Genomic DNA, 72089 nt, shown 5'->3' with positions numbered 1-72089 from the left:
TGGTTAAATATCCTGAGAACCATTAGTCCATCCATTTCTATATAAGGTTTCACCCCTGTGAGTTGGATTAGAGTGATCACTGATTGCTGTACCATATTGTGCTTATAAAAAATACAACGAAAAGTTGCATAAAATTGGGTATACTGTAAATATTTATTTTGGATTGGAAAGGTAATTGCATAATTGTATGAGATTTCCTCTAGGAATGTCACATTCAGAAACTTCTGGGGTAATCTTACACTATTTTGTATGATCCTTATTAATTGTGATTGAATCAGGTATTTTGCATGGTGTGTGTGAACACATTGAAAACAACGGCTAAGTACGTGGCTAGTGATAATCCAGCTACAAGTGATCTCAGTTTTAGGTGGGCACGGCTTGCTGCGTTTCTCTGGGTCTGTGTTGGCGCGATTCCCGCGTTGCCCTTGTCATTTCACATTAACCCTTTCCTAGAACAGGGGAGGAGGAACGAAAGCCAAAAAGGTCATGACATTTCAGTCGTCCTCCGGCTGGGACATCATTATCCCCGCTCTACTCTCCAAATGTCACGTCTCCGCAGAACACGTAAACCCGATTCACCGCCAGCGGGTCGCACATTTGCTTAATTGCCGCAGAGCTGTGATGGGAATTGGTGGTGTGGAGTCCCAGCGATCATTAAACACTTTTCTAGAGGGAAGACGAAGCTGTTTCCTGGGGAACATTTAGTGTAATGAGGTTGTTTCGGGGGCGGAGGATGTCATTAACCGGAGAGAGGTGTTACGCTCCAATGTGGTCCGTGAGCCTCAGGGTAATCAGCGTGTGCTGCGGATGATTGTTTGCCTGAAATGTATGGAAATAACGGGGGTGTTTGAGCCATGAATTCAGATAGAGATGGAGTTTTTTGTTTTTGTGGACCGCCGGAAGTCGCCAATGCTGCCTGGGACACATCGACTGCCAGAAATGTTCTTGTAACAGGATGCATTATTGGCTGAATGATCAGAGAAGGGGTAACTTTACTAAATAGGTGCAAAGAGGCTAAACAATGCAAACAGGGTCAGAATGGCAAAGAGTATGCATACAGTACAGAAAAAACAACCTTTATAATTATTAATCTTTATTAAATTTTCACATTTATACAGACCACATTTTAAAATAACATTATCAGGGTTCAAATACCTCTTTCTTCCCTTCCGAGATCTGAGTTTTAGAGTTCTAGAAAGGGAAGGGGGACATGAAGATACATCCATACATCGCATATAATTAGCAAAAAAAAAAAAAAAAGCACATTATCTAAACAGTACCATATCCCCCCTTCTCCTACCATCACTATTTTTGCAGTTCCTACGTTTTTCCTATTGTTCTAACCCCACCCCTCCCTCCCATCCCTTCTATCAACCCCGCCCCCCCTCCCCTCCCCTCTTATATATATATTGGTGCTTTTATCCTACAGTATAGCATAAATGTGTTATAATAATTCCCGAACCTTTAATGTACCCTACCCTACTCCTTCCCATTACCCATCCCCCCTCCCCTCTTCCCTTTCCTATCATGGTTTAAACTGGGGTATGCATCACTTCTATCCACTCTCGCCAGTTCCTATTAAACTCCTTTAGGTTATTTCGTTTTGCATATACTGCCCTCTCCTTACATAGATAGTCATTTACCGCCCTTGTCCAATCCTCTACTGTAGGGGGTAGCTTTGATTGCCATCTCCTAGCTATCATCCTTCTAGCTTGAAATAAACATCTTAGGATTGCCGTTGTTATTCCCTTCCTTTCTACTTCCTCCTCTCTGTAGCCTAAAATGCACACTATGGGATTTAACTCTATTACCGTCCCAAAAACCCTACTTATTATCTTTACCACTCCTTCCCAGTATCTAAATAATTTGGGACATTTCCAAAGCATGTGCATTAAATTCCCTGACCCCCCACACCTGGGGCAAAAGTCATCTGTTCTCTTACCAAATTTAAATAATTTCTGGGGAGTATAGTATGCTCTATTAATTACCATTAAATGGGAAATCCTCTGAGGAGGAGAGACCGAGACCTTTGGGCATGCCGCTAGGATATTTTTCCACTGTGCTCGTGTTATATTACCTAGGTCCTGCTCCCATTTCCCTTTCTCAACCCTCCCTTTCCTCTCACTATTAATCTGTTCACCCAGCTGGGCATAGAATTTAGATATTAATCCTTTAGTGGGTCCTGCTTGTGCTACTGGGTATAGCAAGGGCATTTCCTCCCATGTTAATAACAGGTTTCCAAACTGGGTCCTTAAAGCATGCCTCACTTGTATATAGGCATAGAATGAATTTTGTGATATCTTAAATTCTCTTTGCAGCTGGTCAAAGGATTTAATACCCCTGCCGCCATATAAATGGCTTAGCCTTACAATGCCACATTTTTCCCAATCTGCAATTTTTCCAACCCGCCATATTTCCTGTAGCTTCTTATTGTTCCATAGAGGCGTATACTTTGTTATTTCACTATATCCCATTTTTTTTTTAACTGTACCCCATAGCTTTAACATCATTTTTACTGTAGGGCATCTACACTGGAATGAGTCCGCTTCCAGGGTCTCAATCAGGGTACTATGTGGGGAGCCTGTTAATACTAATCTCCCATTTGGGGTTCCTCCGTTCTTCTCATCGATCCCCCCTAGCTGTTGTAATTGGGACGCCCAAAAGTAGCACTCTGGATAAGGGACCGCGAATCCTCCTTCCTCTCCCGGTAGCTGAAGCATCCGCAATTTCAATCTAGCCTGTCCTCCCCTCCATATTAACTCCCTAAACAGCATCTCGATTTTATCAAACCAACTTTTATTAATCCATATTGGGGCATTGTGTAATATGTATAAAAGTTGGGGCATCCATATCATTTTTATCAGATTGCATCTGCCAGCGACCGAGAGAGGCAATCGTTTCCATATAGCAATTTTTTGTTTAAACTTAGCCAGTAGTGGGACTAAGTTATAACTTATATATTGCTTAGGATCCCTTGACAAGGTTACTCCCAGATATTTCAACTTATCCACCATTGGCATTTGGGGGGTTCCCAGGGCCGTTTGCTGACCAATTGGGTCCAAAGGGAGACATTCCGATTTTTCCCAATTTATCTCCAGCCCAGTGAAGCCTCCAAACCCTTGCACCAGTTCCATTGCCCTTGGTAGTGAGTATCTCATATCCCCTAAGAACAATAGGATATCGTCTGCATAAAGTGAGATTTTTTCCTCTCCAGTTTTTCTTACAAAGCCGACAATATCCCGGTTTGCTCTAATTGCACATGCCAGGGGCTCTATGGCCAATGCAAAGAGCAGGGGTGATAATGGGCACCCCTGCCTCGTCCCTCTCCCCAACTCTATTTTCCCGGATAACTCGTTATTAACTTTTAGTCTCGCACTAGGTTTGTCATATAGCATCCTAATCCATCTTATAAAGGAAGGACCCAGGCCAAATTTCTCCAAAACTTTCCATATATATCCCCATTCTACGCTATCAAATGCTTTCCTTACATCCAATGCCACCACTGCACCCGGAGTATCGTTATCCATTGGGACCTGCAAGTTCAAAAAGGCTCTTCTAATATTTATACTCATTGACCTGTTGGCTATAAACCCTGTTTGGTCCATATGGACCAATCTTGCTATGACTCGATTAAGCCTAGTCGCTAAAACCTTGGCCAATATCTTTGTATCAGTACACAGAAGAGAGATTGGCCTATACGCTGCAACATCTAAGGCGTCCTTCCCTTCTTTGTACAACAGGGTTATAACCGCCTCCATCATTGATGGGGGCAATTTACCCTCCCCATATGCTCCTCTTAACATCTCCAGAAGTTCAGGAATCAGTATCTCGCCAAAGTTTTTATAAACTTCAATCGGTAGTCCATCCGGCCCAGGCGATTTCTGATTTGGCATACTCGCAACTGCTTCCCGAAGTTCTTTCAAAGTTATTGGGGCTTCCAGTTCCTCTCTTTCTTCTTGTTTCAGACATGGTACCTCTAATTGACCTAAAAATGCTTCCATTTGTTCATCCATCCCTACTTTTTGTGCAGTATATAGGTTTTTATAATATCCTTCAAATGCTTGGGAAATACTCCCCGTTTCTGTTATAACCTTTCCCTCAGATATCCTAATCGCCGAGATTGAGGAAGGACCCGAGTTATTCTTCACCAGTTGTGCCAACATTTTTCCCACGCTTTCCCCTTCCGCGAAGGAGGCTTGGCGTTGGAACATATGCTGAATCTCTGCTTTCTTTAGGGCTAATAACCTAAGTTCTTCTTGTTTATCTAACCAGATTTTTTCTTTGCCCTGCGTGGGGTCCCTAATAAAATCTCTTTCAGCCTCTGACACTTCTCTCCCTATTTGTACCTCCTGTTCCCTAGATTTCCTGTTTATTTTTGCTATTGATTGGATCATAAGGCCCCTTAAGAAAGCTTTCAGAGTGTCCCACAAGATCCCCGATGTTACTGTACCCCGGTTATTTTTTAGAAATTCTTTTAATTCCCACTGAATTCTCTCAGGGCATTCTTCTGTCTCTTTTTTTATCAGTTCTAGCCAGAGCGGGTTCACTTTCCACAACCTCTGTACCTTACGTTCTCTCATTTTTAATACTGCTATCACTGGGGAGTGATCTGAAATCCCCCTGGGCTGATATTCAACCTTTTCCGCCATTTGTAAGGCCAGGTCATTCCCCAGTATCATATCAATCCTGGATAACGTAGTATGTGTGGACGAGTAGCAACTATACTGCCGAACTCCCGGGTTCCCAGTTCTCCATAAATCCCATAATCCTACTTCTTCCAGGTACTGTCCCAACCTCCCCTGCCAAGCTGGTTCCGCCAGTGTTTTTTCTGGGAATCTATCAATTTTAATATCCAATACCGTGTTGAAATCCCCTACTATTATTATAGGGACACCGTCTATCCCCACTAAAAATTCCTGTAATTTAAAAAGCACTTCCATTTTAAATGGTGGGGGGATGTAGATGTTTGCCAGCATACATTCCCTATTTTCAATTAGGCACTGTAAGAAAATGTATCTGCCTTTTTCATCCAGGCTAACCCGTTTGCATACAAAATTCACCCCCGTTTTTACCAAGACACTCACCCCTCTGCTATATGTCGAATAAACAGAGTGATATTGAAATTGATATTTTCTGCTCTGTAGCCGGTATATTGTATCTCTATTTAAATGGGTCTCCTGTATGCAGAGCAACTCTACTCCACATCCCTCCAACAAGGATAGCACAGCTTTTTGTTTCAGCCGCGTCCCCAGACCCCTCACATTCCAGGAGCCTATCTTAATTTTACCATCCTGCATAACCATAAAAAAATATAGAGGAGAAAAAGAAAAAAAAAAGAAAAACCTAAGGTAGTAAAGAAAGAGAGCGAAATAACCAGTCTACTGATGACACTATTAAGAACCATTTGTCTCCCAGTACCCACCAACTCCCCTCTAACTTCTTTTCCTGACAGGCTCCATGGCAGCATACGTGTGGGTTAGCCCCGCCTCCATAATTACCCAATAGGACCTCTACTCCCATAAATCTTTGCTCCAAGCTGCTATCCGTGTTCCTTTTTTGTCCTCCTCCATAGGACAGGTGTTTCCTATCTGAAGAGATCTTCACTACGATCAAGTTGGCCGGCTATCAAGCTTTTGTTCCTCCGATAGGCCCTGTCTGTTAAGCATGGGTATGGAGTGTATGGCAGAGTAGCGCTGAAGACTTTGTTTATCCGAAGATAAGTGCGCACGGCTTATTACCTGCTATGTAAGGTGGCCATTATCTGCCCGATGGATCGGTGGTGTGTGCTTGAACCTGTTCGGCCAGACGATCGTTGGTGGAGTGGTGAGCTGTAAAAATTCCGTTTTTCATGGCAGCAGTGTTTATGTGTTTTCTTTTCTACCTGTGTCTTTTCATATGCCAGCTGGTTCTTGTGTATAGGCGCTGACGCTTCCGCGTTCCAGCAGCCTTTCTCCCCCTGTTTCCGGGTCCAGCGCTGCGTTCTGCGCATGCGCGGACCCAAATCCAAAGCGAGGCTTGGTTCCCGCGCATGCGCGCGGGCATCTCGCGTCTGACGCCGCTGATGACGTCATGGGCGCCATATTTAAAACACAGTGAGAGATGTCAGAATTTGGGAATGATTGCAGGAGATTCAGCGACTTCCCGGGGCTATTCTCTGGTTGGTGTAAGGTAGGGTTATGATCTGCTCTGATGTATTGTTGCTCCTGTGTTTTGTATGGCTGCTTATGAGGGTCTATTGTTGTTACAGTCAGCGTTCTTAGTCATGGATGCCTCACTGCCTACTAGTGACCTGCCCGCTTGTAACAGGTATGTGCATGGCTGGATTGCTGTGTATTTGTGGAGTATTCCTTAGCATTTGATACCAGCCTGGTCTGTATCTCTCTCTTTTCTTGTGTATTTCCTTATAGCCCTTCTAGGTCTGAACCGCATTACAGTGCGCATAGTCGCAGTGGATCGTCAAAATCGCACCACCGTAAATCATCGTCAAAGTCTGGTTACCGCAGGTCTTCCAGATCTGAACAACGCAGTGGTCACTCGCATTCAAGCAGAGGACCAGATAATTCATGTTGGGGCTGTAAGATGCCCATTTCATCAGACAAATCGCTCTGTGATCATTGCTTCTCTAAAGTCGCAGATGAAAGAGATGGTGCGGATCAACGCTTGGAATCTATGGTGAGAAGAGTGGTAAAAGAATCCCTGCAGCAGAGGGAAGCTCATCACGCTATGGAATCCCCCTCAGACCCATTATGTCCTTCAGGAGGTGAAGGGCTCTTACAAGAGACTGGGGAATCTTCTCAACCAAGCCACCACTCTGTGCTCTTGTCTGACAGCGAATCGGATCCAGAGGATCCAGGAGTAGGATTTGATTATGCTTTAGTACCTGCTCTTGTCAAGGCAGTGAAAGAAGCTTTAAAATGGGAAGAACCCACTACTTCTCCCCAAACAAAGAAAGTTTTTCAAACAACTCAAAAAGGAACGGCAACATTTTCCTTTCCTATCTGAATTGGGAGAAATCATTACTGAAGAGTGGAGCAAGATTGATAGGAAGAGCTCCATGCAATCAAAGGTGTCTAAATTGTACCCCTTTAAGGAGGATGATGTGAAGTACCTTGAATCAGCTCCTCTGGTAGACGCAGCACTTATGCGTTTAGTCAAATACGTGACTCTCCCTTTGGAAGACACAGTATCTTTCAAAGATCCGTTAGAGAGAAGAATTGACTCAGATCTGGAAAGAATTTATCTAACTTCAGGGATGGCTTGTAAACCAACTTTGGCTTTAGCCGCAGTCTCAAAGGCTATTGAAACATGGGCCGACAATGTTGAAGAGTTCTTGAGAGGTATCTCAGTGAATACGGCTAAAGACTCTCCCATTCAGGAGATCAGAATGGCATCAGCCTTTTTGGGGGAGGCATCTATTGACATTACCCGCCTTCTGTCTCGGGCTATGTTGGCAGCAGTCTCGGCACGCCGTGCTTTGTGGCTCCGTCCCTGGTTGGCGGATCCAACATCTAAGCAGGCATGGTGTCGTATACCATTTGAGGGAACCTCCTTGTTTGGTAATAAACTAGATAGCGCCATATCCCGGGCCACAGGTGGGAGGTCTGGGTTCCTCCCTCAAGACAGACGCCTTCAAAACCAAAAACGTATTTTTCCAAGAAGGCAGACCTCGGATCGTGCTAGAGAAGCGCGCAGTTATAGACCCGGCAGGGAGTTCTCTAGATCTTGGAGGTCCAGACAATCCTCCCTTAAGAAAACCTCAAAGGGGGCTTCCGCAGGTAATCAAGATTCTACCAAATCTTTTGAATTTGGGCGGCCTCAATTCAAGATTATTGGACCGTCATGACGGTTTCCTCGGGTCACAAGTGGACTTTCATCAACACTCCGAGATTAAGGTTCATTCCCACAACAATTCCAGGCTCAGAGGAAAAAGAAACAGGTCCTATTGACCTACGTAAGTTGTTTGCTGGATCAAGGCGCAGCCGTGCCCGTGCCAGAAGACGAACGTGGCGAAGGCATGTATTCCCCTCTGTTTATGGTTCAGAAAAGAAATGGCGCATGGAGGCCGGTGATAGATTTGACCTTCCTCAATTTCCTCATTCGCAAGGAAAAGTTCAAATGGAGTCTCTTCTTACAATCCAACAGTCGGTGCAGCTAGGGGATTGGTTAATCTCAATCGACTTGAAGGACGCATACTTTCACGTGCCAGTAGCAAGGGATTTCCAGCAATTTCTCCATTTCGCAGTTGGCAATCAACACCTCCAGTTTACCTGTCTCCCATTCGGGTTGACAACATCTCCTCGGGTCTTCTCCAAGGTACTCCTAGCGATAGTAGCTCTTTTACGAGTCAAAGGAGTTCGTCTCCATCATTATCTGGACGATTTGCTCTTATTATCTCAGGACAGAGATCAAATTCTGGTTCACAAGAATTTAGTCATCTCCACTCTACAGACGTTTGGTTGGCTCCTGAACCTAGAGAAGAGCCATCTGGTTCCAACTCAAGTGATCGTGTTTCTAGGGGCTCAGTTCGACACATTAAAAGGCACTATCTCTCTGCCAGAGGAAAAAATCTGTGTTATCCGGGACAGGATTCACAAGGCTTGGGAATCATCTCATCTTTCGGCTCTACAATGCTTGAAAGTGATCGGCACAATGACGTCCACCATCCCTATGGTGAAGTGGGCCCAGTGGCACACTCGTCCCTTCCAGAAAGGGTTTCTGCAACAGTGGGACTCGTCCAATCAAACACAGCGCATACTCCTTACACCAGCGATGAGGATGTCTCTCCTCTGGTGGCTTCAAGGGAAGAATCTACGCAACCATCATTCGATAGTCCCCATTTCCTGGGTAATAATAACCTCAGATGCCAGCAACAAAGGTTGGGGCGCTCATTGCCTTACGGAAGTAGCTCAAGGAAGGTGGTCGTTCCCGTCGCTGTATGTAGTCTCCAACATCCTGGAGTTGAGAGCAGCCTTTCAAGCACTCATAGCATTTCGCCATCTGGTGGCAGGGTCATCAGTAATGTTAAGACTGGACAACACAACTGCGGTGGCCTATATAAAGAAACAAGGAGGGACTCGCAGTGGGTCTCTACTACGAGAAGTAGAACCGATAATGAACTGGGCTCAGAAGAATGTGGTCAACATTTCTGCTGTATACATCCCAGGGGTCCAGAATGTTCAAGCAGATTATCTGTCAAGGGTCAAAATAGACAACAACGAGTGGTCCCTTCACAGGGATGTCTTCGAGTGGCTTCTGACTCTGGGAGTATCTCCAGAGGTCGATCTGTTCGCTTCGCCGTACAATCGCAAGATGCACAGATACTACTCGAGGTTCAGGGATCCTCAGGCGTTCGGGATAGATGCTCTCACGGATTGTTGGAAGTTCCAGAGAGCCTACGCCTTCCCTCCAGTTCCTGTAATCCTACAGTTCCTTCGCAGGCTCAGAGGGGAGAAGGTGGAAATCATTGCGATAATACCATTCTGGCCCAACAGGCCTTGGTTTCCTCTGCTGTTGCTCCTCAGCTATCAGGACCCAGTTCCCCTGCCTCTCAGGCCAGATCTACTGTCTCAAGGCACACTGTTACACCCGTGCCCATCCTGTCTACACCTCAGGGCATGGTTCTTGAGAGGGGAAGGCTAGAAGCTCTAGGTTGCCCAGAAGAAGCGATTCCAACCCTTCTTAGTGCCAGACGGAAGAGTACCAATAAAGTGTACGAGCGTATATGGGCCAGATTTATGGGCCACATGTCTTCTAGGTCAAATTCATATAATTCTCCGGCAGTTCAAGATATCTTGTCTTTCCTTCAGTCAGGGTTAGACTTGTCTCTGGCAGTTAGTTCTCTTAGAGTACAAGTTTCAGCCATTTCAGCCTTTACAGGAGTTTCGTGGGCGAATCATACATTAATACAACAATTCTTTAAAGGAGCCATCAGGCTTAGGCCACAAAGAAGGCCCAGGTTTCCCAAATGGGACCTTCCATTAGTACTGGACTTTCTTTCTGATCTTGGGAAAAGTTTGGACGTTCCCCTGTCTTTAGGAGATCTCACTATCAAGACGGTGTTTTTGGTGGCAATAACTTCAGCCAAAAGAGTGTCGGAAATTAGGAATCTTGGGTCAGTTGAACCATTTCTAACTTTCTTTCCGGACAGAGTGGTCCTGATCCCTATGCTTGGGTCAAATCCAAAAGTCACATCAGTATTTCACGAAAATCAGGAGATCGTGCTACCTACGTTTAGAATGTCAGACAACCAAGAGATTCATCCCCTGGATGTTGGTCGCACCTTGAAACAATATCTGGACGCTACAGCCTCGTTCAGACGAACAGACTTTCTTTTTGTCCTTCTTCATGGAAAAAATAAAGGGATGCGAGCATCAGTTAGATCAATCTCATCTTGGGTGGTCCAAACGATTCAAAGGGCATACAAGGCAAAGGGCATGGTTCCTCCTGAGGCAGTGACGGCTCATTCAACTCGGGGCATGTCGACCTCTTGGGCAGCAGTTCGACATGTCGCACCAGAAGTGATCTGCAGAGCAGCTTCCTGGTCTTCAATTAATACCTTTGTTTCCCATTATTGTGTAGAGCCAGCTGCGCTCTCTTCTGTTAATTTTGGTTTACAAGTATTGTCAGTGGACAATGAAAAATAAAATTCTAGTTTCTTTGCTCAACATTTTTAGCCCACCCGGGTGTGTTTGGCGAGTTATTTCCCACACGTATGCTGCCATGGAGCCTGTCAGGAAAAAGGAAAATTTATATCAAATACTTACCGTAATTTTCCTTTCCTGATGGGCTCCATGGCAGCAGGAGTTCCCTCCCAAATGTTGGAGTAGGCTAGTTACGGAACACGGATAGCAGCTTGGAGCAAAGATTTATGGGAGTAGAGGTCCTATTGGGTAATTATGGAGGCGGGGCTAACCCACACGTATGCTGCCATGGAGCCCATCAGGAAAGGAAAATTACGGTAAGTATTTGATATAAATTTTCCTTTTTATTACCTTATACCACACTTCCCATATATTACTCCCTTGTATAATAACAAATTTATTAGGCGTCACCATTAACTCGTATGTTATGTGTCTTTGAATATACATTATACTGTATGATCGTTTATTACCATTTTCCCCCTTGTGATCAATAAATTTTCCTTGTTTTTTACCACCCCTAGTTTTACCACCCCACAGTTTGTGTCCTTTTTTGCTTTGAATTATTTCCTGTACTACCTTTATTAGTGCATACTTATATTTTTTTTCCCCCTTCAACCTCCCCCCTATTTTCCCTACTACACCCACCCCCTCTCCCCCCTTTCTACCTCCCTCCCGCCCCTCCCCCACCTTCCTAGGTGTTACCCTAGGGGCTATTAGTGACCTTATACCACTCTCTTCACAACCTATTTACCACCCTCACCTAGTGCGCTCGCCGTGTATTACCTCCCTCCCACCCCCCTCCCATACAGACACAGACAGCTCACACCCAAAAAAAAAAAAAAAAAACACACATACTTCATCCCCCCCTCTCCTTCTATCTTCCCATCCCACTCAGTACTAGAAACCCCAGCAACTACAACTTTTCTTTATTTTCTTCTATCCATTTTTCCACTTCTATCGGGGAACTAAAAACCTGAGTATGCCCTAGTGCATTAATCCGTAACTTTGCAGGATAAAGCAGAGCATACGGCACCCTGAGCTTCTGTAACCTGCGTTTCACCTGGAGGAACTCTACCCTTTTTCTCTGAAGTTCTGGGGAAAAATCAGAGTATAATGAAATTCTAACACCCTTATACAATACATTCCCCATTTCCCTTGCCTTCCGTAATAATACCACTTTATCTTTATAGTTCAATAACTTCATTAATAATGGCCTAGGACGGCCCCCCTCCAATGGTGCTCTAAAGGGTACCCTATGTGCCCTCTCTATTGAGAACGCTGTTGAAAAAACATCCCTCCCAAACAGTTCAACCAGAAGGTGCTCCATAAATTCAGCAGGGTTTACACCCTCACTTTTTTCCGGAAGTCCCACTACTCGCACATTGTCCCTCCTGAGCCTATTTTCCATTTCGTCCATTCTTGTTCTATATCCGCCGAACTGCTCCTTCAGGCTTTCTATTTCTTTAATTAGGAATGTTGTATCGTCTTCCAATCTGCTGGTCCTTAACTCAAGTTCTGTCGTCCTTTCCACCACTTTCTGTAGGTCTTGCCTTACCAGCATTAGATCTTCCTTCACTCCCTTCATTTGATTACAGAGTTCTTTCAGTGAGATGTTACATGCGTTTACGGCCAGTAACACATCCTTAATTGTTGGCTCTTTTTCAACCGGAGGAGAGTCACCCGTTGTGACCTCCATATTCTGTTCCCCTGCACCCGCTTTTTTATTAACTGGGCATTTGGACACTGCTCCGGCCTGTGTATTAATGTTAATGTTCGATTGACCCATGCTTTTCCTTTCAGATATTTCTCCATGCTGCCCCTTTGTCTGCCCTTTTTTTGGAGGGGTCTGTGATGACTGTGCAGGGTTATGAGCATATTGTTCTAATTTAGCTGCTGTGGTAGACTGTTGCGAACTTTTTTCCCCTTTTTCCTTTGCAGAGCGCAAGTGCTGCATCTTAATTTCCTTTTCTCACCCCCTTCCACAGAACAGTCCTGGATATATCGTATTTTAATATATTTTTAACTTTAACTTTTTAACCCAGCCGCCCCTCGCTCAGTTGATTACTTAGTGCAATATTAACCGTTTCTTATAACCAGTTCTCCAGTATTCACTTCATGTATCACCAAAACTTCCTGTTTTAATGCTTCACAGCAGACATTTATTTGCACACACTTAGTTCAGATACCGTTCAACCAATTGATTTTTAGAGCAGTCACCATCCCTCAGTTAATCAATAAATGCGATACTGATCTTATCTTATAGTTAGTCAGTCCACAAGCACTCCGTTCACATATCACAGACTTCCTGGTTCGTTGCTTACAGACGTTCGTTTTTTACAGCAGGCACTTCTTTACTTATACTGCATGGGTTATCATTCGTTCGTCTTAAAGCACAAAACGGATCAATGAATTCCAAGGGACAATAAGCTATAGGTCCTTCTCACCCCCGGCCGGCGCCCTCTTGTTTACTTGTTACCAGTTCTCAGGCATCGCTATGCCCACAACTTGCTCTGCTAGACCTCCACCTGCTATGCCCCTCACACCTCCGCCTTCTTCCCCCCCCCCCGCAGTCCTGCCGCTTACCTCCTTCCTCCTATCGCGGCTTACTGGAGAGCGGGAGGGCCTCTTGGTGTCCACAGTGTGCGGCGTCTCTTCGGCAGGGTTCAAAAGCGTTCGGCTTGGTCGGGGGTACTCGTGCTTCTTTGGCCGTGCTCGCTGGGGTTCAAGACCCGGAAGTAAGCGTGGATCTCCGAGGGTTCAAAAGCGTTCGGCTTGGTCGGGGGTACTCGTGCTTCTTTGGCCGTGCTCGCTAGGGTTCAAGACCCGGAAGTAAGCGTGCATCTCCGAGGGCTCGGCACGATCGTACAGTAATGCGCTGTCACTCCTCCTCCCGTCCAGTTTCAATGTACAGCTCCAGCCCACCGCACGCTACGTCCGACCGAGGCACTAAGCGCTCCAGGCTCTCATCAAGGGGGTCTGGGAGAGAGTCACACACGGCGTCTCACATCTCTCACTCACTCCATCTTGCACATCCGGTCACGCCCCTCCCTGATTTTTTGTTCGAAAAAACAACCTTTAACAGATAAAAGCAAACAGGAGATCCTCAAAGCAATGCCACTCAATCAGGGCACTAGATGGCGGCACAGCCCACTTTCTGTAAGGCTCCATAGCAACAGAGACTACCACAGGTGAGCAGCTGGAGGAATCCCAGGGCTTATACCACAGACAGACAGATGGAGGAATCCCAGGGCTGATACCACAGGGGAGCAGCTGGAGGAGTCCCAAGGTCTGTTCCACAGGGGAGCAGCTGGAGGAGTCCCAATGCCTGGCATCACAGTGGAGCAGCTGGAGTAGTCCCAAGGGCTGGCACCACAGGGGAGAAGCTGGAGTCCCAAGGGCAGGCACCCCAGGGGAGCAGCTGGAGTAGTCCCAAGGGCTGGCACCCCAGGGGAGCAGCTGGAGGAGTCCCAAGGGCTGGCACCACAGGGGAGCAGCTGGAGGAGTCCCAAGGGCTGGCACCACAGTGGAGCAGCTGGAGGAGTCGCAAGGGCTGGCACCACAGTGGAGCAGCTGGAGGAGTCTCAAGGGCTGGCACCACAGTGGAGCAGCTGGAGGAGTCTCAAGGGCTGGCACCACAGTGGAGCAGCTGGAGGAGTCCCAAGGGCTGGCACCCGTCATGTACCTGAAAGGAGACTGAGTTGATGAGGTCGGCCTCTCTTGTATATTCTGCCCTGGCTTCACTGAAGATGGGACAGAGGAAGCCGAGGGACAGAAAGGACACAAGGGCACGATGTTGACTGCAGAAATTGTAGCAGAGAGTGTGACTCCAAGTAGACCATGGAACCAGAGAAACAGGAACAGTGGTAATGTTTGAAGGCCTGGTTCAGGTTTAAGGGGTACTCCGCTCATGTTGTCGGTTCTGGGCTGGCAGCTTGTCAGGATTCTGGAGGCTGGAGCATACAGCGGTGAGCTGGTGCAGCAGACAGCCGGGCAAGCACAGGTTAACGGAAGCCAGAATCAAAGGCAGAAGCAGGATCTCAGGGATAGCCGGGGTCATCAACAAGCAGGCAGCGGGGTACCAAGTCATAAGCAGAACCAGAGTCAGGAACGGAGCCCGGGTCAAAGGTAAACAGCAGTACAAAAACAGGATCCACAGCCAAGGTCAAAGAACTCGCCAGGTTAGCAACAGGGAGAACATGCAGGATCCATCAGGATACAGCTGAAGATCAGTCAGCAAAGGATGAGAGAATGAGCTCCCTTTAAAATAGCCTGTCTGGCGCCAAGAAAATGGTGCAATGCGCATCCGAGGCTGCGAATCCCGACGCACATGCACACTTTTTAGCCGTTCTTTGGGAAATACCATATGCATGGGCACATTTATATGCCAGACATCTCACAGAGATTCCCTGACAGCATCACAGGGGTGCAGCTGGGGACGTCCCAAGGCCGGTACCACAGGGGATAAGCTGGAGGAGCCCCAAGGCCGGTACCACAGGGGATCAGCTGGAGGAGCCCCAAGGCCGGTACCACAGGGGATCAGCTGGAGGAGCCCCAAGGCTGGTACCACAGGGGATCAGCTGGAGGAGCCCAAAGGCCGGTACCACAGGGGATCAGCTGGAGGAGCCCCAAGGCCGCTACCACAGGGGATCAGCTGGAGGAGCCCCAAGCCCGGTACCACAGGGGATCAGCTGGAGGCATCTCAAGGCTGGTACCACAGGGGATCAACTGGAGAAGCCCCTAGGCTGGCACCAAGGCTGGAAGGGTCCCAAGGCTGGTTCCACAGACAAACAGCTAGAGAAATCGCAAGACTTAAGGCTCTTTGCTACATACTCAGCTAACCCCCAGAGGGAATTTGGAAGGACAAAATAACAGTTTGATAATTGTCTCATGTGGAAAGTTGCGATATGAAAGTGAGAAACATAAAATATACCATTTTGTGTTGAGGAACCAATTCCGCCATCTTAAATCACATTTCCAACTTCTGTTTATGGAGTGTAACTTATTTGGTGCATGGTGAATAATGAGTGGGGGTGTTGGGAATGGTAATAAATCAGAGGCACTTGTCCATATAGGAATATATAGTAACAGCTCCATCATACATTGTAAATGTCTTCTTAGGATTTACTGGCACTTAACTTAGAAATCATTCATTACATGAATGATATCATTGCCGAGTAACCAGCAGTGGTGCATCAACACTGGTGCCCTCTAATTATAGCATGAGGCTGTGCAGACTCAGGAGCTCTGTGCCAGGACACTGCAAATCATTATTCACAGACAGCATGAATCCAGACACCGACATAAATCATTATCCGATTTGATTATCTGCCGCAGGTCCACATGGCCTTTTCTCAGGGATGGGCTCCCTCCTTAACCTTTTATATGGGAGCAAAAATTAATTAAAAAAGCAAAAATCCATGCAGATTTCTTCCAGTCACATTTCTCGGACATGAAATGATAATTCTGCTCTTTCTGGCTTATTAAAAAAAGGACTTTAATCTCCCGAGTGCGGACGGCGGCAGGATTACAGAGTCATGTGCTGCATTTTCATTACAGACACCCATGTGTTGGAGACCTGGAGGAGAATGGATTGTTCTTGTGACAGGATGGATATCATTCACGGATTAAGTAAAGACAGTTCTTCAGCATTGATTTCTGCCGGAACCTTCCACCGTCCATGGACAGAACTCATCCGGTGCTGACAATGAGCAGCTGAATTCAGGGGAACCGACACTTGGTCACCAGGACACCATGGTTCCCTGGAGAACATCGGATGGATGGGAGCGCCAAGAAGTGTGAATAAGTCCAGTAAGGATTTAGGTGATTTCCTGATGGGATTCGAACGGGATTTCGCTAAAGCTGTCTTGCCTACACACAAATTCTGACCGTCAAGAGCGCGGTGACGTACAACACGTACGACGGGACTAGAAAAAGGAAGTTCAATAGCCAATAGCTTCTGTCTCGTAGTTGAATCTGAGCATGCGTGAGTTTTTGCGCGTCGGAATTGCGTACATACGATCGGAATTTCTGTTAGAAAGTTTTTCGCTCTGAAAAATTGAGAACCTGCTCTCAATCTTTTGCTGGCGGAAATTTGGGCAGCAAAATTCCGATGGAGCATACGCACGGTCGCATTTTCCAACGAAAAGCTCTCATTGGTCTTTTACTGACCGAAATTACGATCGTGTGTACGCGCAATTAAACTCCAAACCCCTCCTTTTCACCTAAAAGCATTCAAAACGCCAAAGTTTGGCTCTTTTGAATGCTGTAATTTAAAAAAAAATTGGCACCATTTAAATCCTCATTAAAGCGGAAGTGATGTTATGACATTGCTTCGGGATTACTAGATCCGAGACCCCGATCGAAGCCGATTCCGGCTTTGTTTGGGTCTCTGGACAGCCGACGGAAGTGCTTGCTGGTCGCTCTGGTGGGACTAGGGTTGCCACCTGTCCAGGATTCACCCGGACAGTTCGGGTTTGGAATCATGCGTCCGGGTTTCAGACTGCCTGAAACCCGGACACATTATTTAGATTGACTATGGCTTCCCTGCAGCTTCCACCCCCACCCCACCCCACCCCCCAAACACTCCTACCCCTCTGTGTCTGCCCACACTCCAATCCCCGGCGCTGTGCCTCAGAAATGGAAAGTTGGGGCTGGAAATTTGAAGGTGCTGACTGCCAAGGAGTGAGTGAGTGAATACAGTAAGGAAAGTCAGGGTTCTCAGAGCATCCTTTACATCAGAGTTCCCCTTTACACCAGAGGCCACAGTGTTCCCCCTTACATCAGAATCTTCTCCATCCATCAGAGTTCTCAGTGTTCCTTCTTAGATCAGGGTTCCCAGAGCATCCCTTATGACAGAGTCCCCAGAGTTCTCCCTTACATCAGAGTCTTCAGAGTCCCCCCCCCCCCCCTTACAGTGAAAGGGAACTCTGTGAGTTCAGATGTAAAAGAGGAACTCTGCGGACTCTGATGTAAAGGGGAACTCTTGTGATTAACTTCATATGATTAGAAATGTTATTTAATAGTAAAATATATGTATAGTTTATACTATTAAAAAAAATTGCTGCGTGGCGCTAAAGTGTTCGGGTTTGACTTAAAGAAAAGGTGGCAACCCTAGGTGGGACGGGCAAGGCTGTCTTTAAAATCAGGGCAAAAGGGGCAGCTGCCCCGGGCCCAGTCATTGTTGTGGGGCCCAAAGCAGCTGCCCCTTGAGCCTACACTGCCTGAAAATAGAAATAGTTGACGAGTGGATTTGGGAGGGCCCAAGAAAAATGTTTGCCCAGGGTCCAATCAATATTAAAGACGGCCCTGGGGACGGGAGAGCCACGAAAAGGTGGCAGGAGGGGAGGGGGACTTCCCCTCTTGCTGCTTAGGATAACAGCTGAGCCGTATTATTTGTCATCACAAGAAAGCCGACCGTCGGCTCCAAAAGAAAGCCGACTGGCGGCTCCAAAAAAAAAAAAAAACAGTACCAGGTGATGCCGAAGGCTGCATATTTGCGTTACGTCGGCGTGAAGGGGTTTTAAATAACCAGCAGAGAAAGTGGTGTCACCCACCTGGCTGTGCTGTCCGGTAGAGGTGTGCGGACAGATTTACAAATCCTTCAGCAGATCAGACAGATGACATGTTGACTTTAGATGTGTATATAGTCGGGAGTTCAGCTGTAATGACATAAGCGCCTCTCGTTTTGGCAGCGGGGGTTGCGTCTCGGCCGTATAATAAACGCTTCATAGGAGTAGATTTCCTGTGAGCGACCGGATCTCATTATCACATGATGGATTGCACGCTGGAAGCCAAATTAGCACCGCCAACAGGAAAGTTCACCGCTAATTAATTGGCGGCTGTGCAGGTGTCGGTTTAATTCCCCTTTCGCAGATGGGCGTCTGGCGGTGACAAAAGGACCGCCGCGAAACGTATAAATTACGGGAGGAGAGCGCTTTTATGTGCGCCATAGAGGAGAGACGCTTTCCGAGGAAGCAATAAAAATCTCTGCTAATGGCCCATTTCCATTCACGGTGCGTCGGCGGCGCCAAATCATTGCCTCACCGGTGAAACCCACACACAGAAATTTATACTAAAATATTCATTGGTATCGCTTTCATATCAACGCTGATATTATTCATCATAAACTGTGTATAATTCCTTCTAGAACACAACTCATGCAGGAGCAGTGCCAGGAAAATGACTACAGGCAGGAGCCGGTGTTTAAATCTGTGCACAAGAACCCGGCTGTTATGAAGATAATCCCCCCTCCCCCCTCCATAGTGCAGACTAGCAGGAACCCCAAATTGCCCCCTCCTATACAGATCTTATTATAGAGGCGCAACCTATTAATAAAGAATAAGGATGAAGACTAGAATCCTCTGCAATCCCCGCCGTCTGCCTGATGTATGAACCGTCACTCCCCCTCCTGTGCGCAAAAATGTCACTCCGCATCTTTCATTCTCATGTGTAACGTGAAGGTGACCTACCTGAGCTACGGGGGGAGAGGGGGGGTAGGAAAGGGAGAGGGATTTGCAAGAGCCGAAATACTTCGCATACATGGAAGGTCTGAATTTCTAAGATGACTGAAGTCACCAAACGTGAATACTGCACCAAAGGAGCTTACACTCTAATGTCCCACTACCAGTACAGATTCCTCCAGTGTCCAGAGTGTGGATGCAGAACTGCACCCCCCCCCCCCACCACCACCACCACCACTAGTGCATTCTTTGGAATGAGTGTACCTCCCTGCATCTATTTTCTATCCCCTTGCTTCACTGCACCCAGGGCAGCTGCCCCTTTGGCCCATCCTTTGTACCAGCCCTGCCCACTACATTTATACACTATTATCATACATTTATTTAGCTCTGACATCATAGTTGCCAACATTGTAAAAAAAAAAATTCAGGACACTTTTTTGGCAGTAGGCGGAGCCGTGGTATAATTAGGGGGTGGGGCATGCGTTTATAGGTGTGCCATAGGAAAAGGTAAAAATGTGGCACAGTTAAATATGGGCGTGGTTTACGCAAAATAGTGGGCGTGGCTTACATGGGGCGTGGCTCAAAGGGGTGTGGTAAGAGTCTGAGATGAATGCGGGAGGGAGAGGGAAAGGAGGGGGGATGGAGAGGGAAAGGAGGGGAGAGGGAAAGGAGGGGGGATGGAGAGGGAAAGGAGGGGAGAGGGAAAGGAGGGGGGGGAGGGAAAGGAGGGGGGGGAGAGGGAAAAGAGGGACAGCAGCCCCCCGATCCTACACCACAATAGCAATATGTGTTTTCCAGAGTTTGACAATCAGCAGATAAAGATACTCCAAATACCTGGTGTTGGCGCTTCAATCATCCCGGCGCCATGATTGTTATGGTGTCAGGATGATTGAAGCGCATTATTTCTATTATTACATTGTAATATAAAATGAAATCCTTCAACTCACCATAATGCAGAATCAGTGGGAGCCCTGAGCATGTCACTAGCCATGTTGCCTGCTACCAGATGCCATCAGGTGTCCCAAGCGGAGTCTATCCTTACATCAGGTGCCCCATCAGAGGTACTTTCCTCACATCTGTGTCCATCAGCAGAGCACCTCCTTACATCTGGTGCCCCTCTGACATCCACAGGCCGCCCCCCCACATCCACAGACCGCCCCCCACATCCTGCACAGACCTGCCCCCACATACTCCACAGACCGGCCCCCACATCTCCAGACTGGCCCCCGACATACCACTGGCCCCCAACATACCACTGGCCCCCAACATCCACAGACTGACCCCCGACATCCACAGACTGGCCCCCGACATCCACAGACTGGCCCCCTATATCCACAGACTGGCCCCCCACATCCACAGACTGGCCCCCAACATCCACAAACTGGCCCTCGACATCCACAGACTGGCCCTCGACATCCACAGACTGGCCCTCGACATCCACAGCCTGGCCCCCGACATATCACTGGCCCCCCACATCCACAGACAGGCCCCCGACATACCACTGGCCCCGACATCCACAGACTGGCTCCCACATCCACAGACTGGTCCCCACATACACAGACTGGCCCCCGACATCCACAGACTGGCCCCGACATCCACAGACTGGCCCCCGACATCCACAGACTGGCCCCCGACATCCACAGACTAGCCCCCACATCCACAGACTGGCCCCCACATCCACAGACTGGTCCCCAACATCCACAGACTGGCCCCCACATTCACAGACTGGCCCCCACATTCACAGACTGGCCCCCGACATCCACAGACTGGCCCCCGACATCCACAGACTGGCCCGACATACCACTGGCCCCCACATACATTCACAGACTGGCCCCCGACATCCACAGTGACAGACTGGCCCCCGACATGCCGCCATTGCCGCGAGGAGACATTTAACTGTGGCGCCGCCCACTGCACTTTACACTGACACACACACACACACTGGTGGCGCCACAGGTGTAGACCAACTTCTGGTCTTCTTAAAAATGGCAGCCGGCGGAGACATTGTCTCCGCCGGCCGCCGACCTCTAGTTCCCGGAACAAACCGAATTTCCCGGGACATTTCCCGGGAAAAAATAAATTCGGGACAAATGTCCTAATCCCAGGAATGTCCCGGGAAATTCGGGACAGTTGGCAACTATATGACATATACTGGAGTCCCATACCTCCCAACTTTTTGAGATGGGAATGAGCGACACCTATCAGAAAAAGTAGGCAGGCTAAGGACACACCCCTTTGCCACGCCCCCTTAAAGGAAAATTGTACTAAAAAACAAGATTGGTTAAACCTACAAGTGCTTTTTTACCACTAATATTCCTTTATATTGGCTTGCAGAATTTACAAATGCAGCAATGTAGAAATCAGATGAAAATTTAGTGCTGGAAAGCACTTTTTGATAGATAAAAAGTGCATTTTATATACATCTATATAAATCAGACCAAAATGAGGGACAAATGAGGAGGAATCAGGGGCAGAGGGACATTGCTCCAATGCTCCGCCCACTACAGGCTGCCTGCAGAAAACAAAAGGAGGGGGCGGAGACAAGACCAGCCCCCCCCCCCCCCCTGCACAAAAAGAGAGAGAGAGAGAGAGAGAGAGAGCAGAGCGGTGGGAGGGACCCAGCAGGCTCCACCCACTACAGGCTGCCTGTAGAAAACAACAGGAGGGGGCGGAGACAAGACCGCCCCCCCCCCTGCATAAGGAGAGAGAGCAGAGCGGTGGGCGGGACCCAGCAGGCTCCACCCACTACAGGCTGCCTGCAGAAGACAACAGAAGGGGGCGGAGACAAGACCACCCCCCCCTGCACAAGGGGAGAGAGCAGCAGTGGACGGTCTTTATTACAGGAAGTCTCACACTGGATTACCACACAGATCTGAAAGGATTACACAATGCATACCGAGATTCAAAGAAGAATAGACATGAGGAATGGATTTAGACAAGTTTTGCTTATCTCAGCTTTAGGGCTCGTTTACACTTCAAAATGTGGCAATTAACACACTTTTTAAAGCGGACCAGGGTGGAGTAACTAACAGACGGCACACGAAGTGTGCAACATGGGAACGCTATAGCTGAAGGGGGGTGGGGACCGGAGAGGGAGGGCGAAGGCTACTTTCACACTGCTTCATTACAAAAATGTACATATGAGTATTATTGCATTTTATTCACATTTTTGGTGTGTATTCAATGCATTTTGTCCTATGAAAAATGACATGTGACAAAAAACACAACTGCGTTCTCCATTCATTTCAATGGGGGGGGTCCTTCAGTTTGGACAAAGCAGGACTTTAAGGCTGGGTTCACACCACAGCGATGCGGGAACGCCGCAAATCCGCGGCGTTTTCCCGCATCGCATTACTCCCGCCGGCAGTTCACACTGCCCTATGCGAATGGCTGGGAGTGTCAATGATATGTTAATGACACCCCCAGATCCGTCCGCATATCGCAGTGCGATCTGCCGACTCGCACAGGAATCGGATCGCATGGTGTGAATACCCATGCGATCCGATTCTGTTGCGGACCAAAAAAAGGGTCCTGTGCGAGTTTGTGGCGGGAGCGATGCGAATTCAGCCATACTATCTGTATGGCTGAACTCGCATCGCTACGGAGATCGGATGTGATTTGCACTGCAGTGCGGTGCGAATCACATCCGGATCTCCCCCCGCAGCAGTGTGAACCCGGCCTGAAGAACGCAACAGAACTGCATAGGATTTAATGGTCGTGCATTTTTCTTCCACTTTTTTTATGCAAAAGCGGAAGAAATCTGATCAGTGTGAAAGCAGCCTTAAGCGGCGGAGGATCAGCAGAGCTGGCAGACCGGAACAGGAGATACTAACAGATGTCTCATGGTGGTGAACAGCATTGGAGCACTATAACGGGAGGTGAGTGGGGACCAGAGAGAGAGGAGGATCAGAAAACCAGAGGATTAGCAGAGTTGGGGGTACTACTGTGTGGGGGATCAGCAGAGCTGAGTATACTACTTAGCAGGGGATCAGCAAAGCTGGGGGTTACTACTGAGCAGGGGATCAGTGGAGTTGGGGGTTCTACTGAATGGGGGATCAGCAGAGCTGGGGGTTACTACTGAGCAGGGGATCAGCAGAGTTGGGGGTCCTACTGAATGGGGGATCAGCAGAGTTGGGGTACAACTGAGTGGGGGATCAGCATAGTTGGGGGGCTACTGAGTGGGGGATCAGCAGAGCTGGGGATACTGCTGAGAGGGGGATCAGCAGAGCTGGGGTTACTACTGAAAGGGGGATCAACAGAGCTGTGGGTACTACTGAGAAGGGGATCAGCAGAGTTGGGGGTACTACTGAGTGGGGGATCAGCAGAGCAGGGGGTTACTACTGATCATGGGATCAGCAGAGTTGGGGGTACTACTGAGTGCTGGATCAGCAGAGCAGGGGGTTACTACTGATCAGGGTATCAGCAGAGTTGGGGTACTACTGAGTGGGGAATCAGCAGAGCAGGGGGTTACAACTGAGCCAGGGATCAGCAGAGTTGGGGGTACTACTGAGTGAGGGATCAGCAGAACTGGGGGTTACTACTGAGTGGGGAATCAGCAGAGTTGGGGTACTACTGAGTGGAGGATCAGCAGAGCAGGGGGTTACTACTGATCAGGGGATCAGCAGAGTTGGGGGTACTACTGAGTGGGGAATTAGCAGAGATGGGGGTTACTACTGAGCAGGGAATCAGCAGAGTTGGGGGTACTACTGAGTGGGGGATTAGCAGAGCTGTGGGTGCGACTGAGTGGGGGATCAGCAGGGTTGGGGGTACTACTGAGTTTCGGATCTGCTGAGCAAGGGGTACTAATGAACTGGGGTTCTACTGAGCCCCTTAAAACAAATCGAAAATAAAAACACACACATGGCATTTGCTTCATTAAAGCTTCAAAAAAGCATCACAGAAGCATCAAAAACACACCCAAAAGCATGTTGAAGTGGTAGGTTAAAGTCCAAGCAAGTGTAAATGAGCCCTTAGAGAGCCTTTCTAGACATCAAATAATCAGGGAGATCCCAATGTATTCCAGTAAATACTGCAACTGCGCTATCATCAGAAAGTTAAATGCGTGTGTTTGTAAGAAGGTCATATACCAATTCAACCAGTAAAAATGCGCGTAGATTTGTTCCGTGCAAATGGGGCCAAAATGTATTGATGTTATTCGACTATTTCTGGTGCTGGAGGAATGTTTTTCTTTTATTTAAAACAGAAAATACCACATCTGGCCAGTAGATGGTGCTAACTATCTTAGGGAATGCCTATGAAACATAATACCATCTAGTGGCCAAGTGCGGTATTTGCAGATTTACTGAAAAACATTCAACCAGCACAGGAAATTGCTTAATAACTTTTGTTTTGTGATTTTTTTTTTTCTTCCCTTTTTTCTTATCTACCAAAGGAAATATTTTTTAGTTATGTTTGTGTTGCTGTTGGATAGTTCCCCGCACTTCCTGTCTGGTAAAATGCAGTCAGCAGGACAGGAAGCGAGGGGAAGTCTCCCTAACGGAGTCCTGGATAGCAATGAAAACCAAATAACCGTTGTAGGGTCACATTACCTCCTGCAGCAAGTGTACGGAGAGCACCTCACAGGGTCACTGTATTCCTGAAGCAAGAAAGCAGAGAATGTAAGTGAGGATTTTATAGGAGGTGTGTCCTACATACAGCTCCTCCCACCAGCAATTATCTGTCTGCATTGCATAGAGAAGCACAGAGACCCAGTAATGACATGTTGAAATTCAGCTGTGATGGGACCCTTGATTGTCCGGCAGGGTGGGGTGATGGGGGGGTTATTGAGCAGATGATCTCCTCCTTCCCAGCAGCTGATAGATTAAATTTCCAGCCAATCCGGTAGCTCCAGGCACATTCGGGGAATGCAGATTGGTAAACACAGAAAAGTAGAGAAGCATCCACATTTCACCGTTTTCTCTTTTTTTTTTGTCACATCTTTGTTTTTGTGCAACTTTTGCCAAAGAAAAATCATCCGCCAAGGATGGGGGGGGGGGGGGGGGTCATCAATCACTCCCATCCCCCGCTCCCAATCTGCCAACAAAAAAATAGACCGCAAATTCCGCCAGCTGCAGAACCCGCAGAGCCCAAATCATCCGAGTTTATTTTTATAACGCTGATATTGCTGGAGCTTCACGTCTTGATGGGTTTGACGTACGTGAGGTATGGATTGGTTACAGAGCGCGATTTCATATGGAAAAATTATGATTTGGAGGACTCAGGTGCCCCTCCCCCTCCTAGTGCCCGTTCTACAGGGGACTACAGGAAGCAGTCACACAAGGACACTGGGCCTGTCCCCCTGACCAGAAGGGTATTTAAACACTAGTCTTTGAGGTGGCCAACCACGTCAGATCCAAAACACTTTAATGCCCCGTACACACGGTCGGAAATTCCGACCACAAAACCCCTCGCTTTTTTACCGATGGATTTTGGCCGAAACGAGTCTGCCATACACACGGTCGCACAAAGTTGGCGGAAAATCCGATCGTTCGTAACGAGGGGACGTTCGTAACGTATAACAGGACTATGGAGGGGCCAGTAGCCAATAGCTTTCGTCTCCAATTTTTTTTCTGGGCATGCGTGTCACTTTGTGCGTCGGAATTCTCTACACACAATCGGAAAAAGTCCGATCGGATTTTGTAGGAAAATTTTAGATCCAGCTCAATTCCGACAGAAAAAGTCCGATAGAGCCCACACACCATTGGATTTTCCGACAACATAATCCGATCTGACTTTTTCCGTCGGAATTTCCGACCGTGTGTATGGGGCATAACCGATTCATCCCCGGAAGATTTTACCCCCTTCCTGACCAGAGCGCTTTTTGCGATTCGGCACTGCGTCGCTTTAACTGACAATTGCGTGACTGTGCGATGTTGCACCCAAACAATTGAAATTGATGTCCTTTTTTTCCCCACAAATAGAGCTTTCTTTTGGTGGTATTTGATAACCTCTGTGTTTTTATTTTTCGCGCTATAAACAAAAAAAAGAGCGACAATTTTGAAAGAAAAAAACGCATTCTTTTTTTATATTTTGTTATAATAAATATCCCCAAAAATATATCTAAAAAAATTTTTTTTTCCTCAGTTTAGGCCAATATTGTACATATTTTTGGTAATAAAAAACACAATAAGCGTATATTGATTGGTTTGCGCAAAAGTTATAGCGTCTACAAAATAGGGGATAGTTTTATGTCATTTTGACTTTTTTTTTTTTACTAGTAATGGCGGCGATCTGCAATTTTTATCGGGACTGCGACAGTATGGTGGACACGTTGGACAATTTTGACACATTTTTAGGACCATTTGCATTTTTACAGCGATCAGTGCTATAAAAATGCATTGATTACTGTAAAAAATGTCACTGGAAGGGAAGGGGTTTAACACTAGGGGGCGATCAAGGGGTTAATGTGTTCCCTAGTGTGTGTTCTAACTGAAGGGGGGAGGGGACTGTGTAGGTGAAGAGAAAGATCACTGTTCATACTCTGTATAAACAGACGATTTGTTACTTCTCCCCTCAGAGAACCGGAAACTGTGTGTTTACACACACACAGATCCCGGTTCTCGGTGTGCCACGAGCGATTGTGGGAGCCCAGTGGTGATCGCGACCGCTCGGCACTCGCATCCGTGAGCGAGCAGGGGTGTGCGCGTGCCCCTAATGCCCGAAGGGCGAAGCAATGTTGCATAACGTAATTTCGCCCAGCCGTGCCATTCTGCCGCAGTACAACTGTGGCAGCTCATCGGCAAGTTGTTAATACATGTTAGTTGTCTACCTGCTGCCCATCTGGATTGACTTGCCTTGACCCCTGCCTGGACCTGATTACTCTCTCGTGTGCCGCCTGCCACAACATGCTCCTGGACCTGGCTACTTCTACTCTATCATCTGCCTCAACCTGACTGCTCTATCATCTGCTGGCTCAATCCCTGCTTAGACCTGGCTACTCTCTGGCCTATCCCTGACCCAACCCTTCCTGGACCTTACTACTGTCTTATCTGCCACCTGCTTCAACCCCTTCCTGGACCTGAATACTCTCTCGCCTGTCCCTGCCTTGACCCCTACCTGGACCTGATTATTCTCCTGCCTGTGGCAACATCTTCCTGGCCTGACTACTCTGCTTACTCTACTCTGCTCTACTTGTCTGCCAATTTCTTTGCCCCCTGTATGGACCTGGTTACCCTCTTGCTTGTCCCTGCCTCAATCCTTGCCTGGACCTGACTACTCCCTAACCTGTCCTTGCCTTGACCCCTGCCTGGACTTGATAACTTTCTCATCCATCTCCACATCTTCCTGGACCTGGGTACCATCTTGAGTCTCCTTGCCTGTACTTGACTACTCTCATTTCTGCTGCTTGTCTTGACTCCTGCCTGGACCTGACTACTCTCTCTCCTGTCCCTGCCTTAACCCTTACCTGAATCTGATTACTCTCTCGCTTGTCCCTCTCTTGACCCCTACCTGGACTTGATTACTCTTTCACCTGTTGCTTCAGCATCTGTCTGGACCTGGCAACTCTCTGATCTGCATCCTGCCACGACCTGACTACTCTCTCGTCTGCTGCCTCAACTCCTACTTAGACCTGGCTACCCTCTGGCCTGTCCCTAACTCAACCCTTCCTGGACCTGACTACTCTCTTATCTGCCGCCTGCCTCAACCCCTGCCTGGAACTAACTACTCTCTCACCTGTCCCTGCCTTGACCCCTGCCTAGACCTGATAACTCTCTAGCCTGCCACCTGCCTCAACATCTTCCTGGACCTGGCTACTCTTTCACCTGCCACCTGCCTCAACCTGACTTCTCTTTTATTTGCTGCCTCAACTCCTGCTTAGACCTTGCTATGCTCTGGCCTGTCCTTGACTCAGCCCTTCCTGGACCTTACTACTCTCGTATCTGCCGCCTGCCTCGATCCCTGCGTGGACCTGACAACTCTCTCGCCTGTCCCTGCCTTGACCACTGCCTGGACCTGATAACTCTCTAGCCTGCCTCCTCCTTAACATCTTCCTTGCCTGACTACTCTCTTGTCTGACACTTTCTTTGCCCCCTGTATGGACCTGGATACCCTCTTGCTTGTCCCTGCCTCAACCTTCGCCTGGACCTGATTACTCTCTAACCTGTCCCTGCCTTGACCCCTGCCTCTTTCGTCTGTCTTAACATCTTCCTGGACCTGGCTATTCTCTCACCTGCCACCATGCCTCAACCTGACTACTCTCTTGTCTGCTGCTTCGACCCCTGCATGGACCCGACTACTCCCTTTCCTGTCCCTGCCTTGACCCCTGCCTGGACCTGACTACTCTCTTGCCTGTCTCTGCCTCGACCCCTGCCTGAACCTGACTACTCTCTTGCTTGTCTCTGCCTCGACCCCTGCCTGGACCTGACTACTCTCTTGCCTGTCCCTGCCTTGACCCCTGCCTGGACCTGACTACTCTCTTGCCTGTCCCTGCCTTGACCCCTGTCTGGACCTGACTACTCTCTTGCCTGTCACTGCCTCGACCCCTGCCTGGACCTGGCTACTCTCTTGGCAGTCCCTGCCTTGACACCTGCATGGACCTGATTACTCTCAGGCATGCTGCCTGTTTTGGCCCCTGCCTGGACCTGGCTACTCTCTTGCCCGTCCCTTCCTCTGTCCCCTTCCTTGGTCCCCTTCCACTAGCTTTTCTGTTCCAGGGGCATTCCTGAGGGCAATGACCTGGTTTCAGTTTGTAGCAAAGAAATCCAGGACTAGGGTTCTCAGCCCATCTTCACCATCAGAAGCTCTGGTAAAGACCAACTGCCACTTAGACTCTGCTCCTCTGCTGAGCCCTGTGTATTGTATTGTATTTACAAATGTCTGACACAGATCAGCTCCTGCTGTGGCCTATCATCGGTGACAGTCTGATCACATGGGAAGAGAGAAAGGAAAGGCTGCCTCCTGCCTGCAGCAGACTTATGACATCATCTCAGCCTAGGCAAAGTCATCAACTGGAGTTCAAGGACAGCTTTTAGTGATAGAATGTGGAGCTTTTATGAGAAATGATACTGTTGCTGTATATTGTGACATGCCAGGAATTTATTGAAAGATACTGACAGGTCCACTTTAAGAACAGAACACAGATTCTTTATCGCTATTTTTGGTATGAAATTAGGAGTTTAGAATGAAAAAAATTTTGTAAATACTCAATCTTTTTATCTTTTACATAGCGATTGCCCAAACTGGTCCATAAAATACTCACTACTCAATCTTTTTATCTTTTACATAGAGATTGCCAAAACTGGTCCATAAAAAAACAAACAAACAAGAATGAATCATATTTAAAATAAAACGAAAAAAAACAAAAACATGAGAAATGTATCTTCATTTTACTGCCGTCATTAAGTGAGCAGAGAATAAAAATAAGCAAAAAAATACGGAATATAAAGAGAATTGATTTAATTGCGGTTGATCAATATCACAGATATCATTCAGCCAAGTTCGTTTGAATCATCAGAGAGAGATATACAGCAAACTGGGTCATCTGTCAGATTTGTTTAGTAAAACATCTTCAATATAATATTCCACATTTACATGTTCATTTAAAACACAACCCAAAACAAGAACAATGTCAAGCTCAATGAAACTTTCAGTTTTAATCAGCTAAATGCATTTTTAGATGCATCAATACAAATCTTACAAATGATTTTCCTAAGAAAGCAGCCACAACCTGAGTAGAAAAGCCTGTGCCCTGCCAGCATGCTGCAGAGAAGGACTCTTGTCTCTGTGTGAAGGCAATGGTCTCTCTGCAGCATGGCCATCTTAAAGCATGGGCACCCCCTGGGCACTGCCCAGGGGCATGGGGGTCCCATGATAATCCTGCATGCCGTCATACTTGCCAACCGTCCCGGATATTCCGGGGAACAGTCATACTTTTTAACAAGCTGTCCCAGGATGTCAGCATCCCGGAGCCTGTTCTGTGCCCTTCAGATCCCAGTATTGGGCCTCCCTGATCCGCCCCCCGCCCATACTGTGCCTTTTGTGTTGATTAGTCTTTGATTTAGGGCATGTTTTCTTATTGTTTAAAATCAATTGTATTGGAAATGCCAATAGATATATGTAAATAGCACAAAGAGTTACCAGTGGGATTATAGCGGTGCCAACAAGCAGACACGAGCTAAAACTTAACAAAGTTTATTTAATACATGATAAAAAGGTATAACAATTTGATACATTTATTTTACACATATCCAAAGGAGGGTCACAGTAGGTGTTCGCTTCAAGCGTTTGGTAAAGGTCTAGCGTCTGATCCCAACATGTTTCGGCAAAATTGGCTTCCTCAGGGGGTTCATAGAAGATCACAGCGAAACATGTTGGGATCAGACACTACACCTTTTTTCCAAAAATGCTTAAAGCGGAGTTCCACACTATAGTGGAACTTCTGCTCATCAGACCCCCCCCCCCCCCTCCGGTGCCACAATTGGCACCTTAAGGGGGAGGGGGGATGCAGATACCTGTATAATCCAGGTATCTGCACCCACTTCCGGGAATAGCTAGCCGCAGCTAGCCACAAATCCTCCCCCCCATTTTGTTCTGGGGAACACACAGTTCCCAGAACACAATGGGGACCAGTGAAGATGCGCATCGCGACTCGCGCATGCGCAGTAGGGAACCGGGCAGTGAAGCCACAACGCTTCACTTCCTGATTCCATGACCGAGGATGGCGGCGGGGGGCAGCCGAGAGACAATCGATTTCTCGTCATCTGCTGCCAACATCGCAGGCACCCTGTCCATTTATTAAAAGTCAGCAGCTGCATTGTAGCTGCTGACTTTTAATAATTTTTTTTTATGGTTGCACTCCTCTTTAAAGTGAACCCTCCTTTGGATCTGTGGTGTTCCCTTTAAGCGTTTGGTAAAGGTGTAGTGTTTTGTAAAAGTGTAGTGATCCCAACATGTTTCGCCCTGAACTTCTATAAATCCCCCGAGGAAGCCAATTTTGGCGAAACATGTTGGGCTCAAACACTACACCTTTACCAAATGCTTAAAGTGAACACCTACTGTGACCCTCCATTGGATATGTGTAAAACAAATATAATACATTTTTATACCTTTTTGATCATGTGTTAAATAAACTTTGTTAAGTTTTAGCTAATTTCTGCTTCTTGGCACCACTATAATCCCACTGGTTATTCTCTGTGCTATTTACATATCTAAAAGGGATGAGGTGCATGATGTAACATTGTCACCCAGCTACAATAGCATTCAAATACTAATAAATAATAAATAAGTAATAAATGTTTAATTAAAATTTTTATTTATTTAATTAAGCCCTAAGTGAAATTAATGACTCTGCAATATAGCAATGCAAAGATGTAAATAGGGCCTAAGACTTTGTATTTTTTATTTTTTTTTTATGCACCCGGAATGTATTTTGCTTATTTAAAGTGAATACTCAATTCCACTTTCAAATTTTTTTAATATATATATATTTTGCTTGATAAAAACATTTATTCAAAGATCCCTTTTTATCATTTTTTTTTAAGACTAGACTTGATTTTATTTCAAATAAAACAATGATGTCAGTGCAGCAGAATAAAAAATCCCCACATGATCAACAAGGAGATTAACACGAACATTTCCCTCATCTATTTTTACCTTTTTCTTTTTTTCTTTTTTTTTTTTTTTTGTATAATTAAAATTTTTACAAAACAAAAAATCTACAGCACATACTACATCCCTACCAACCTGCAGATAATAAATAACATAATATCAGAGTGTCATTTTTTTTTTTCTCTCTTGACGAAAGCGTTTTGAATATTTTTGTCTCCTGCGGCGTTCATTTTTTAATTTTTTTTTGGTATTGTTTGTTTTTCCTCCTGATGCTTCAGCGCCTTTATTAGCTTAAAGTAGCCTTACAAGAGCGAGATCAGTTTAAAATGCAACAAGATTACTGTAAGTGACCTTCAGAGTATAAGAAGGCTGCAGATGTAATCCGCAGATTATTCGTTAAACTAATTAGAGCACAGACAACGCAATCCTACATGACACGAGTGGTGGAGAGACAGTTTAAGGACAAGAAGAGTTTCCGTTTGCGTTTCGGTAGACTCAGCGATTCTCTCGTCGGTGAAGGTGTACAAACAGTCTTTCAAAAATTTCTGCGTGTTCCGAGCTAGTTTTTTTTCTCTTTTAGCTTTTCCTTGACTTTTTGAGGTTCGTACTGGATTAAACGCAAAATTTCTTTGTTCTTGACGATTCCTTGTATGAATTCTCCTTCAGTCAGTTTATCTGTAGAAAGAAAAATGCAAATCATGGTGTAAAAATGTACAATTGGGAGTATTTATTTCATGATTGAAAAATAGAATGGTTTTGGGTCAATTTTATTTGAATTAAATTTATTTATTTTGGGTCAATTTTATTTGAATTTAATTTATTTATTTTGACCTCCAGCTGTTGCAGCAACTACAATTCCCATGAGGCATACCAAGACTCTGACAGCCACAAGCATGACACCCAGAGGCAGAAGCATGATGGGACTTGTAGCTTTGCAACAGCTGGAGGTCCACTAATTGCATATCCCTGGTTTAGATCAAAGCACATTCATGTGTTAGAATGGCCCAGTCAAAGTCCAGACCTAAATCAAATTGAGAATCTGTGGCAAGACTTGAAAATTGCTGTTCACAGACGCTCTCCATCCAATCTGATAGAGCTTGAGCTTTATTGCAAAGTAGAATGTGTAAAAATGTCCCTCTCTAGATGTGCAAAGCTGGTAGAGACATCCCCAAAAAGAATTGCAGCTCTAATTGCAGTGAAAGACGGTTCTACAAATGTACCCCACACTTTTCACATACCGTATTTATCGGCATATAACACGCACTTTTTTCCCCTTAAGATCAGGGGGAAACCGTGGGTGCGTGTTATACGCCGATCCTCCGCGATTTCTGAGCGATTTTTGGGCTCTGGGCGGCTTTCAGCCACCTTCGGCCCTTTTCACGGCTTACGGCCGCCTTAGGCCCTTCTTGGCGGCTTTCGGTTGCCTTCGCCCGTTCTTGGCGGCTTGAGGAAAACTGCTGAGAAGGGCAGAGAGTGGCCAAAAGCCACTGAGTACGGCTGAAGGCGGCCAAAAGCCGCAGAGTACGGCCAAAGGCGGCCAAAAGCCGCCGAATACGGCCGAAGACAGCCGAAAGCCGCTGAGAACTACCAGGCGCCGCCGAGATACACAGGACATCTCGGCGGCGCCATAAAAGCTGACATCACTGAGGGGACAACGATGCACAAGGCTGCATGACGGACAGGCGGCATGACAAGGCTGCAATGACAAGGCCCTTCTCGGCGGCTTTCGGCCATTCTCGGTGGCTTTCGTAAAACTGCCGAGAAGGGCCGAGAGTGGCCAAAAGCCGCCGAGTACAGCCGAAGGCGGGCAAAAGCCGCCGAGTACAGCCGAAGGAGGGCAAAAGCCGCAGAGTACGGCCAAAGGCGGGCATTTTTAAAAATAAAAGCTGACATCACTGAGGGGACAACGATGCACAAGGCTGCATGACAAGGCTGCAATGATAAGGCTGCAATGATGGACAGGCTGCATGACAAGGCTGCAAATAACACTGACAAGGCTTCAGATTGACACTGATAAGGCTGCATTGATGGGCATTTAAATGAAAATAAAAATAAAAATAAAATAAAAAAAATTAAAAAAAATTTTTTTTCCCTCCTAAAAGTTTTTTTCCTTAAAATTCCCTCCTAAAATTGGGGTGCGTGTTATACGCCGACACGTGTTATACGCCGATAAATACGGTATTTATTTCTAAAAAATATTGAAAAACTATTTATCATTTTCTTTCCACTTCACAATTATGTGCCACTTTGTGTTGGCCTATCAAATAAAATACCAATAAAATACATTTACGTTTTTGGTTGTAACATGACAAAATGTGGAAAATGTCAAGGGGTATGAATACTTTTTCAAGGCACTGTAAATAATAATCTCCGCCACGCTTCAGTAATACTATAAACGCATTAAACCAGACTGTGAAAATACACCAAATTAATATCCAGAAACAGTCTTCTATATTATATCAAAGATCCATTATATTAAATACAATTTAAAAAAAATAAAAAATAAAATAAAATTTTAATTTTAATTTAAATGCAATATAATGGGCCTTTGATATAATAGCAGGACGGTATAGAACACTGTTTTTTTATATTAATTTGCTGGATTTTCACAGACTGATTTAATGTGTTTATGGTATTAGTGAAGCGTGGCACAGATTATTATTTATATTTCAATGGAAAAAAAACCATTAGGGAATAAGCCGATTATAGGCACACTGTGCCATTTTTATTTTTGCTGTTCAGTTCCCGAGATAGCAAACATCTGATAATATTGTAATCATCGCATGTATAAAGCAATCACAGGAACATTGAAATACCATCTAATTATTCACCTGGCTGAAATTAAAGTTCTAAATAAATAATTGTGTCTCTGCAGACATCTTTGTGAGGACATATTGTTCTCAGCTCCTTTATGTTGCTCATTACATCGTGTGCCAACCAAAGCACCATATTTTATTAGACTGAGGTCACCAGCTTACAGACAAATATCCCTCATGGGTACATCAATGCATTATATGCAAGAAGACGATTGAGGCTAAGTTAGGAGCAGAGATAGTAATTCCGCTATGCTGGTGCTCTGATCTTCAAACAGCACTTACTTCAAGAATAATAAGTGGTGCTATATGAAATATTTGTTCTCTGACATTACGTTGTCTGTATACTATACCGTCCCTGCAATAGGTGCTGTGAAAGTAAGGCATGGAATAAGGAAGAAGAAACCTAGATGGAGGGCCGACATGACAGGGTAAAAAGGGGGTTTGGAATGGTAGGAGTTATTAGGTGTGTTGAAAGTATATAGTAAGGGGATATTTACCAGATTGATGAAGTGGAGGAAACAGGTCAGGCTTCAGGGGTCAACCAGTAGGGGAATCCTGGTGAGGTCTTCACGCAGGTGAGAGCAGGGCTGGATTGGGACAGAAATTTGGCCCTGGACTTCATCCAGAGCAGCCCACTTACATTTTGAGTGTCCCATCAGCACTCCCTTACTTACATCAGAGTGTCCCATCACCAGCCCCCTTACATCAGAGTGTCCCATCAGCACCCCCTTACATCAGAGTGTCCCATCACCAGCCCCCTTACAACAGAGTGTCCCATCAGCACTCCCTTACGTCAGAGTGTCCCATGAGCAGCCCCCTTACATCAGAGTGTCCCATCACCAGCCCCCTTACATCAGAGTGTCCCATCAGCACCCCCCTTACATCAGAGTGTCCCATCACCAGCCCCCTTACATCAGAGTGTCCCATCACCAGCCCCCTTACATCAGAGTGTCCCATCAGCACCCCCTTACATCAGAGTGTCCCATCAGCACCCCCTTACATCAGAGTGTTCCATCGGCACCCCCTTACATCAGAGTGTCCCATCAGCACCCCTTACATCAGAGTGTCCCATCAGCACCCCCTTACATCAGAGTGGCCCATCGCCAGCCCCCTTACATCAGAGTGGCCCACTGAGCCATCGGTCCACCGGGAAACTCCCGGTAGTCCCAATGGCCAGTACATGCCTGGGTGAGAGACTATGTTGGGACAACTTCCCACAGTTCCTCCCCCTCTGCCTTGGCCAATAAACCCCAGTTTTTGGTGTCTTGTGTGCTACTTGGGTAAGGTAAAAAGAGGAGTGTTGGGACAACTTCCCACTCTTCCTCCCCCTCTGCCTTGGCCAATAAAATTCAGTTTTTGGTGTCTTGTGTGCTACTTGGGTAAGGTAAAAGGGGGAGTGTTGGGACAACTTGCCACTCTTCCTTTCCCTCTGCCTTGGCCAATAAACTCCAGTTTTTGGTGTCTTGTGTGTTACTTGGGTAAGGTAAAAGGGGGAGTGTTGGTCAAGCAGTCATAGGTACAAAATCATCTTTTATACCCTAGTCATGAGTGTTTCCCCCTTTCTGTACACTCCGAGTCAGTGTGCACTTTGCTTGTGTGTGGTGACTAGGGGTGAGCTCAGGTGTGTTCAGGATCCTAACCCAAACCCACATGAGCTAGCTCTCCAGAAAGCTGTCTGTCTTTTGGCTAAGATCATGTGTGGTATCTGTTCTTATGAGTGTCCAGTAGGGGTGCTCCACCATCAATCTGGCCTTTTGGTAGGAATGGCTGGCTGTATCTCTGTTGGTACGATGGGAATCCCAATGGGCTTTCCCGATGGGTTAAGGAGTGGCAGGTACTTGGAAGCCAAATGCCTCCTGATTTGAATAATGCTACTTGGTCTGGTCATGGGTTGGGATGGCAGAGAACCTGTGATGGCAGTGTCCCCTGGGATCTGGTTGCCCCAAGGGGTGCTCACAGTATCATTATTGGCCTGGGAAACCCAATGTGAGAACAAGCACATGGCCATGTCACCACTTGATTTTTCTGCACAGCACCTCTTGGGCTAGGTTTTTTGGCTGAGACCAGGGCAATATTTGATACCAGGCCACACGACCTTGCCAATGCACTCCCACTGAAACCTATTTATTTACTTATTAAGGTAGTGTAGAGATGGGCACATGCTTGTGTAGCACCCTGTAGTTTAGTCAGGGAGCTCCTCACAAATTTACTTGCCAGGAGTAGTTATCCTGGTCAATTGCTAGAGATCCATTGATTTCTCCCTAAGTTTGGCCTTGTTGCACTTTTCTCTTCTACCGCTAGGTGGCCGGGTACTCGGTTGTACTACATACAAGAAGGGCAACCCGAGGTCAGTTTATGGGTATATGGGGTATCTTAGCCAATAGGAAGGGATTTTCTTGAATCCCTTGGCCTGCCGGGAGAACCTATATATTCGGGTGAGGTCAGGTGATCTGTGTTCTGTGCTGTCTGGGTGGACGTGTGCCGTACACCCTGGGCTGCTAGGTTAGTGAAAGACATGGCGTAGTTCGTGAGTGAGATGATGGATTGGGGAAAATACACTCTGGGCGTCTGCTTTGCTCCCATTGGCAGAAAACCTGTCCTGACTGATACCATTGTGCGGTACGCACCGAATGGCCAGCTTGCTGTATATGGCTGGAGGCTATGAGTCTCTTGAACTGATTTGTGGAAAGTATGCTGGCCTGACTTCACAGTTGAGGCTTTGGATTGTCTGTGGATGCTTTGAAGAGCACCTATTCGAGGTTGTCCATCTGACCCTACCCCCATGGATCTTACAAGTGGATTGGGACAAGAATGTTGCTGTCCCTTCGGGGAGTGAGGTCCAAAGCCCGTCGGTGGTCACCCAAATCATGCAAAAAGCTTCTGACCCTGCTTCAGCGACAACCCCAGAACCCAGCTCATCGATCGATCCTACGGGCCGAGGTTGGGCCCGGCTGCTCGCGTTGATGTCTGAGTTGTCCAAGAGAAAATTACCGGGAACGGGTAAGCCAGCAAAAAGCGAGAGTGGTGTGCCTGTGGAGGAAGTGACACAAGTAGCAGTGGAAGGGGATGTCGAAGGGGTGCCAAGGCAAAAGTCAAGCGCAACTACATAGAGTGGAGAAGTGTTCGACAAATCTCAGATTCAGACATTTTATAAGATGGTCTGTCAGAACTCTTCTCGGACATCCTGTCCTACTCAGGGAAAAAGGGAGAAAGTGATGAAGAGTTAACCAGTGATGTGCAGGAAGATGAAGCACCTGCTTCTGCTACTGCTACTGCGAGCGTGCAGATTGTGCTGTCAGCCAGTGCATTACAGCTGATTAGCATTGCCAGGTCCTTTGAGGAGGATCAAGGGAATCCCACATCCCAGCCTATCATGCCCATGCCAAGTTCCAAAGCGAATCGTAAGCCGGAGGTGGTTGCTGGATACCCAGTTCACCGTGCCTCAGACATGCAGGTTCTATCTGGGTAAGGAGACCCTAAGACCCTGCCTCAGCTGTCAAAGATACAGCACATAATTATCAGGAGATTCGCAGAAAATTATGTGTATTTATACCCCTACATTCCTCCTCATTTGGAAGAGGAGATTCTGGAGAAGGAAACGCAATGAGTGGATGAGGCTGTCCATGAATTCCTTCAAATACCCCTCAAGATAGACTTTTTAAAGTTATCACCTAAAATGTTGCGGAAATACCATTCGGTAATGGATACCTGGGGCTACGGCCGCAAAATGAATCTGGACAGCGCAATCCTCCGTAGGCCGGACAAGAAAGATGCCAAATATTATGTTGTCACTGTAAATGCCAAAGGAGAAGATAACACTGCCAGATACCAGATATTATTGGTGAAGTCTCATCAAATTGATACCATTACCTTGTAGATTGCAAATATGGGTTGTGTGATATCAAGGACGCTATGCTGACAGTTACCTTGCGCACCCATTTAAAGTGTTGTTAACGGGGAATATCCCAGAAACCTGTATTGGCAGGGACTGTGCTGGACTGAATGCTGCCTGCAGTTACAGGAAATGATCATCTCAGCCACGTTGGCTAAAATTAAAGTTGTTGGGGTGTTCCACCCTGAAGAGCAACCTGCAGACTTTGGCAGATTGTCGGTCGCAAACAAAGAAGAGAGTCTCTTGGTCTTTGGCTGCCATATGGGTAGACTGAAGATATTTCTGCAAGGGGACCTGTGTTCTGAAGTGTGGTCCCTTGCATCTTGGCCTGACTGCCTGTTGTTTGAGATGCAGTCATGCCCTTTGTGCCTGGAGTTGCCTTTGAAGAAGAAAAGGAACTGCTAAGAATGTAGTCCATTGGAGTAAAGTCAATGGGCTGTAACATGTCACGAACACTGAGAATGTAGATAGCTAGAATATGCTGTGATAAAGAAATGATTGCCTATTTTCTTCAAATAATGGACTCATGTGTGTATGGTCATATACTCATGTGCATATGCTGTTACTGATTTAACCACTACTGAAGTTCTATACTCATTAAGAAAGGGGGTGGCATTCTCAGCGAGAATGGGGCCTGCTTTCATCCTGTAAATAATGTAGTCATGTATAGGATGTTTTACATTTTCCTACTGTCCTTGGCTGAGGATCAAGCCAAATCACTGTGTACATATTGTTTTTATAGGATAGGATGCCTATACAGTGTTTTGATTATCTCTTTCAGGTGTTAGTTGATGCATCTTGCTTGGCCAAGGAGAGACAGGGATCTAGCCGGATCACATCGCTAACCCTTTGTATATTCACTATTTCTGTATATATATATTAGAAAGATAGTTAGGAAGCAATACTATTGCTTTACTTGCCTTAAAGTGTACATAACCCTCTTTGATATTTGAATGTCATACGTGATTAACTCTTTTCCATGTTTTGAAATTAATGTTATTTATGTAGTAGGCCACACATATGTTATTGTACTGTTATACTGTTAACCCTTTCCCTGTTTCCCTACCTATCCCAGTTTTTGTAGGACATTCTAACTCTGCAAACTCTGAGACGTAGTTTATTGGGCAGGGGGAGAATGAGGCTCCCTGGGGTTTAGTCAGGGAGTGCCTCACAAATTTAACTGCCAGGAGTAGTTACCCTGGTCAAATGCTAGAGATCCATTGATTTGTCCCTAAGTTTGGCCTTGTTGCACTTTTCTTCTACCGCTAGGTGGCCGAGTACTTGGTGGTACTAGATACGAGACCGGCAACCTAAGGTCAGGTTTTGGATATACGGGGTATGTCAGCCAATGGGCAGGGGTTTTCTTGAATCCATTGCCCTGCTGGGAAAACCTATATATTCGAGGGAGGTCAGGTGATCTGTGTTCTGGCTGCCAGGCTGTGTGAGGACCTATCCAGAAGTAAGAGGGCAGCACAGGGTTGGGATTTTGGCTTGCAGTTCAACCATAAGTGGCAGTTCTGCCGGCCGGAGAACCTGTCGTGGTCAGAGGTAGAAGGAAAGCTGTTGCCACTAAGGGACCAACCACCTTTACCAGGGACCACAGTGAGTAACTGAAGCAAGTACCAGAGCAGCATTCTCACCGAACGGGCACTGTGGAGAATCGGGAAACTTCAGGCGGTGATCAAGTCAGGGACCTAGCCAGCTGAGGTGACGCTTGCAGAGCAGCCTTGTGAGTCAAGTCAGAGACCGAGCCGGTTAGTAGGGGTGAAGCTTGAAAAGTATCTGGAGTGAAAGGCTAGGGACCCAGCAGGGAAGCGTGGGTGACGCTTGAGGAAGATACCACGCAAAGCTTTGAGGAGCTCCAGGGATTTAGAGTCAGTGAATCAGAGGGTCCAGTGAGAGACCAGGAGCTCAAGGGGCTGAAGAACTACAAGTAGATGTTGTAGTGAAGCGGAGAGAACTGTAATGATTTGTGTTAGGAACTGTTAAAGACTGTTGCCAAAGGAGACAGCAATCCTGCACGTGCAGATGTGGCACCTTGCTGGGGTCCTTTCCCTGTACAGCTGTCTTCCTATTGAAGTCTCAGAGTCTGCCAATTGAAATTTCAAATGCTCAGAGTCAAGGGTGTCCTGGCCCTAACCCTCTTTCCCCCTCAAAATATAAAAAGTACTGCTAAGAGAAATAAAACCTCTTTTACATCCAAGAAGTGGCTGGTGCCCAATAACTTTATCCACCTTGCCCCCACTTTGCTTCACAACCCACCCCATACAGAAGGATGTCAGCTATCTAAAGGTTCTCATTAGACTGGAGGAGGCTAGAGACTTTGCTACACTTGTAAGAATATTGGCCTGGGGGGCGATACACAAAGAAAAGTACATAGAATATGTAGCAGGCAGTAGGTGCACTCAACAGGACCTACAAAAGGATATATTTTCCAACATAGTTTAATCAATGTCAACATTTTGGCAGGGCACAGCCTGCCTAGGTGGACTGCGGACCTCCCAAATGTTGACATTGAATAAACTTCCTTTTGTAGGTCCTGTTGAGTGCGCCTACTGCCTGCTACTTATTTACTTATATATTTATCTTCATGAGTGTGTTACTTTTACACTTATGTATGTTTTCTTTTCCATTACACTTGGATGGAAGGTATAGGTCCTTGGGCATACCCTCAAGTCTAGGGGGACGATGTGGCCACCAGGTTCCTTCCTCCCCTTAACCAAGGGATATCTCTCTGAGACAGCTTCCCCCCAGTTCCCGTTGGTGGGCTTTGGCTGACCATGAGAAAAGGGGGACCCGCCAGGCCTTTTGGCAAGGTGAACCATGAGTGTGTCTTGCCCGTCAGGAGCCTTCCCGGGAGATGTCAGGTAGGGGTCCTACTTCCTTAGGAGGTGAACTAGTGACTCACCCCTAAGTGCACTTTTTTTGGGTGTGTTTTCACATGCACTTTTTTGTTTGCTTGCTGCCGCTTTTTTTTTTTTTTGCGCACCGCTGGTTTAAGAGAGAAAGCTGTCACCTGTACTGGGCCAATTATCTGCAGCCCAGGCATTCCTGGCTCCACAGCCGCACCTATACAAGGGACCTGTATACAGGGCCGTCTTTAATATTGATTGGACCCTGGGCAAAACTTTTCTTGGGGCCCCCCCATGCAGTTTCGCTCTCCACCTGCTCTGAGACATACAATAAATAGCAGTTAGACTCAAAATCAGTTTACTGAATCAGGCAGCTATTGCGATTGGTTGCCAGAGGTTACAGTGTATCATTATCGCTCACTGACTGGTTGTTAGAGGTTACAGTGTATCATTATCGCTCACTGACTGGTTGTTAGAGGTTACAGCACACATTACGGCTCACTGATTAGATGCTAGAGGTCACAGCACATGATTTCTGCTTGTTGTCTGGTTGCTAGAGATTACTGTGGATATGACCTCGGGGGGGGGGGGGGGGGGGGCATGATATGCATATCACTGCCGCTGGCGGCCGCTATTTACGTATGAATGCTACCTTTACATATGAATGCCAAGGCTATTTACATATGAATTCCGGTAATTTACATGTTAACACAGGGTCTGCAGGTAAGTCACCTGTACACAACAATAGGGCAGAGGTGGGCAGCATTAGTAGCAGCACTTCACACTGAGATATTGGGACACAGCACAGGACTAAAACCTCAAGGGAAGAGGAAATTTAAACCAAGATAGTTGGCAAGTATGAGGCAGCTGCTTTGGGCCCCACAAAAATGACAGGGCCAAGGGCAGCTGCCCCTTTTGCCCTGCCTTAAAAACGGCCCTGCCTGTATACAAGTGCCTGCATAGTGGGGAATGTCCCGGCCATTTATGACTGGCACAGCACAGTGGCAGCTTCCTGGAGGTCTCTCTCGTGTGGGTGAGGACTAGAATTCTGAACACATCCAAGCTCATAGATGGTGGTGACCAAGTGTGCAATCTGTCTATGTGCCCTTTGACTGCCTGGATGATTTGTCTTTGTGCTGTCAATGAGTATCCAGTCTGTGCTTTGCCGGCAACTGTGCACTCTATTTACTATTTACTATATGGTGACATTCAGGAGAGGAAGTGCAACTCTAAGGAAGAGGGCAGGAAGATAGGTACAAACATAAATGTATGTAGCACCCTCCTAATGTAGTGTAGGTTACTAAATTTAGTTGGCTCCTCTGTAAGCAGAGGATCTGAGCTGGACTATTTCGAGCTGCTCAGTGTCTCACAGGCTTACTTTCCCCTGTATTTTAGAGCAGTGGTCTCCAAACTGTGCCCGTGGGCCAAATGTGCCCCTTTGCTTGGCCTTATCTGGCCCTCGGGGCACTATTTCTCACACTGACACCAACAAGGGGGCATCATTCCTTATATTGACACCAACAGTGGGGAACTATTCCTCTCACTGACATTAACAATGGGGCATTTTTCCATCCAGTGAAACCAATGATGGAACATTATTCCTCCCGCTGACACCAGCAATGGGGCACTATTTCTCCCACTGATATAAACAATTAGGCACTGTTCCTCCCACTAATACCAATGATGGGGCACTATTCCTCCCACTAATACCACTGATGGGGCACTATCCCTTCTACTAATACCAATGGTGGGGCACTTTTCCTCCCACTAATACCAATGATGGGGCACTATTCCTTCTACTAATACCAATGATGGGGCACTATTCCTTCTACCAATACAATGATGGGGTACTATTCCTCCCATTAATACCAATAATGGGGCACTATTCCTCCCACTAGTACCAATGATAGGGGAACTATTCCTCCCACTAATACCAATAATGGGATACTATTCCTCCCACTAATACCAATGATGGAGCACTATTCCGCTAACTAATATCAATGATGGGGCACTATTCCTCCCACTGATACCAATAATGAGGCACTATCCCTCCCACTAATACCAATGATGGGATTCCTCCCACTAATAACAATGATGGGGCACTCTTCCTCCCACTAATACCAATGATGGGACACTATTCGTCCCACTAATACCAATGATGGGACACTATTCCTTCCTCTTATACCAATAATGGGACACTATTCCTCCTTCTACTGACTATGTAATTTTTTACTCCCACGGACGCTGGGGCATCTTCTCCTTCCAATGGCCACAGTCCAGCTCCCCTAAAGTCTGAAGTAAACCGGCCTTTTGTTTAGAAAACTTAGAGACCCCTTGTCTAGAAGATTCTAGACTTATAGTGGGAGAGAGAACGGAGTGGGCAGTTAAATATTTATTGGACTCCAGCCCATTCCTGGGGAGGCGTGCTCAGTAGGCAGATGGAAAGCCCTTAAATAGTATGAGGCCTAAGGCAGGTCCAGTCCTGCTGGAGGACCCCTGGGGCAGAACGCTAGAAGGAGCCATCAGGAAGACATGGAGGCCCCAGCTAGGTTTAGCTGGGGGGTCTATTAGCAAGCTTAAAGTCCTAGAGTCAAGTTTGGTCTGGAGGAGCTCACTGGTCAGAGCCAGGAGGAAGTCCAGCTGTCCTATAGTGGCGTAGATCTACATCTCCCTCACTGAGAACAACCTGATGGGTATGGCTGTGTGCCTGGCTGTGAGTGCTCTAATGGGGGGAATAGGACTAACTTCATCAGCAGCAATTTATATATACATATATATAACATTTAACATTTTATGAATACTCCCTCAGAGACAATCATATTGAATTGTATAGCGAAAGGAGGAGGGAGAAGGAGCAGTCACTGTATGAATATTACCTTGAGCTATTGATCTATTTTAAACAACAAGGTTTTTACAATAAAGGAGCAAAATTAATTTTTAATTTTTTTTTTATTCTGTATATTAGTCCAGACCAAAATAAATATTAAATGAAAATACACATATGTCCATGGAGTCCATGGAGTCTCTTGGAGGAGTCAACTAATTTCTAAACCAGCTTTATCACTTTATATAAAACCTAAAATAAATGAATTCCTGTATGGCAAGCAATTAATACTTACCTGTCCCCCTGCCTGTGCCGCCAGACTCCGCTGGGTTGAAGTACAAAGTTTGCTCAAGGATTATCTGCATCTAGCACATTTCCTGGTCCTCTGCTGTGTGTATTGGTTTCTTTGACCAACCATTGTGTCCTGTAGTAACATTGGAGCCAGAGGGGGAAACCATAGAGCAGTGGTCTCCAAACTATGGCCCAGAGGCCAGATGCGGCCCTATACTTGCTTTTATCTCCTTGTGATACTATTTCTCCCACTGACACTCATAAGGGGGCACTAGTACTCCCACTGACACCCATAATGGGGTACTCTTCCTCCCACTGATTCCCATAATGGGGCACTATTCCCCTCACTGATACCAACAATGGCACACTCTTCCTCCCACTGACACCAATGATGGGGCAGTATTCCTCCCACTGATACCAACGATAGGGCACTATGCCTCCCACTGATACCAATGATGGGACACTATTCCTCCCACTGATACCAATGATGGGGCACTATTCCTCCCACTGATACTAATGATGGGGCACTATTCCTCCCACTGATACCAATGATGGGGCACTTTTCCTCCCACTGACACAATGAGGGGGTCACTATTCCACACACTGGTACCAATGATGAGGCATTGGTTACATCCCCTGACACCAGGACATTTTCTACTTCCATTGGGCAAAGTTTGGCCCGCCCTAAAATCTGAAGGACAGCAAACTGGCCCTTTGTTTGGAAAGATTGGAGAACCCTCCCATAGAGCAAAACAGGTGATGGCATCTTCAGATACTCCAGGAAGGATCTTTCAGCAAGCTTCACTCTTCAACCCAGAGGATTTAGGTGGCACAGACAGGGGGAAAGGTAGGTATTAAAGTGTAACTAAATGCAAAACTTTTTAATAGTTTCGGATAGTGGAGAGGAAAAAGAACCCCTTTCAGTTTTTATTGCCATCTGTGACCCCGTTAGAGAAATGCACCATCTTTATTTGTCCCGCTTACCGCTATCAAAAGTGAAAGTAAAAGAAAATCCCAGAGTTTAGACTGACATAGAACACTAATAGAGGAGAAATCTTCCAGTGGGGGCATTAGTTCTGGTGACACCCCGACATGGCAAAAAAAATAAAAAATACTGGGGTTATAACCCTTCCTTACACTATCCAGTGTTAAAAAAAGTGTGGTGCCTCCAGTCACACTTTAACTGCTTGCTTTGCAGAGGGGCATTTGTTGTAGGTATTAAAAATCCTTTTAAACCTCACAAAAAAGACTAGCAATAGCCGTGATTTATTAATATACAATAACTAGGAGGTTTGCTTGCCATGTTGTGTTTGTGTCTTCTTGGACACTGATGGGTACGATCCCTTGGAGGCAGCTAAAATCCCCTAAGAAATCCAATTATCCCACAACTAATCTCTGTCCCCCTCCCACATTGGTATGTAGCAGTAGTTTGTGTCTCTGCCCCTCCCACAATGGTGAGATTTACCCCAGTAGTTTATGTCTCTGGCCCTCCCAAAATGGTGAGATTTCCTTGCAGTAGTTTGTGTCTCTGCCCCTCCCACAGTGATGAGATTTCCCCCAGTAGTTTGTGTCTCTGCCACTCCCACAATGATGAGATTTCCCCCAGTAGTTTGTATCTCTGCCCCTCCCACAATAGCGAGGTTTCTCCCAGTAGTAGATTTCGTCTCTGGTCCTTCCACAATGGGGAGATTTCCCTTTAAGAGTTTGTATCTCCATCCCTCCCATAAGACTATAATTAAGGTAAGACTTGGATTTCCAATTATTTGACCATTCCAAACTTGAGATAATTCGTAAGAGAAGGGTGACACCGTAATTTGACATTGAAATGGCCAAAACTTGCAAGGAGCTGGCCTTTAATTGAAAGAAAGTTTGAAATCCTACAACCTCTCTTTCTCTTATGCCTGTGATGAGCTGGAGAACTGATTTAAAGGAATACTCAAAATAGTTTCTGGTTCAACTTCTGACCAAATCTGCCAAGGTATATGCAGGTTCAGGTGAACGGACAGGAACATCCTGACCCAGTAGTGTAACTAAGACGTTGCCTTCAACCTGTATGGTCCACCTACACAGGCCTTCTACAAAACCATCACGTGATAAAATATTTTCGTTTGGAAAGTCTTTGACCTATTTTTTTGGAATTAGGTAAACCCCCCCACTCCCACCCTGGCAAAGATATGCAATAGCTGGGGGAACATACTAGAAATATTAGATCAATTTGTTTGAGAATATAGATTCTACTTTCAATGTGAAATGTGATTTACCATTGTCCTGCTTTCCAAAGAAGGCCCATATTTTATTTGTTCTCTTCTCTGGGGTATTCTCATCCTCCGGAAGATGCTTCTGGTCTTCGACATTAATCATCTTGAATATTGCCTGAAAAAGGAGCAAAAAATTTATCTTCTACTTAACTAGAACATCAGTGAAATATTGTGAGAGTCGGCAGCAGATATTCATACTGTCCTGATGTAAATCTGTTCTCATATCTTTGGCTTCAGCTCGGATGCAGTGGATTTGTGGTAATACGGGCATTAATGAGAAAAGGTGTAAGGCGGTGTGTGAGGCGCCCCATTTATTCACCAAAGATTTACACATCTCTGTGTTTGTATGAAATGATTCAAAGGAGGAACAAATGACTTCTACTGTACATAAAACTGGTTATAATCCTCCTTTTTTTCTGTAAAATTAAAAAAAAAGGTCTCGTATTTGTGTCTGGCATTATAACATGACCAGCTGGATACACTGGTAGATATTTTCATTAGATTTGTTACCAAATATTATCAATAACAATGATTATCATTATCGTCCTCATTATAACTTGCCCTTATTTCCATCTATTGGAGTCTTTCTAAATATTTTTTACTTAGAGCAACCCTCAAAATAATTTTCAGGTCTTGGGGAACCATTGCTAAAACCCATTCATTGGCTGTCAGTGGGAAAAATGCCCCATTTGTTGGTGGCCAGTGGCAAGAATGCACCACTTACAGTGGCGTTCAGAACACAACCCATTGCAGACAGCTAAAAAGATCATTGGTGTCAAGCAGCCAAGTGGAATTGGCCCCAGAACTATGCAGGCACTATCAAAAGGGAGGTCAATCACTCCCAGCTCAAGGAATCCCTATCAACCTCTGGATTAACCCTGGGGTTCCATGAAACCCTGGTTGAGAATGGCTGTTCTAATGTTGGACCCCATCAAATGGGTGGTCAATCAGCCCCAGTTCAAGGAACCCCATAGCAACCTCTGGATTAACCCTGGGGTTCCATGAAACCCTGGTTGAAAATGGCTGTTCTATTGTTGGGCCCCATCAAATGGGTGATCAATCAGCCCCAGTTCAAGGAACCCCATAGCAACCTCTGGATTAACCTTAGGGTTCCATGAAACCCTGGTTGAAAATGGCTGTTCTATTGTTAGGCCCCATCAAATAGGTGGTCAATCAGCCCGCGTGCAAGGAACTCCATAGCAACCTCTGGATTAACCTTCAGGTTCCATGAAACCCTGGTTGAGAATGGCTGTTCTATTGTTGGGCACCATCAAATAGGTGGTCAATCAGCCCCCGTGCAAGGAACCCCTAGCAACCTCTGGATTAACCTTAGGGTTCAATTAATCCTACGTTTAGAATAGCTGTTCTATTGTTGGGCCCCATCAAATGGGTGGTCAGTCAACCCCAGCTCAAGGACTCCCTAGCAACCTCTGGATTAATCCAAGGGCTTCATGGAACCCTGGTTGAGAATGACTTTTCTATTGTTGGGTTTGGTATGTAATTTAACAATCTCATTCTATGTCAAATAATTTTGATGGTTTGGGCCTAACAAATATTTATCCACTGATTTTTCTAGTTTGTCTTGATTCAGCAATAGAACTATTATGTTGCCTTGTGTAAGGTGAGCAGAAGTGGGTCAGCTTCAGTGAAATTTCCAAATATTTACTATGGCTTTAAGGACATTTTAGCAAAATTTCACCTACAATTATCACCAACTAATTTTGCCAATATTTTACCAAAGGAAAAAAAATCTTAACCCCACCCATCCCTTCATGGGTGAGCTTTTTCCCTGTTTTTGGCATTGGAGTTAATTGGAGGCCCAATTTTGATTAACGTGAAATCAATTTTGCAAACAAATTTCACCCCTCACCTCAAAAATCCTCCACTGTGATTTTGTTCCTGCAAAATCCTTGTACAGCACAGGTAGGTTGACCATCTGACAAAGTTTATCCCAAGTAAATAATGGGCTTGTGCTTACAAATTGATTTTAGTTAGTAATCTCTGAGGATTGTTTAGGTCTTTTTGAAGCCCACCAGCGCAGAACAATAATTAGTCTTTAGTAACAGGTCCAACTGAGCTGCAAGGCTTAGAATAAATCCATATTGAGGGATCTGTTAGCCCTTGTACACACGATCGGAGATTCCGACGGAATGTGTCCGATCGGAGCGTTTTGTCGGATTTTCCGACTGTGTGTGGTCTGCATCGGACTGTTTCTGTCGGAATATCCGTCGGACCAAATTTTCCAACTTGCCGGAAATATTTTTGGACAAAATGCTCCGATCGGACATACTCCGATCATGTGTAGAGAATTCCGATTGGACAAATTGCCACGCATGCTCAGATCAAATTCCTACACCAAAGCTATTGGCTACTAGCCTGAACGTAGTCCCGTCATAACGAAATAACGTCATCACGTTCTGAACGATCGGATTTTCCGACAACTTCGTCTGACCGTGTGTATACAACAGTTTCGGACAAAATCCGACAGACAAAATCCGACGGATTTGGTTGTCGGAATCTCCAACCGTGTGTACAAGGGCTAAGGCAACTAATATTGACCTCTTCTTCAAAATGGTAGTTCCCTCCTTGTCATAATGATCCAATGGTTTCAATAGCTTCTGACTCAATGAACCAGACACAAGCATGCAAATTAATAGGTCTGACCTTGTTTGCTGCATGCTTGTTCAGGGTCAGTGATTCAGGCCTGGAGCTAGCCTACCGGAAGTGAACCAAAAGTGTATTCTCACAGTAAAGGCCCTGCATGGGTCTTCTGTCATGACTACAACCCGACGAGGAGAGTGCAAACCTCACTGCAGCTCAGCTTGAAGGGACGGGGATCACATAAATTAATATGTTTCATAAGTTCATAGAGGTGATCATAGGACAGATGAGCTCTATATACTTTCTTCAGGCACATGTTGTTTTTTTTCTTTATATATTTACCAAAACTAATTCAGAACAGTCCAGAATTTATGCAACAAAACAAAACTAAAGTAAACTGAATTTCTGCCAGAATTTGCAAAAAAATACCCAAATCATGGAACATTTTCGAAAGAACAAATAGATCCTGGTTTAAATGTCTAGTATTCCCGGAACAGATAGCAATAAAACTGAAACTGCAAATAGAAAGAAATAAACATTTACTATCAATTATCTGATTATTTGATTTTTTTTATACTCTCTGTCTTATAAAACCTTTCTGATTTATAACTAATGTCATGAAATAATTAGCACTGATACTCAGAACACTTTTCATGTATAATTCTTCCAGAAATTAACATAAAAATAAGATGTAAGCTATTATCTCATTATCTCGTGACATTATTAAAGACATTTTAATTAAGGGAAAACATTTGCTAGAGACGAAGTTTGGCAATGGTGCTATAAAATGCTTACTGGCAAATTAATGTGTTCTTTTGTTAATATGGGTGTGATTTTTTTTTTTTTTACTATTTGCTTAAATGTAATATTTCTGGATTTTAGAACTTTGAACATTTTTGGACTCGATGATGCGGAATTTAAAATACTTACAATACGGGTCATTGGATTATGTTACTGTAAAGACATCTTTATATGCAACTTAATAACTGCTGAGGAAGATTTCAATGCCTACAACACACAGATGGAGTGCATTATGAATCGAGCACCTTAGGTAGCTATTAATCTGAATGATGGAAGCTTCCTCAGAGCATCCTGTAGACTTCCAAGGGTTATAAGTGGGACCGCAATTTCAGTTTTAGGCCTATAACTCTTCAACGTGTTCATACAAATAGGGAATTTTTGATTTAAAGCATTGTTCCTATGTCTACAGATGTGTAATTCGATCTGCGGAAGAGGTCTACAATTTACAAGCTGTCCAGGAGATACCGGGTCATTGAGCATGTCTATGATAAGGGATGTCCATTGTGGAGAAAATATGCACATTGCAGACAAAGGAGAGAAGGGACATGGTTGTCTTGATTATAGCCTAATAGCCTAGAGCTTAGTGATTGAAGTAAAGCTTTATTGACTTCCATCATCCAATCATATGCATGCAAAAAATGCTGTTTTTTGTTACGTTTCCTTCAACGTGATTGGGTATTCACCGTGGGAGGTCTATCAGCCCCGAAAAATGGGAAAGTGGTGTCAGCAGAGGCGCCCGAATGTGAAGGAGAAACTGAGAAGTAGATTCTTCATGAATTCTTCTTCTTCCTAAAAGTTAAACTTCATGACATTTACTAAGCCCTTGAGGCAAATTCCCTTGCAAAGTGCAACTTCCCTTGCAAATGAACAGCCCATTTGCCTTTAGTAAATCAACTCTTATGCCGCATACACACGACCGGACTTTCGGGCAGACTAGGCCCAACGGTCTTCCCGACGGACATTCGGCAGAGTTCCGATGGACTTTCCGAACGAACGGAGTTGGCCACACATGAACGGACGAACAGTCCATTCGAAAGTCCATTTGTTTTGAACATGATGACGTAAGACAGGACTAAAAAAGGAAGTTTAATAGCCAGTAGCCAATAGCTTCCCTTAAGTCGTATTTGTTCTGTCGGACCAGCATACACACGAACGGTTTTCCCGATAGGAGTTGAATCCGTTGGACAGATTTGAAACATGTTCTATGTCTAGGTCCGTCTGATTTTTTTTAACGAAAAATGATTGGATTAGCCCACACACGATTGGATTGTCCGACGGACTGATTCCGTCGGACCTAGTCTGCCGGAAAGTCCAGTCGTGTGTACGCGGCATAATAAATCTGTTCAGCAAAACAAATTTAGCAGTAAAATTTCTGATCTCACCGTGAGTTTTACAGGAGTAGAAAATCTCATTTTGTGCTTATTGACTTGCTTAGGTGAAAATTGCTTAACAAAATTAGTTTCTTTAGCTGTTTTTTTATTTTTATTTGTTTCTCTTCTTTTGTGTGTCTGATGATTTTTGTAATGTTTCGTAAAATTGTTTTATATTGCCAAAATCTGGGCAAATGAAAACTCTTAAACGTGTTCATTCCTAATGACTACATCAGTCTTTCCCAAACTTTTTAGCAAGTAATAACCCTTGAAATATTGTTCTAGTCTCATGGAACCCCTGCCAAACATGACTGCATCTACAGATCACTGTACATTAGTGTGGTGGTTAGGGAGAAGAATGCTCCCTATATTTGGAGTCAGCAGGAATAATCCATCCACTTACAAATAGCCAAAAAAGATCATTGATTTCATTGGTAACTTGCCTGAGTAGCAGAAATTGCCCTTTGTTCCTAACAACCTCAGGAGAAACTTTTGGGTTCCACTGAACCCTAGTTGAGAAAAGATGGACTATCTGCTCCGAGTTCTTTCCAGAAAGCCGATCTGATGCTCCTAAACCTTGCATGATACTCTCTAGCTCAAAAGAGAAAGCGAGAGATAATTCACCCCTATACAGTACAAAGCATTAGTAAGACCTCATCTAGATTGTGTAGTTCAGATTAGACAGTTCAGCAAGAGGATGTTGTGAAACTGAACTGAGAGCAGTGAAGGGCAAATAAGTAAGACATGGGGGGGGGGGGGGTGTCTTATATATAAATATATACCAGGTGAATATAGAAAACTCAATGAAAAACCATTCACCATCATAGGTATGGTGGAGTGTTTCAAAAAATGGTTAACTGTTTTCCTAAAGGAGAATTTTTTTAGGGTTTAACACTTTGGACATATGTAATATAACAGTTTTACACAACAGGGACTCTGGATGAAGTTCTGGGGAAGGTTGGGTTCTTTTTAATTGACATCCAGTTCATTGTTAACATAATGATCCTCTCTTTGTACTTTGATTAAAATTAACATTCTACTGAACCTTATGTGGTACATACCCAGGTAACCTGATAGCACTTTAAATTTTGCCTTGGCATTGGATATTTAACATGGCATTTAATAGGGTAAAAGAAAAAACACAAATAAAAATAAACACCATACCGTAATGATTTCAAGCACTTCTTTTTTGTTGATGGTCCCATTACCATCCACATCATATAAACAGAATGCCCACTCTAGTTTCTGGTTGGCTTTGCCAGATGAGGTCATATGTAGCGCTATCATGTATTCCTTAAAGTCCAACGTGCCATCGTTGTTGGCGTCAAAGCTTCTGAAGACATGCTGGGCATAAGCTTTTGGGTCAGCGTCTGGAAAGAACTTGGAGTAAATGCTTTCGAACTGTTTCTTGCTAATCCTGCCACTGGGACACTCCTTTAGGAAAGACTGGTACCAGGTGCACAGTTCCTCCTGGGTAAATTTGGTGTTCAGCTGCAACTCCTCCAAAATCTCTTTAGAAAGGGCACCACTTTTGGTGTTACCCATAATGGAAAAATTAGAAGTCTAGGAACTAAAGGCAGACCTTCCCTTTTGTCCTACAAGACCAAACACAAGAAGGTAATGAGCAAGGCATTCTTCATGAGCCTAAATCCAGATAAAGCCTTTCTGGGATTACGAGGATTTAGGTGCCATGTAGAGAATGATATTGACTCTGTGACTTCAGAATTTCAATTAGTTACCAAAGCATCACCATTCTCTCCTTTGGGTCAATATTTTATTTATCATCATACAGATTATGAAGATTACCTACTCCAGTTTTGTTTTGTAACTTATTACAAATTGCCTGCATTATTTTGACCTGGATTTGGACTAGGACAACCAACCAGACGCTGGAATGAGTTACCATGCCATGGCTTTATCTCCAAGGCTTTATCTCATTGGATTTTTATAGTGCTCAGTATTACATGCTGCTAATTGTGATTATTTAGGATTACTAAAGTCTCACCTATGGACTGGACAGTAACATTAGCATAACAATGTTATTTTTTTGCCTTCTGTTTATGACCCTTAAAAAGCATGCATAGCCCAGATTTAAGATTAGATTGCAAGTATATATAATAGAAAAAGTACAGATAATTCTGTACTTTTTCTATTATATATATACTTGTAATATAATCTTAAATCTGGGCTTTGCATGCTTTTTAGGGGTCATAAACATAAGGCAAGAAAAAATAGAAATTGCATAGACAGTAGATTCCTAATGTATTCTCACCCTTACATTCTGCAATAATATCCAATTAAGCATTTAATGTGTAAAAAATATTTGGCGCCCAATTTAAAGCGGGAGTCCGCCGGGACTCCGCGTTTTTTTTTTTTTTTTTAAGCCAGCAGCTACAAATACTGCAGCTGCTGACTTTTAAAATAATAACACTTACCCGCCCAGCGCGCCCGCGATGTCGGCACCCGAAGCCGATCTCTCGTTCGTCTCTCGGGTGCTGCCGCCGCCATCTTGGGTATGGGAATCGGGAAGTGAAGCCTTTCGGCTTCATTTCCCAGTTCCCTACTGCGCATGAGCGAGTCGCGCTGCGCAATAAGGATGGTCCCCGCTGTCTCTGGGATCCGTGTGTTTCCCAGCAGGCAGCGGGGTACCTTCAGAAAGGGGCGTAGATTCTGCAGAAAGGGGCGTAGCTTCTGCAGAATCTACGCTGGAAGTGGGTGCAGATACCTGTACTGTACAGGTACCTGCACCCCCCTCCCCCCTGAAAGGTGCCAATTGTGGCGCCGGAGGGGGGGGAGGGTTCCAATGAGCGGAAGGTCCACTTTAGGGTGGACCTCCACACTTGCCACACATTTTTTTCTTTTTCAATAATTTTTATTGATATTTGCAATATATACAAAAGAAAACAGCAAAAAAAACTGTATAAATAACAGTGTACCAGAAGTTCCAGAAACCGCAATGGCAAATTCTGTTGCTTCAAAAAATACAGAGCGAGATGCTTAGGGGGGTAGATAAAACAACAATCAGTAGAAAGTTGTGGATGCCACACATTTTTTGATACTGATATATAATTCATTATTAGAACTCTTCTGAAACTTTGACCACAGTCAACCAACCCCGATGTGCTCCTCCCAAAGCTGACCTGAAAGAACCTCGGCCCAAAAGGAGAGGCGGTGGCCAAGATTTATTATGTGGCCTCTTTAACGTGGCTTCAAAATCAACCCTGCTCTTCATCGCTAAGCTTTGAGTCTAAAAATAAAGGACGTAAATCCACTTATGTGTTTGTATGCTGATGTCCTGTTCATCATATACCGGTAGCTCATATATGAAGTTGATCAATCTTATGTTAGATGAGCAGGTGCAGGAAGACGTCTTGAAATGATTCCATCTAGGGAAGCTCTCAGGTTTTGCGATTGCTGGTCCTAGGGATTGTCCAAGCATTGATTGATTAGAAATATATTTAAACATGATACATATAGCGTAGAAGGACATACTTTAAAAGATTGCAACTTAAATAATGAAACGGGGAGGGATGGCACCCACCAGGAGTTATTGATGTAACATGGCTGATGAGAAATATATTTTTTGTGGGTTTGCAGAAAATTTCTCCTGTCCTTAATGGCCTGGGTTCAGCAGAAGAGGTTCGACGATGGCGGGTGTCATTTCACCTGGGGTGACAGCCTATGTGGTAGGAGGATGAGGGTAGTGAATGTAAGTAGTGCATTTACATTTTTTTTTTACACTCAGAAATGCAAAACTATTGCAAACAAAACAGAAAACAGGCTGGAGATGGGTTTGAGCAAATAAACATTTTATACAGGGTACACACATTGGATAAAGGAAACTCAGAGCACTAAACACTAAGAGAGCACAGCCATATATGCCTTCTTCCTTTAGGACAATCTGTCTCTGAATGAAGCCTCAGACGGAGCCATAATGATTGAGGGGTGGAGCAAAGACTGATTAGGACTAGGCAAGGTAGCAGCTGTGGCCCCCACCTCTTTTTGATTGAAATGAATAAGGTTTGCAATCAGAGAAACTTCAACCAGATTGTCATTACCCCGTTAAAAAAAAAAAAGGGGGGTTGGCCGCAAACTCTGGTTGTTTTCAGTGTAGCGCAAATCCCTGAACGCCCCCCACGGGTTTGTCCCAGGTTCTATTCCCAAGTGAGTGCATGGCAGCCAGGCACACATCAGCTCCCTCAGTCTCACACACACATACCCAAGGCAGTGGATGTCTTTTTAGGCTTTATTGCTGGTTAAACATGGATGGGGTGTGGGGAAGCTTTGGGATACTACAGAATTTAGTGCACCAAATGTTTGTAGGACTCTCCCTCTCTTATCTGTCTACTTTCTTCTGGGACATCCCTCCTCTTGGCAGAGACTAAAGATACAAGTACTTCTGAGACTCCCAGCAGGGCAAAACCCACTTTAGCAGCACTATCTCAATCACACAAGGGCTGTGGCGGCTGGTGCTCAAAATTTTTGGGGGGGCGCAAACAAACTGAAAAAATAAACATCAATTGCAGCCACTGTGCCCATTAAGCAAAGCCACTGTGCCCATTAAGCAAAGCCACTGTGCCCATCAAACACAGCAACTGTGCCCATCAAGCACAGCCACTGTGCGATCAAACTCAGGTACTGTACCCATCAATTGCTGCCAGTGTTCCCATCAATTGCTGCTACTGTGCCCCATCAAATGCTGCCAGTGTGCCCATCAATTGCTGCTACTGTGCTCCATCAAATACTCTCAGTGTGCCCATCAATTGCCACTAGAGTGCCCCATCAAATGCTGCCAGTGTGCATCACCCGGGACTTACCTGTCTCGCAGCGGGTCAGCGGCGGCGTCCTGCACGCTCCTCAATGTCTTCTTCCATCCTCTATATCAGGCGTCCAATTACAGCGCCTGATGTTTCAGCCATTCAGGTGACAGGTAACAGACCCGAGCACCTGATTGGCTGAGAGGCGGTTCAGTGTTAGCAAAGCAAATTTCTTCAGTCACTAGGATCACACTTCCAGGCCTCTACTCACTGTGTCTCCAGATACCTGGGTACCTCCTGTGCAATATTAGCTAGACGTAAGTAGTTGCACCAGCAGCTAGCAAGACCCAGAACAGGCAAAAACAATCACAATATGCTCCAATGACTACAGAAAAGCCAAAAAGACTAAATTTACATTAGCCACTCTAGTAGCCTAATCTAGGAGGGCGCTTCAGTTGTATAGCATGTTGTCCAATCTCTGGTTGCTATAGGAGGACTAACATTTAGTGGTGGTATGGCCTGGTATGGCTTAGGAGGTGTGGACCTCCCTTTTCCTTGCATGCTCATATAATGCCGTGTAAATACAACCAAACTTTCCATCAGAAAAGTTCAGACGGAATCATTCCGTCGGATATTACGATCGTGTGTGTGCTTCATCTGACTTTTTTCTTCAAAAATTCAGACGGACCTTGAAATAGAACATGTTTCAAATCTGTCAGACGGAATCAATTTCTATCGGGAAAACCATTCGTCTGTATGCTGGTTCGACGGACCAAATATGACGCAAGGGCAGCTATTGGTTACTGGCTATTGAACTTCCTTTTCTAGTCCCATCGTACGTCATCACATTCAAAACGAATGGACTTTGGTCCGTTCATGTGTGGGCAAGTCTGTTCTGTCGGAAATCCATTGTAACTCCATCGAAAGTAGAGAAAGAAGACCGTTGGACCTTCTCTGCCGGAAGCTCCAGTCATGTGTATGCAGCATAAGGCTTGGGTATGGCTTTTGGGGTACCCCTTAAAACCCATGCCAGACCCTCATCAAATATAAGGGTCTGGTATAAAAGAAAGTGGCCAGGAAATTACATTTAGCAGCAATTAATTTTTAATGTTGCCCTTTAAGCCTTTTTTTTTTAAAGCTGCTCCTTGTCGAATGGTATTTCAATTTTTTTTACTGGTACATGTGCCCCAGAGTGCCCAGCTCTCCCCACTATTTTTCAACATTAAAAAATTGGAACTACTACTATTTTATTCTCCAGGCTGTCTGCTTCCAGAAAGTGTATAATGCTTGGGGGTTTTACGTCATTTTCAGGCCTAAATTTTTTTTTTAATGGGTGAAAAAAACACAATAATGGCTCTGGGCAAGGAGGGGTTTAAAGAAAGGACCGGGATGAAAGTCTGGAGCAGCCATTTTCAACCAGGGTTTGATGGGGGTTCCTTGAGCTTTGGCTGATTGACCACTCATCTGATGGGACCTGCATAGTTCTGGGGTCAACACCAATTGGTAGAGTCATCTGCATACACACGACTGGACTTTCCGGCAGACTAGGTCCGACGGGATCAGTCCGTCGGACAATCTGATCGTGTGTGGGATAATCTGATCATTTTTCATAAAAAAAATCAGACAGGCCTAGAAATACAACATGTTTCAAATCTGTCCGACGAACTCAATTCCTATCGGGAAAACTGTTCGTCTGTATGCTGGTCAGACGGACCAAATACGACGCTATTGGCTACTGGCTATTGAACTTCCTTTTTTAGTCCCGTCTTACGTCATCACTAGGTCCGTTCGTGTGTGGGCAAGTCCGTTCGTTCGGAAGTCCGTCGTAACTCTGCCGAAAGTCCAGTCGTGTGCACGCGGCATAAGGGTGGCATTTTGACCACCACCATAAGGGGGGCTTTCTTACCACTGCCCGCCACCAATATAAAAGGAACTTTTCTCACTGACCTCCTATTGGTTTAAGCAGGCGTTCCCCCGAGACCTGAAAAGTGTTTCACGGGCTCCTCTGGGGTAAAAGGGTTGAGAAAGACTCATCTGGAGCCTGAACCTTCAAAAATAATTCAGCAATGGTAGTTTCCATATTTCTCTCCTGGCTCAATTCATACCGATCGCACTCATGGGCCATCATGAATAGGGCAGATCTGTTTTAATACGGAGCGCCATGACATTTTCAATCACGTATCTGGTGGACGCGTTAATGTTTTCTGTAAGTGTAAAAAAAGTCTCGGTACAACAATCAGAGCAGCAAATCACCCCAGACTGTGATTGCGTCTTGACGTCTCCGTTTATAGGGAATTGGCGGGGCTGATTGGTGACAGAAAGTTTTTCATCAAACCCATTCACCGTTCCTGTAAATCCCTGTCATTATTCTGCAGCGAATGTGACTTTTCTTTCACGTTTCCAAGGAAAATAATTACAGCTCATCAAGCAAATCTGCAGACAATCTGAAGAAAATTATAATAAACTATTCCAAAATTGCATACGCTCCTGTTATTCTGGGTTTATTTTAAACTTCTGCTAGAAGTTTATTTATTTTTCTCTACCCATTTCTATACTTGTAGTTAACAATCTGAGAATACAGGAAGGTGCGATTCCTGGCTTATATGGTGGCCCCACAGATGAAATTGGTTCAAATTCAAACATACATACCTTCACCCTGTATGATTAAAGTGGTTCTAAAGCCTAAACAGTTTTTACCTTAAAGTGACACTAAAGGTAATTTTTTATTTTTTAAATATAATAACAAACATGCCATACTTACCTCTACTGTGCAGCTCGTTTTGCACAGAGTGGCCCCAATCCTGGTCGTCTGGTGTCCCTCGGCGGCTGTCTCGGCTCCTCCCTGCATCAAGTAACCCCCTGGGAGAAGCGCTCTACCAGGGGGTTACCTTGAGGGCGTGCTCCAGAGTCCAGCATTCGGCGTCCATAGACACCGAATGCAGGACTCGGCCCGCCCCCCTGGCGGCAGCGTCATTGGATTTGATTGACAGCAGCATTAGCCCCCGTACACACGGTCAGAAATTCCGACCACAAAATCCGTCGGATTTTTTCCGACTGATTTTGTCTGAAACTGGTGTTGCATACACACGGCAGACAAAGTTGTCCGAAATCCGATCGTTCGGAACGTGATGACATTCGTTCGTTCCGACGGGACTACATTCAGGCTAGTAGCCAATAGCTTTGCTCTCGTACTTTGATCTGAGCATGTGTGACACTTCTCTACATACGATCGGAAAAAGTCTGATCGGATTTTGATTTCGGAAAATTTGAGATCCTGCTCTCAAATTTTTTCCGTCTGAATTACCAACGGAAAAAGTCAGATAGAGCCCCACACACGATCGTATTTTCCGACAATATAATCCAATCGGACCTTTTCCGTCGAAATGTCCGACCGTGTGTACGGGGGCTTAGCCTGGGATTCCATGAAAGTTCATGTGTGTGTAAAGGCAAACGTCCCAATACTTTTGGCAATATAGTGTAATGCCCCATACACACAAGCGGATTTTCCGTCGGAAAAAATTTGGATAGTTTTTCCGACGGAATTCTGCTCAAGCTTGGCTTGCATACACACGGGTCACACAAAAGTTCTCGGAACTTTCGACCGTCAAGAACACGGTGACGTACAACACTACGACGAGGAAATGAATCCGAGAATGCGTCAAATTGTTTCCGAGCATGCGTAGGAATTTTGCGCGTCGGAATTGCTACAGACAAATCGGGTTTTCCGACCGAAAAATTGAGAACCTGCTCTCAATCTTTTGCTGGCGGGAATTCGGCCAGCAAAAGTCAGATGGAGCATACACACGGTCAGAATTTCTGACCAAAAGCTCTCATCGGTCTTTTGCTGGCTGAATTTCCGATTGTGTGTACACGGCATTAGTCTATGCCAGTGATGGCGAACCTTGGCACCCCAGATGTTTCTGAACTACATTTCCCATGATGCTCAACTACACTGCAGAATGCATGAGCATCATGGGAAATGTAGTTCCAAAACATCTGGAGTGCCAAGGTTCGCCATCACTGGTCTATGCTCTTCGTTGATTGGCCCATTGGAAGCTCTATCGCTTCATCCCGGACTCCCGATGCTCCTCCGATGCCGCTCTCATTGCGCTCAGCCTTTCTACTCAGAATTGATGCGGTTTTGGTGGTGAGGATAATACCCCTTATTACAGCAGACTGCGCAATTACCATCCACATACAAGAACTAGTAGAGTAATCTGCTTACGTCTTGTGTAGGCAGCATTAGTCCCTTAATTCTGCTTTAACAAATGCTATGGGATGCAAGGTGGATTAAGTCACCATCTGTGTTTTCAGGTCATTCGTTGGGGGAATACGGAGAGAATTCGAATGACCCAATTTGCAATCATTTGGTAAATCAGATCTCTTTACGGACTTGGCCCACCTTATTGATCTTTACTCCTGAGCTCGCTGTAATGGGGTATTGGAAAGCGGTCACATTAGAATGAGCTTGGGGGGGGGGGCTTCTCTGCTGGTAATTGATTACTTTTCAAATTATATATGTTAACCACTTGACCTCTGGAAGATTTACCCCTCTTCATGACCAAGCCATCTTTTGCGATACGGTACTGCGTCACTAACAACTTAAGGACAGGAAGATTTACCACCCTTAACAACCAGGCTATTTTTTGCGATACGGCACTGAGTCGCTTTTAACTGACAATTGCGCGGTCATGCGACGTTGTACCCAAAAAAAAAAAAAAAAAAAGTGCTTTTTTTACCCACATATAGAGGTTTCTTTTGGTGGTATTTGGTCACCTCTGCGGTTTTTATTTTTTGCGCTATAAACAAAAAAAGAGCAACAATTTTGAAAAAATTATATATATTTTGTCACTTTTTTTGCTATAATAACTATCCCGCCAAAAAATAAAATTAATTTCTTCCTCAGTTTAGGCCTTTTTATATTTTTCTACATATTTTTGGTAAAAAATAAATAAAAAAATCACAATAAGCGTATATTGATTGGTTTGTGCAAAAGTTGTACAAAATATGGAATAGATTTATGGCATTTTTATTCTTATTTTGTTTTTACTAGTAATGGCTAGACATGTGCGATTTGTTTCGTACGAAACGAAAATTCGTACGAATTTCCGTAAATTCGTACATTCGGGAGGATCCGAAATACGAATTGCTATGCTCCCGAATTTTGTTTACGAATTTCGGATCCAAATTCCGTTACAACGGAAACGTGACTGGTGTTTTTTTGACCAATCAGAGGTTTTCTTCTGCTGCTGAGTGAGGGTTGGGAAAATTACCTTTTTTAATATGGGAGTGGGAGACTGGTACTGGTACTTGATGGGAGATTCAGAATTGGGTAAAATAAGAATGTTCGTTAATTACGATTATTCGTTATGATGAAGTTAAAAACCCAGGAAGTCATCACAGCACAGGGATGGTGGGAGCCCCTCATAATGAGCACAGCACAGGGATGGTGGGAGCCCCTCATAATGAGCACAGCACAGGCATGGTGGGAGCCCCTCATAATGAGCACAGCACAGGGATGGTGGGAGCCCCTCATAATGAGCACAGCACAGGGATGGTGAGAGCCCCTCATAATGAGCACAGCACAGGCATGGTGGGAGCCCCTCATAATGAGCACAGCACAGGGATGGTGGGAGCCCCTCATAATGGGCACAGCACAGGCATGGTGGGAGCCCCTCATAATGATAAATTCATCATAACGAACGTTCATAATTGTTACAAAAAGTTAGCGAACCTAATGAAAATTCGTATTTCGTACGAATCCAAATTGGATTTTGGACACAAATTACTAAATACGAATTAACGGCCAATATGAAACGAAACGGCGCACATATCTAGTAATGGCAGCGATCTGCGATTTTTTTAGAGGGACTGCAACATTGCAGCAGACAGATCGGGCACCTAACTGACATTTTAGACACTTTTTTGGTAAACCAGTGACATTATTACAGTGATCAGTGCTAAAAATATGCACTGTTATTGTACTACTGACACTGGCAGGGAACAAGTTAACATCAGGGGCGATCAAAGGCTTAAATGTGTTCCCTGGGTGTGTTCGAACTGTATGGTGGATGGGCTGCCTGGAACAACACACAGATCCGTCTTCCTGCATAGCAGAAAAACAGGATCTGTGTGATCTCCTCTGTCAGAACGGAGATCTGCCTTTGTTTACACAGGTAGAACCCCGTTCTGTCACTGCGGGGAACAATTGCGGGTGGCCAGCCGAGTCTGCCCCACCTGCTGATTGGCTCCCCCCCTGGCCAGTGGACATGTGCCGACAAACGACAACGTACAATGACAGCGATTCGCGGGAACGCGTCGACCTGCCGCAGTACAATGACGGCGGCTGGTAGGTAAGTGGTTAACTGACAATTGCGCAGTCATGCAGCTTATCCATTCACTAGGGACTGGTGACATCACTGAGAATTCAGCCTATCCATTCACTAGAAACCAGTGACATCACTGAGAATGCAGCCTATCCATTCACTAGAACCAGTGACATCACTCAGAATGCAGCCTATCCATTCACTAGAACCAGTGACATCACTGAGAATGCAGCCTATCCATTCACTAGAAACCAGTGACATCCCTGAGAATGCAGCCTATCCATTCACTAGAAACCGGTGACATCACTGAGAATTCAGCCCATCCATTCACTAGAGACCAGTGACATCACTGAGAATGCAGCCTATCCATTCACTAGAAACCAGTGACATCACTGAGAATGCATCCTATCCATTCACTAGAGACTAGTGACATCCCTGAGAATTCAGCCTATCCATCAACTAGAGACCAGTGACATCACTGAGAATTCGGCCTATCAACTAGAGACCAGTGACATCACTGAGAATGCAGCCTATCCATTCACTAGAGACCAGTGACATCACTGAGAATGCAGCCTATCCATCAACTAGAGACCAGTGACATCACTGAGATTTCAGCCTATCAACTAGAGACCAGTGACATCACTGAGAATGCAGCCTATCCATTCACTAGAGACCAGTGACATCACTGAGAATTCAGCCTATCCATCAACTAGAGACCAGTGACATCACTGAGAATGCAGGCCATCCATTCAACAGAGACCAATTACATCAATCAAATCACACTTTTTTTTACATTTTTTTATTAATTTTTTTAAGTGACCATAAAATTGGTTTGTGAACATTTTAAAAACAACTTAAAAATCTTGTAAAAAAACAAAACAGAAATATCTACAATTTAATTACACAAAATCGTATAATCTTTACCTTTAATTCATAAAAATGTACAATAATACCCGAAGTTCATATAATGTGCAAGTTGTAGGAAATATAAACATTGTAATTACAGTAGAAATGGAATCCGCTGACCAGAAACTGTAAACCACCACAAACACGAGAACTGCAGAGAAAATGTGTGAATATATTTTCATTGTCCTTTTTGTGTCCAATGATTTGGGGAAGTGAAGAGGTGAATTCAAAAAATTCATCATTTTTAAAATTCCAAAGAATTTTACTTTGCGCAAAAAAAAAAAAAGCCAAAAATGTAAAAAATTATCTCAAAAGTTACAAACTGGACATTCCATTATCTGATTTCACTATGTACATTGCATATTACTTTACGAAATCTGTGATATTTATTCAATAAAGGTGTAGAAAATGTTTAGTTTCAAATAAAGATTTTAGGGACATACAAGGAAAACATTCCAAAATGGCCTATCCTGACTCTACAATATGAAGTGGGGTCAAGGGCCTATAAGGTCATCAACAAACTAATATACACAAATATTTTCTTGCAATATGGCAAAATATACAAAAAAAAATTACAATTTCCAATAAAAACATTCGAAATCTTGGTTTTAACGTTTCTATCCGGCCACTGCTACATTCAGAATCAGCCTCTTAACAGTTTTTAGAATTCCTTTTTCGAAGTGATCCATTTCTGGAGTCATCCTTCATATTGAGGTCCTGTTGATTTTCCTGGTTAATCCCTTAGTACGCAGAACCCGATTCTCTGCCTTCTTCTACGATTATGTTCTAAAAATCGTAATTTTTTTGCCCCCTAACAAATCTCACTTTCTTCCACCGTTTCCTCAAATGTCTCTCCCAGTGTTAAGCCGCCATCACTGCTCTCAGAAACGCTTCCCCTGAAGTACTGCAGGGTGGCGCTGTGGTTGGGGCCCAGGTCAGAGGTCAGGTTGCTGGGGGCCGGAAGCAGCTGGACTTTGCTCTTTTTTTTCCCATTCTGGTAGACCCCGTTGTGTGTGAATAATGCGTTTTTTGAGTTTTTAGCAGCTTTGGGTTTATACTTGACTTGACTCCTGAAGAAACAGCTTTTGCACGGAAAATACTGGAGGAGGAAGAGGTTCCATTGTTTACGGAGCTCTGTTTTGACCTGCAGAGGGATAAGGAAAGTGTTTGCATTATAGGAGAAGTTTGCGGCTGAACACATCCTTTATGGCATGTTGTTTTGGACCAGCCTTTCTCAACCTCTTCAACACAGAGGAACCCTTCAAATAGTTCTCCGGTCTCGGGGAACCCCTTCTAAAAATTAGAAATCTACAACTCATGCATACATAAGTGTGATGGTCAGTGGGAAGAATGGTCCTTACACTTGTGGTCATTGGGAAGAATTACCCCCTACAGATAGCTAAAAAGATCATTGGTGTCGGTGGGAACTTATCTGAGAGGCAGAAATGGCCCAATGCTGAAGGAACCCCTACAACCTCTGGAGGAACCCTAGGATTCCACAGAACCCTGGTTGAGAATCACTGTTTTGGACAATACAAAAGCCCTGGAACAATTATATACCTTCACAGCCCTTCACTATTTCCACATTTTGTTACATAGTTTCATAGTTAGTAAGGTTGAATAAAGACACCAGTCCATCCAGTTCAACCTGAGTGAGGTGTCTACAATTGTCCCTATCCCTGTACATTGCACATTCACATCGGTCCCTACCCTCAAGGAGCCCACAATGCAAGGTCCCCATTCATATACTAGGGCCAATATTGGACAGAAGCCAATTAACCTACCTGCATGTCTTTGGAGTTGTTACAGCCTTATTCCAAAATGGATTAACCCTTTTCGTGACTAAGCCCATTTCTGACATTTGGTGTTTACAAGTTAAAATCCGTATTTTTTTGCTAGAAAATTACCCCCAAACATTATATATATTTTGTTAGCAGAGAATCTAGAAAATAAAATGGCGATTGTTGCAATATTTTATGTCACATGGTATTTGTGCAGCAGTGTTTTAAACGCAACTTTTTGGGGAAAAGGGACACTTTCATGAATTAAAAAAAAAACGAAACAGTAAGGGCCGGTTCACACAGCGAGGCGATGCGAGGCGACACGGCTCGCCTCGCCTCGCTCCCGCAAGTCGCCCCCGTTCTGTACAATGGAACCGTTCTGAGAGGAGCGACTCGAGTCGCTCCGACTCAGAAAAAAGGTTCCTGTACTACTTCTGGGCGACTTCGGGGGCGACTTGCATTGACTTCTATACAGAAGTCCTCTGCAAGTCGCCGCTGAGGTCCCCGCAGGTCGCGGCGAGGCAAGTCGGAGACGCCTCGCCGCGCCTCGCTGTGTGAACCGGCCCTTAAGTTAGCCCAATTTTTTTGTATAATGTGAAAGATAATGTTACACAGAGTAAATAGATAACAAACATGTCACGCTTTATAATTGCACGCACTCGTGGAATGACAACAAAGTACGGTACCTAAAAATCTCCATAGGCAACGCATTAAAAATTTTTTACGGTTACCAGGTTAGAGTTACAGAGGAGGTCTAGTGCTATAATTATTGCTCTCACTCTGAAGATCGTGGCGATACATTATATGTGTGATTTAAACACCGTTTACATATGCGGGCCCGACTTCCGTGTGCATTTTCTTTGCTGCGCGAGATCGCGGCAAAAGGGACGTTTAAAAAAAAATAAAAAATTCTTATTTATTTCATTTATTTTAAAATTAATAAATTGTTTTAAAAAAAAAAAACTAAAAAATTTTGATCACTTTTATTGCTGTCACAAGGAATATAAACATCCCTTGTGTACAGTAATAGGTGGTGACAGGTACTCTTTATGGAGGGATCGGGGGGTCTAAAAGACCTCCAATCCCTCCTCTGCACTTCAAAGTATTCAGATCGCCGTTTTCAGTGATTCTAAATACTATATCTTTTTTAAAACCGGCGCCATTGGCAGCTGAGTAAATGGGAAGTGACGTCATGACGTCGCTTCCATGTTTACAATTAGGAGACTGGAATGAAGCCACTTACGATTTCAATACAGTCTGTCCCTAGCCGCCAGAAGCGATTGTTGATCGGGGCTCCCGGTGGAACGGGAGCCCCGGTAAGAGCGGCGGGAGGCCACGGAAGGGGGGGGGGTTGGCGTCTGTGGGCATCATCCCGGTATAACCCCCGAAAGTCGAGTACGCACATCTGCGTACGCTCGGCGGCAAGGGGTTAAATTCATTCTTTTTCTTAAAATTCTACAAACAATATCCCATAATGACAACGTGAAAGAAGTTTGTTTGAAATCTTTGCAAAATTTAAAAAAATAAAAAACCAAAATACATAAGAACCACAGCCTTTACTCAATACTTTGGTGAAGCTCCTTTGGCACCAATGACACCCTCCAGCCTTTTGGAGTATGATGCTACAAGCTTTGCACACATATTTTTGGACCTACAAAAAGTTGTAGATCTTTGAGTTCAGCTCATGATAAATAGGGGCAAACACAAAAGTGTTGCCTTTGCAATTTTGCTCAGTGTATGTTCTGAATTGACTAGGTGGAGGTCCTCTCTGTCCTCCCATTGCCATCAAGCTGAGACACATTGGGGGTTATTTAGGCAAATTCATTTTGCATTGCAAGCGCAAACTACAAGTGCAAAGTGCACCTGAAATTGCACTTGGAAGTGCAGTCGCTGTGGATCCGAGGGGGGGGGGGACATGCAAGGAAAATAACCCCCATTGAATTTTATCGAGCTATCTAATGAACTGATCATTTCACCGGAACCCCCCTGGAGGAACTGGGGGTCCTTCACTGGAGAATTTGGAGGGCCCCATCATCCGGATTCTCCTCTGAGCCTTGGATTTCTAGTCAGGCCCGGATAGAAGTCGCAGAATCAATATTAGCATTTAATTACTGGATCCTAATGAGAAGAAAACAGATGATGTCGATAAGAAGGTAAATGAAGAAGGCGGTTTATAGATCAATGACTCAACTTCCGCGGCTGAGTGTAATCTGTGTACGCTTGTTACTGTGCTAAGGATTAATTAACCCTGGGGGAGCCGGAGGGATCGCTGCTAACTGCAGAGCATTATGTACATTTTATTTTACAAACAGCTCAGATACACAAAATGGACTGAGAGGTTAATAGAAACAAAACGTCTGAAGACATTGATTGTAGAGGCTGTTCTAGGCTTTGTCTACAGATGGGGCCACTCTTGTGGACTGTGATTACAGATGGGGCCACTGTCCCAGGGTTTAGGGGTATCTGAGAGTCTGGCAACTACAGATGGGGCCGTTGTACCACAGTCTGGAGGAATCTGATGGCCCAGTGACTACAGATTAGGCTACTGTCTCAAAGTTCGAGGGGATCTAAGGGCCTAGTGACTGCTGATGTGGCTACTCTTCCAGGGTTCGAGGGGATCTGAGGGACTAGTGACCACTGATGGGGCTATTGTCACAAGGTCTGGGGGCAGGGTGTGAGGGCCTAGTGACTACAGATGGGGCTACTCTCCCAGGATCCTCAATGCACTCCAATGCCTCTAGCGAGCTCTGTGCCTTCAGCGACCCCTGTGCACTCCTATGCCTCCAGTGAACCCTGTGCACCCCTATGCCTCCAGTGACCACAATGCAATCCCATGCCTTCAGTGACTCCTTAGCACTCCTGTGCCTCCAGTAAACCCTGTGCATCTATGTACCTCCAGTGAGCCTGTGCATTTAGCGATCCTTGTGCACTCCTATGCCTCCAGTGACCTCCATGCACCCCGATGCATCCAGTGACCCCTGACACTCTTGTGCCTCCAGTATGCCTGTGCACCCCTATGCCTCCAGTGAATTCCATGCACCTCTGTACCTCCAGTGTGCTCTGTGCATTTAGCGACCTCTGTGTACCCCTATGCCTCCAGTGACCTCTGTGCACACCTATGCCTCCAGTAAACCTGTGAACTCCCTGTGCCTCCAGTGAGCCCTGTGCATTTAGCGACCCTTGTGCACCTCTATGCCTCCAATTACCCCTGTGCACTCCTTTGCCTCCAGGTAATCTGTGAACCCTGTACTGTGCACCCAGTGTCTACAGTGACCCCAACAATCCTGTGCCCTTAGTGACCCTTGTGCACTCTTGTGACCCCCGTGTCTCCAATAACCCCAGTGCTCCTGCCCCTTCAGTGTTTCTGTAACCCCTGTGCCTCCAGGGAATCTGTGAACCCTTTTGTGACCCCAGTGTCTCCAGTGACCCCAACATTCCTGGGCCCTCAGTGACACTGTAACCCTTGTGCATTCCTGTGATCTCCATGCCTCCAACGACCCCAGTGCTCTCCCATGCCTTCAGTGACTCTATGACCCTTGTGCACTCTGGTGCGTTTTGTGTCTCCAGTGACTCTTTTGTCTCTAGTGACCCCAGTGATCCCTGTGCTTGCCTAGACTCCTAAGCATCCTGTGTTATTTTGTGACCCCAGTGAGCACTGAGAACCTCCATGACACCTCTGTCTCCACAATCTCAGGCACACTCCTTTATTTCCTGGACTGTCTCTCTCCATGTGGATATGGACCCTTGTCCATGACAGTCCCACTGGCGAGTTTTCACTTCCTGCCCTTTAAACAAATAGGAAATTAGATGAAATCTCTACAAAGTGAGGAGAAATCTCCTTTAAGATAGTTGGAAAAATGTGGAAGTTTAGAAAATAGTCTAATGCCCTGTACGCACAGTTGGAATTTCCAACGGAAAATGTGCGATCGGATCTTGTTGTCAGAAAATCCGATCGTGTGTGGGCTCCATCTGACTTTTTCCGTTGGAATTTCCGAAACACAAAGTTTGAGAGCCGAATCTAAAATTTTCCGACAACAAAATCCGATCGTTTAAATTCCGGTCGCGTGTAGACAATTCGACAAAGTGCCACGCATGCTCAGAATAAATTATGAGACGAAACTATTGGCTACTGCCCTCTTTATAGTTCCCGTCGTATGTGTTGTACATCACCGCGTTCAGAACGATCGGATTTTCCGACAACTTTGTGCGACCGTGTGTATGCAAGACAAGTTTGAGCCAACATCCATCGGAAAAAATCTGATGGATTTTGTTGTCGGAATGTCTGACCCAGGGGTGTAAGTATAGGGGGTGCAGCAGTTGCGACCGCAACTGGGCCCTGTGATGCAGGGGGCCCATGCAGCCCCTCTACATATGGCCGGCAGCAGCATAGGCAGCTAGGGGTACCAGTGCACCATGCACACGGGTGGCTGGAGGTGGAGGGTGACTAGCAGAGCTCCATGCTCGTCTATCGCACTGGCTGCTCTTTAGTTGTGCATTCCCTGCATGACCTGTGTCATCGGCCGGCTCCTCAGAGTACCCCTCACCTGCTCCATTCATTGCCACTCAGTCCGATGTCTGTTCTCCCCAGCCAGAGTCCCACCCCCCCCCCCCCGAGTCCGGCCCACACTGCACTGCATATTTCTCCCGGGTAAACAAACTTTAAGCACACAGATGCAGTGCAGCCCTATGAGAGCCAGCTCCCCGGAGGACACTGCAGGCTTGTCTGCCAGCCCCCCTCCTCCCCCGTCATACACAGATGATGAAAGGTCTTTCTGGGAGATATGCTGATCACCCGTCCAGCACACTGGATGGAGCCCAGGCCAACATGGATGAGTGCACGGCCTACAGCTTGGTCATGGTGAGTGAGAGGACCCCATCCCCCACACACCATTACATACCCCCTCCATCTCCCCCTGGGGACAGGGACCCCTTCTCACATGGGGACAGGGACCCCCACCTCCCCTGGGGACAGAAACACCTTCTCACCTGGGGGCAGTAACTTCATCTGCCCTGGAGAAAAGGACCTCATCTCTTCTGGGGATGGGGACCCCATCCTGCCTAGGGACAGTCCCCCAATGGGGCACCTAAAAATTAAAAAAAAAATTATAAAAAAAACTACTGATACCAGTGGTGGAACTACAGGGCTCACAAAGGTCATACCTGTGACCACGCCCTGGAGTTCCACTGCCAGACTCGGAGGGAAGGGCCCTGGCTGGGGTTCAGGGGGGCCCTTCATGGTTTCTTGCATCGGGGCCCTGAAGGTTCTAGTTACGCCACTGGTCTGACCGTTTGTATGTGGCATTATTCTGGTGACAATACCAAACTTTGTACTTTCCCTCACTTTCTGTATGGGCACAGTGGTGACACCAGGACAAAAGTACAGGGCGGGGGCACGATAAAAACCCTTTCTTAGTGCATCCAAAACTAAAACAAATGGTTCAGGATACACTTTAACATTCGGCTGAAAATGCAAAATACCCGTAAAGCATTTACTTACCTCCCCATTGGTGAAACAATACAAATAGGCAACCACAAAGCCCTAAAAATAATGATAAAAAGAGATGATTAATTCAAATTAAACTAAAAAATATATAAAATAAAATAAAATTGTTCATGTTTTATAATCCTATCACAGAATTTTCCAGTTCTGTATAAAACAGCCTTACCAAGTCAAATAAATGCTGATTGCCCGTGTTTATTTCTCTCACACAACACATGAACAATTTGAGATTTCATCATCCTTTGGATGTGCTCGTGGAAAAGAGTGAGAAAGATCTTGGCAGCCCATTGACTTCTTTGTGGTGTGTTAATGTACATGTATTAACATGTGTTATGTTGTACATAAAAACACCAATAAAAGTGGGGAAGGAGGGGGCACCAGCCTTGTACATTAACCAAGACACCATTTGTTTAAGAATAAAAAGAAATATACTCTCAAACAATATAGAGCATCAGGCCCAAAGCAAATTTCCAACAGATCAACCAAATTTGGTGGCATACCTCCAGATGGATCGAGAGGCGCGTCCCAAAGTTCAGCAGATATTAAAGTGGTTGTAAACCCTTACAAACCACTTTGACCTACAGGTAAGCCTAGATTAAGGCTTACCTGTAGGTCCAAGAAATATCTCCTAAACCTATACGGTTTAGGAGATATTTGCCCGAAGACAGGCACCGCTGTCTACGGTGCATGCGCCGTAGACAGCGGCGCGCAGGCGCACTGAGCGCGGCATTTCCAACAATGGAGCTGCCGCGCGTGTCGGCTCCCGTGCGCATTCGCGGGAGTGACGTCATCGCGGCTCCGCCGAATGACAGCGGCGGAGCTGCGAGACCCCACCGAGAAGATGGATGTGCCGGACTACAGGGGACAGAGGTGACATCGCTGGCTCCTGTGTCAGGTAAGTGACACATAATGGGCTACTATGCCATGCATAGTAGTCCATTATGCTTTGCCTTTGCAGGGAATGAAAGAGGAAGTAAACCCATCAGGGTTTACTTCCTCTTTAATGCATTTCAAAGGGTGCCCTCTCTTCTTCTACAAGCTGCAGAATTCTGGGACATCCTCTCGGGTCATCCAGTGGTGCACTACCAATTTTGGTCGATCTGTTGGAAATTTGTGGTGGACTTAATGCTCTATATTTCTTTGTGAATACATTACTTTTTATTTTTAAATAAATGGTGTCTCGGGTTAATGCACAAGGCTGGAGTGTCTCCCTTTTTTTTGAGTTTTTATGCATATTGCTTAAGGATGGGCAGCAAGGCCAAGTGGAACTAAGCCCCTGTACACACGGCGTACACACGGTCGGAGATTTCCACAACCAAATCCGTCGGATTTTGCCCGTCGGATTTTGTCCTTCGGATCTTGTCCGAAACTGTTGCATACACACGGTCGGACAAAGTTGGCGAAAAAATCCGATCTTTCAGAAAGTGATGACGTAATTTCGTTACGATGGGACTATGTTCAGGCTAGTA

At 45.4% G+C, this 72089-nt stretch overlaps 2 protein-coding genes across 2 annotated transcripts in view; both read right to left on the bottom strand.

The window, feature by feature from the left end:
* Positions 1-29479: 29479 nt before the first annotated feature.
* On the bottom strand, positions 29480-52985 carry RCVRN (recoverin). The gene is made up of 3 exons (XM_077458785.1): positions 52515-52985; positions 46582-46693; positions 29480-32320 (listed from the first exon to the last, which is right to left on the bottom strand). Exons 1-3 carry the CDS (start codon positions 52893-52895, stop codon positions 32205-32207), a joined length of 609 nt encoding a protein of 202 aa, XP_077314911.1. The 5' UTR covers positions 52896-52985; the 3' UTR covers positions 29480-32204.
* A 10268-nt stretch (positions 52986-63253) lies between these two features.
* The window catches only part of GLP2R (glucagon like peptide 2 receptor), a 134373-nt gene continuing 125537 nt past the window's right edge, over positions 63254-72089 (bottom strand). Inside the window, exons 12-13 of the mRNA XM_077458784.1 lie at positions 70618-70659; positions 63254-64483 (exon numbers count right to left, since the gene is read on the bottom strand). Coding sequence (XP_077314910.1) covers positions 64151-64483; positions 70618-70659 — 375 coding nt within the window. The 3' untranslated portion in view covers positions 63254-64150. The remainder of the gene's footprint in view (positions 64484-70617; positions 70660-72089) is intronic.

Source organism: Lithobates pipiens, unplaced genomic scaffold, assembly GCF_037356315.1.
Source record: "Lithobates pipiens isolate NorthernLeopardFrog02 unplaced genomic scaffold, aLitPip1_a1.2 Scaffold_28, whole genome shotgun sequence".
Classification (NCBI taxonomy): Eukaryota; Metazoa; Chordata; class Amphibia; order Anura; family Ranidae; genus Lithobates; species Lithobates pipiens.
The sequence above is the reverse complement of the archived record's forward strand: the minus strand, read 5'-3'. Positions and strand labels throughout refer to the sequence as shown.

Excerpts from the sequence above, each read along its gene's own strand:
- RCVRN (XM_077458785.1), bottom strand. The coding sequence starts at position 52,895 with ATGGGTAACACCAAAAGTGGTGCCCTTTCTAAAGAGATTTTGGAGGAG. Across the intron at positions 46,694-52,514 it reads AAGTGCTTGAAATCATTACG|GCAATATTCAAGATGATTAA; the intron begins GTATGGTGTTTA and ends CTCCTTTTTCAG. Across the intron at positions 32,321-46,581 it reads CTTTGGAAAGCAGGACAATG|ATAAACTGACTGAAGGAGAA; the intron begins GTAAATCACATT and ends TTCTTTCTACAG.